Source organism: Echiichthys vipera (assembly GCF_963691815.1).
Source record: "Echiichthys vipera genome assembly, chromosome: 9".
Classification (NCBI taxonomy): Eukaryota; Metazoa; Chordata; class Actinopteri; order Perciformes; family Trachinidae; genus Echiichthys; species Echiichthys vipera.
Window position 1 is genome coordinate 20,313,035 of NC_139834.1, and position 70,042 is coordinate 20,383,076.

At 40.3% G+C, this 70,042-nt stretch overlaps 3 protein-coding genes across 3 annotated transcripts in view; all 3 read right to left on the reverse strand.

Moving 5' to 3' along the window:
• Window positions 1-3,725, reverse strand: part of srm (spermidine synthase) — a 3,799-nt gene extending 74 nt beyond the window's left edge. Inside the window, exons 1-8 of the mRNA XM_083920161.1 lie at window positions 3,591-3,725; window positions 3,071-3,191; window positions 2,858-2,950; window positions 2,125-2,278; window positions 1,960-2,043; window positions 1,378-1,523; window positions 1,068-1,190; window positions 1-962 (exon numbers count right to left, since the gene is read on the reverse strand). The exon at window positions 1-962 is cut by the window's left edge and continues 74 nt beyond it. Coding sequence (XP_083776287.1) covers window positions 945-962; window positions 1,068-1,190; window positions 1,378-1,523; window positions 1,960-2,043; window positions 2,125-2,278; window positions 2,858-2,950; window positions 3,071-3,191; window positions 3,591-3,721 — 870 coding nt within the window. The 5' untranslated portion in view covers window positions 3,722-3,725 and the 3' untranslated portion in view covers window positions 1-944. The remainder of the gene's footprint in view (window positions 963-1,067; window positions 1,191-1,377; window positions 1,524-1,959; window positions 2,044-2,124; window positions 2,279-2,857; window positions 2,951-3,070; window positions 3,192-3,590) is intronic.
• A 3,613-nt stretch (window positions 3,726-7,338) lies between these two features.
• Window positions 7,339-22,236, reverse strand: exosc10 (exosome component 10). Its single transcript, XM_083920160.1, has 25 exons — window positions 22,097-22,236; window positions 19,939-20,075; window positions 19,157-19,280; window positions 18,963-19,067; window positions 18,633-18,792; window positions 18,435-18,543; window positions 18,286-18,361; window positions 18,092-18,202; window positions 17,715-17,858; window positions 16,052-16,242; window positions 15,729-15,885; window positions 15,408-15,556; window positions 15,165-15,215; window positions 14,928-15,039; window positions 14,178-14,225; window positions 13,990-14,065; window positions 13,792-13,901; window positions 13,607-13,699; window positions 13,447-13,515; window positions 11,865-11,982; window positions 11,711-11,784; window positions 8,194-8,374; window positions 7,789-7,853; window positions 7,626-7,702; window positions 7,339-7,535 (listed from the first exon to the last, which is right to left on the reverse strand). Exons 1-25 carry the CDS (start codon window positions 22,205-22,207, stop codon window positions 7,505-7,507), a joined length of 2,679 nt encoding a protein of 892 aa, XP_083776286.1. The 5' UTR covers window positions 22,208-22,236; the 3' UTR covers window positions 7,339-7,504.
• A 5,268-nt stretch (window positions 22,237-27,504) lies between these two features.
• Window positions 27,505-60,141, reverse strand: cntn3a.2 (contactin 3a, tandem duplicate 2; the record flags this gene model as incomplete). Its single annotated transcript, XM_083920579.1, has 22 exons — window positions 27,505-27,602; window positions 30,337-30,505; window positions 30,664-30,776; window positions 31,047-31,233; window positions 32,696-32,805; window positions 35,635-35,869; window positions 36,535-36,605; window positions 36,780-36,929; window positions 37,819-37,977; window positions 43,759-43,876; window positions 45,191-45,360; window positions 46,693-46,820; window positions 47,573-47,723; window positions 48,207-48,336; window positions 50,175-50,311; window positions 51,746-51,930; window positions 52,257-52,359; window positions 53,212-53,415; window positions 53,589-53,684; window positions 55,537-55,712; window positions 59,258-59,393; window positions 60,087-60,141. The coding sequence occupies 22 exons, from the start codon at window positions 60,139-60,141 to the stop codon at window positions 27,505-27,507; spliced, it is 3,081 nt and encodes a 1,026-aa protein (XP_083776705.1).
• Window positions 60,142-70,042: the final 9,901 nt, after the last annotated feature.

Here is a 70,042-nt window from a genome sequence, read left to right on the forward strand (position 1 = left end):
ACTCAGCATATAGGATTACTACAGTACAAACCTACTAACCAATACTCCAAGTTAATAATTGCATAATGTCCTCACATCTTAAAGACATTTCTTGCACCAGCTCCAGTGCCATATCTAATTTTTTGCTTCATTTACCACAGCAACATTAAAGACTTCCATATCAAATTGATGGTAAAAGTTGAACCAATTTATTTCTTCTTCACTTGGTGATACTTTAAAGGGACATATTTCCTCAACGATCAACACTTTAGCGTTCTTCTAGGCCGCTTTGTGCCTGGTACACTTTGATGGATACAGAACAAGTCATTTTTTTCCCCCAAGAACAAACAACCAATTTCAGGCACTATAGGGTTCATTTGTAGAGGACACATTAGTATTCTGAATATTCAGTCATGATAGATGGCAACTGTGTATGTTCCTATGAGCACAAACTGATATTAAACATTACAAATAAAAAGTACAGCAATACATCACACGTACATACTCTATGTGGTATGTAATGTATTACATAACATGTATATGCAGCAAATCCAATAGACAGTATGCAGTTTGTGAGTGAGGTCAGGTTTAACGGCAATGTTCTTCCTACTCAGCCCAGCCCATTAAATTGCTTTTCACAAAATGCTGATAAGACAATCACAGAGTAAAAATGAAAAAAAATAAATGAAAAAAATAAAATACATTGGTAAAATAAATAATACACCAAGAGCGTGTAAGACTGGAAGGAAGGAACCATTGGAACGAACTAACACTTTCACCGTATCACTCAGCACATTCCCACACACTGATTATTAGGTTTCCTCCCTCCATGAAACTTTTAGGAGGCTCCTCTCTTCAGTGGTGCTGAACGGTGCTGAGGGAGGCGAAGAAGCCGTAGAACAAGGTTGTGCATCTGTGGTCTGAGGGCCAGGTAGAGGATGAACATGGTGGTCTGTTGTTTGCGGTCATGCTTCACTGAGCACCTGTCAACGGTCAAGAAAATATTAGGTTAAAAAAAGGAGCAATTATGCGTTAGCAGTTTTGAATCGCACTAAAAATGAAAGTATTTAAAAGATTTTAACATTTACCTTTTTTGCAAACTCAGGCAGGACGAATGATGCTTTGTGAATTTCAGGGTTGTAATATCTAAGGTTCATTTTTTCCATTTCCTCTTTTGATAGCGCCCTCATTGGTTCCGTGAAATTTGTTTCCTGATTCAAAAGTGAAAGGGCACTCGATTCATTTGATGGACATTACCGATCACCGAGAAGACAGGCAGACAAGTTCTAGTGCTAGACTAGAGAATGTTTTTTACAATAAACCAGTGGCCTTTATAGGCAATCTGACAGCAATCAGGCATGTGGTGGATAGCAAATGGAGAGTGACGAGCACACTTACAGGATTTGTACTGCAGAGCATGAATCCAATTTGGCCACTGGGATAAGTTGGGATGGTGCTGTAGGCATAGTCCACCACAGGGAATAGGGTCTTGCAGAAGGTTCGCATCTCCTTTATCAGCTCCAAATGGAGCCACTGACACTCTCCTGTGCAATTGAGAGCAGAAGAAAAGGCATGTTGACTTCCTGTCTAGCAATTTTTTTTTGGCAATTGTTCCATCTTGAGGAAGATGGAAGACAGATTAGTGTAGTCTGGTTTAAAGCCTGACATTTTGCAAAGGCAACGTCCACTTAACTCTACCCAAAATACTGTGAGTGGTTTAAAGAAATACAAACAAGCCAGTGCGCCCCCCCCCCCCCCCCTATCCCAGAATGATACGCTGGTGTAGCCGTAGTATGGTCTTCTCCAGTGGAGTTAATAAAACCCAAAAGCACAGGTTTTTTTTGTTTCACTTTAAAAAGGGGATGTAAATAGTTACTTAGGAGCATAGTTATGACTCTATTCAAGTCAGCATTTCATTAAAATAACTCATCACCCTTTATCCAACTTTTACCACAAAACTGTAGTGAAATATAAAGTTACCCTGGGAACAGAGAATTCCACCCTTTCTCAATGCAGCCTTCATCAGTTGATAGTAAGACTCCTTGAACAAACTCTCAGCAGGTCCTGCATCAACAAAAAACACAACTGAGTGTTAAACTGCCTCATAACAGTTGGCAAAGAAAAACTTTAAAAAGTGTTACTTACCAACAGGGTCTGAGGAATCGGTTATAATGATGTCAAAGGCATCCTGGTTCTTCTTCATGAATTCAAAGCCGTCTCCAACATGGAGGGTGAGCTTGGGACTGTAAAACCCTTTGGCCATCCCAGGGAGGTACTTCTTTGATACATTAATGACATCCTTCAAAGCAGACAACATCAACACGGGCAGGCATTACTCAGGTGCAGTATTAGGGAGAAAAAACAAGTAACAAGTAGAGTTCTCTAAAGCGGAGCAGCTTCAACAGGGGGGTACTGCAGGGGGTCAGCCAAATTCTTTGATAATCTTTCCAAAGCTTTTGTCTATTCTTTTAAATATGTCTGAAAATATACATTAACATGAATGCAACCCATTATCAGCAAAGACACACTTGAAAAAATAAATACATTTACACAACCTCAATGATAGACTTGCTGGAAAGGTAGCCACTAAGGTAGCCATGCACAGATACAATAGAGCTGAAGGATTCAATGTGCCTTCATAATGCATGTTTAACATTAACATATGATGTATACATATCTTAGTATTGGATGGATCATACAAAGCTGTGTGTATATGCTTAAGGCCGTTCTAGCTGTTGGGCCAAATTTAAAACTATATTTGTAGTAGAGGGTCCCTGCTTAGTTTCTCTTTCAGCTAAGGGGTCCTTGGCCTAAAAGACATTGAAGACCCCCTGCTCTAGAGAAAAGCTAGAGTCCTTGTCAGTGTCGTCGCTCTCACCTCATCTATCTCACACAGAACCACTGATTCCACCAGAGGATTCTTCACCACTTCCCTTAGCACTCCTCCATCTCCACCGCCAATAATCAGCACCTATAGAAAAAAAAGGTAAAACAGGCTGACTGTCAGGAAAGACAGGACACATGACTCATCCTGTAGTGTAGCCATTCTGCAGATGTATTCATTTTCCCAACAATACATTGTGAGTAATACCTTCTGGGGGCAAGGGTGACTGCACAGGGGGAGGTTGGCAATCATTTCTTGGTAGGCAAACTCATCTCTCTCTGTGCACTGGATCACTCCATCCAGCACCAAGACATTCCCATAGGTCTTACTGAAAAAGGGATGTTACAGGAAAGAGTGAGGGACACATTCGGAAGCTAAAGTGTCAGGATGTTTACATAAGATGCAGCAGATATCCGGCACATGATGGCTTCTGGTCTTTAAAAAAATAGTAAAAGATTGATGTCAGTAACGGTCCCATCAACACAGAGGTATCCTTACTAACGCCATCACCTTGGCTACCTATTTGTGGTTAATTCGCTACCTATAGCTAATTCATTTTAGCTATAAAACCTGTTTATGGGCAACGGGATTAACAACTCCCACAGGTACCAGCAGATGCAACTTCTCCAGACCCCGGGAGCTTCAGGTTTGCTCATCCAAATGCTAGTATCGTCAGACGCTAACAGCTAGCAACGTTAGCTAAGTTTTGTAGCTAAAAAGTACTCACCTCTTGAAAACCATGACATCTTGAAATTTGGATTTCTTATGGTAAAGGACCTCTTCCACCTCCAGGCTCATCGCTTGGCCCGGCCATAGCGTGCACGACTCCGTGAACCATCCATCCTTGATGTGCTCCATGACAGCTGCCTACAAATGGTACTAACGTGTTTGTAAGTGTGGCACTGTTGAGTAGTGGTGACACTTGAACCGTTGTCTTGACAGCTTAACGTGATGCCTCTTAATATAGCGAATGGGACGCTGCTGCTGTCAATGACCTACCGTTACACGAACCAATGGCGTGCCAGGACGAACCGGTTCGTGTATAGTTTGTTTGACTTCACACCGCCCTGCCTGTAGCACGGACTGTTAGCCCACGTGAGGCTAACTCACTTGTAGTGTACCACTGCGCCTGCTCCGGACCAGGAAACAAGGGAGGGCGGTTTATGTTTTATTTATTTGTAATGAAGGCCTTCTCTAAACGTATTAATATTTTATATATATACATATATATGTATATATATATATGTATATATAAATATATATACATATATATGTATATGTATGTATATATGTATATATATATATATATATATATATATACATTTATGTATATATAAATATATATATATATATTTATATATACATTTATGTATATATAAATATATAGGTGTATATATATATATATAATTACGGCTACAGTTTTGTTCACAATCTGAATGTTTGTCTGTTCATTTACACAAGGCTGGCCCTGATGCCTAGATTACTAAACATAAAACCTGATGAGAGGATGAAGTAAATCAAAGGGTAGGTCCAATGGTAGACTAATCACTCTTTCATGGTAGAGTCGTGGTGTAAAAGAAGAATAGTGGTTGCAATCTGGTACAAAAAAAATGACAAGAAGCCCCTCAACTGGAAAAGCAGAAAACAGAAATTTGAACGTGCAATTCTATAAAAACATTGCAAACTCTGCTCAACGACAAGCAGACTCAGCATTAATCAAACCATACATTCACATGGATCAATTCTGATTGGTTTCTCACTGACATCTGATCCTATTCAGACTGCTATAATCCACAATATAGGCAATATAAGTTTATAAAGGGCTGCCTGGAAGTGCTTAATTTACAGTTTTGTTTCAATTGTGAATGTTTACTGTTTACACAATGCTAGCCCCGATGTGTGCACAACAGAAAACGTTATATCCAGAGGATAAAGTAAACCAAGAAAGGTATGTAAACTAGTCAATCTTTGCTTGGGTCAAGACCATTGAACCAGTGTAACGAGTTGACAATTCTGACCGATATCAGGCCTAGAGATTGAGTTTCCCCGCTGACACGCCACATCTATTACTTGACTTTAAAGTTAAAGGGGTAGATTAGAGCTTTGATTCTCTGCCTGAACTTGATTGAGTCCCGACCATGGTCAGAAACTATTCGGGTTCATGTTGGGTGGTGCTTGATCTTTTTGGGCCCTATCATAGCTCTAGTTCCAATTTTGTTGTAGGAGGGTTGAGGTACTTACTTACTGATAGTCAGTGTATTACCTACAGTAGATGTGGGTTGGCACACACGCTTTACCTTGCTGTCAAACAACACTGTGTAAGGTTACAAAGGGGGAACTGAAGCCGTTCTGATATAGTTAAAGCCACCAGTCCATTTTACCTCCCAGTGCATGGGAGTGTTGCCCAATATCTAATATAATATCTAATATCTAAATTTCTTAGCTTCCCTGCCAAACTGGGGTTGTGCTGACCATCATCTACATCAGTAGAACACTGACTTAAAACATCAAACAATCCCTTTAATATCAGTGGTAATTGTTCTTCGGAAAGTTTGTATGTGAATGTTTAGGTTTGTCTGTTTACACATGGTTGGCTCCAATGCACAGGCCAGCATGACAGTTATACCCAGGGGACAACATAGGCTAAACCAAAAGGTATGCAAATTAGACTTGTAAGGGTAAGCCATGCCTTGCTGCAGTTCAATGTAACTAATGGGTATATTTTTAGACTCATCACTCTCACTTTCATGGTCACTACCCTGGCCAGTAAAACAAAGAATAGTGGTTCCATTCTGCTTATTATTGTTGCAGGAGCATGTGCAAACACTGTAAGTGCGCACAAGTTGTTGCCTTTATATATTTTTTTATTTGACAGTACAGTGCATATTAAGGAACAGTGCTATAAATATGCCAGAAGGCTAGTTTTCACCTGTAGGCCCTTGCCGTCTGTTATAATAGACTCCTTAAAGGTAAAAGAACAATACAGGGAAAGGTAAAGATAAAACACAATTGTTGAAATATGGTGCAAGCAGCAGCTTGTGGTAAGACACTGACCAAACTGACATGTTATATTAGAAAATAACGACGCTAATGATAATATAGCCAAAAATGACATGGACAAACATAGAAGCAGTCTGGCAAAACATGAAATATAAGAAGCAGGACAACATTGTGCAATATTAGTAGCAGCATGTAGGCAGCGGTAGTCCAGAAGAAGCAAGCAATGGGACATTAAGCATTATTTATACAAGCATGCAGGCAGGCAGAACATGAAGAAAGCAATGCATAAAGAACATGTGAAACAACATATGAATTTTCTAGGTGGAGTTCCCTCTCGCATCTCTTCTCTTGATCCATCTGTTGTTTGCTCTTATGCTAAATAAATACCAGAGTGGGTGGGGGGTAGATAAGACATACATTTGCATGTTAAATCAAGTTATTCCAGTTTAGGGAGCTATGTTTCCTTAGATTGCAATGTGAAAATTACAGTTCCCAGGCTTACCATTCAAACCAATATAGTCTACAGGTTTATTAGACAGGGACAGTGCACAGCTTCTTAGCTGTACCAGAGTTAGCTATACGCTTATTTCTTTACATTTGAAGTCCCTGGGCAAGAAACCGAATAGCATCTCTGTTAAGAAAATGAACACTGTAGTATAAAAATATTAAATTCACAATAAGACACACCGGTTGTTTACTGTGATAATTCACTTGTATTATTTCAATTTCCACAACGGACCTTGTGGTGAGCTTTATTTTGTTGACTCAAGTCAAGAATGAAATTAACTCTTTAAACAAACAAGTTAGAATAAAGCAGCTCAGAAAAATGTGTACATCTAGATTCCATTAGAACATTGCAAAATCCAACTCCTGAAGATCAGGCAATATGTCTGAAAGTGCCAGAAAAGCTAAAAATCATCCTTGTGCATTTTATTTTTTTCTGTCAACTGTTAAGTCACTGCCACTGATAATGGTTGCTGTACTCATTAATAGCTGCACTCATTATGATAAGCAAACTCAGCATTTATCCAACCAGAAATTCACATGGGTTATTCTGAATGCTGTCTCACTGAGGACAGATCCTAATTTGGGTATTTTGTTTTGCCTAGAAGGGCTTCATTTACGGTTTTGTTCCCAACGTGAATTGCATATGCATGTTAGTTGTTTGTTACAGTTGTTAGTCTGTTTACAAAAGGCTGGTCGGATGCGTACATAACAGAGGACGTTATATCCAGAGGATAAAGTAAACCAAGAGGTGTGTAAACTGAGATATGCTAAGTTTGAGTTTACCCTCTGGAACTCCACATCGTTACACATACCTTTACATCAAAGTAAACATCAGTGGTGATAGTTCTCAAGAAAGGTCGGATTATGATACTGCTCCACCAAAATGAAAATAGTTTTTTTTGTTCGGGAAAAAAAAATAAAAATGTACGCAACATCTTTTTCCTCTAAAATCATATTTAATAGAGAGGTCTGTGCTTCCACATATATACAGGGTAAACTGTTCCACAGATGGAAGATAATACATGTTACACTGAATTTGACTTGCATGAAGGAAAACACATGGGAACATTGTTTCTGCAGGATGAAAAAAAAAACAACTTTTAAAATAGAACAGAAAACAGCTTCAGCGAGAGTTTATCTTTTGGGCCAGTTGTGCCGGAATCCTCTGTAGAGAAGCAAAAGACAGAACGGTTAACATACTGGGATGTTTGAATTTGCCAGGGCAAATAAACTACTGTATATTGACCGTGTTTACCTATCAGATTTTCCAGCCATGTAAGACATACTTCGGTTTCCAGCTGCAAAATTGGATTTTTGTCCCTTAGGAGTTTTCTGTTGAATAAAATATTTAAATTCATCACACACACTCACTAAATACATATTGTTAAATTAAAAAAAAAATATTAACGACCAAATACCTTTCTCTTAAAATCATGGGCTTGCCGGTTCGGATCGAACTGTGTGTTGTCCTTTGATTTGGTACCTGTGAAAAAAGGGGGTGCATTGAGATGAATTCCCTTTTTAGAATGCACAACAGTTAACTGTGGGTTTTCTCCGGGTTCCTCCCACAATCCAAAAGACATGCATGTGTTAATTGATGACTCTGAAATTGCCCGTAGGTCTGAATGGTTGTCTGTCTCTGTTCATCTCTATGTGTCTTGTGATAGACTGGCGTCCTGTCCAGGGTGTACCCCGCCTCACGCCCAATGTCAGCTGGGATCGGCTCCAGTACCCCGCGACCCCGACAGGGACACGCGGTTGAAGATGAATGAATGAAAGAAAGTAAATAGTGATGTGATGGTTGTTTTTTGACGTATGCATACCAGCAAAGACTTTGAGGTCTGACTGACTGTAGTCAAAGGGTTTGAAGTTGTCTTCCGGAGGCGGCTCTCTCTTCCCGACCTTCTCTGCAGATTTCATCAGCTTCTTGCTCGGTTTGGGGGTCGACTCTCCAGCCTCACTGGCGACCCTCTCTCTTTTCTTTCCGCTGCCTTTTGCAGATTCCTAATGAAATTAGTCAGCACCATTATATTTCGTGAAATACATAGAATAAACATTTTCATGAATGTATTTTTAAAATGGGCCTATTTTGATGACAAAAAAGATAATGAGCAGTGTTTGATGCGGGTGCAGCTTTTTTGTCATCTAACAGCTCTCTCTCTTTTTACTTTTGGTATTTTATTATTCTGGGGTTTATCTATTTATGATGCACCGCTAAATTGCATAAAAAAGGGAATATTTAATGATTTAAAGGGAATTATAAAGAGATTGTTGACATCATTTGCTAAACATATTTTCCTTTGCTGCATACATGGCAGATGAAATACATTACTTTTTACCTCATACAGCATTTTCATACAGTATGACCCTCTGAATAAAATAATTCTACTGCAATGACCTACTCAAGACAACATTATATTGACTCATTCATGCTGAAACAGTCCGAAGTTGAAAAAACAGCCATTGCTGCCATCAAAGGTTGAATTTTTCACTTTGCTTCAAGCTCTGCAGGATTAAGTTGTTACGTCTCTGTTGACTGAATCCAACAATGATCACCGTTTGGCATCAACTGTCTGTACTAAGTTAAGTTCAAATGTTGAGTTCTACAATTATTCAGCCAGTATCTACCATCTACCATTTATCTTTACCTATGTTTAAACAAAGACCCTGCTTCCATTTTTATGCACAATCCAGCATAGCATGTTATTTAATCACAAAGGAAAGGTTTTCCTCAAGTAAGTCAAAACGGCTTCAAATCATAGATCTACAATCACAGCAACATGTGTTAATGACTGAGGCTTTAAACAGAGAATTAGCGACAAAACACATTTTCTTCAAACAATAGTGTTTATCATCCTTATTTATGAGTTTGAAAAGTTAATGTTTTTTCCCCATCAGTTGTTCAAATCAAAAATATTAATCTGCTAAATAATTGACAAATTACGTATTCTTGTGATGTGCAAGTGTGAACAGGACGCAGGCAAAAGAGAAAACCAGTGATGTAGGAGCCCAATCAAAGCACACACACACTTCACAATATCAGTGAGAATATCAGTGCAGTAGAAGCTTTGGAAACCTTTCTTTCATATTTAAATTAGACAAGAAAACGTTCCTGCCAAAGTGCCAACTGAAACTGACAGTAAGCTGGCAGAGCCAATATTTGCCTGCAGTTGGCAGGTTGACGAGCGTTACTTTCAAGTGCTGCTGCCAACAGTTCTGACTAAAACGCATGCCGCCAGACCAAGTGGTGCCAATGCTTTTTGAAGCCACCGTTTTAGCTCAAACTTTTCTCTCCAGCCATCATCACATAATAGATTCCTGTAGTACACCATTACTGTGTGCACTGTGCGGTAGCGACTGATGGCTCAAAGCTCACATGGTGAAAGGCAGAGGGGAAGTGGTGCCACCAGTAGGGTCAAAGGCGATTCTGTCTGTTCTCCAGCACCCTTGATAGAAGATGAGGTACTGAGACTTTTGACTAACTGAGCATCTAAAACAGAGAGGAAACACCATATGGTGGCAAGAGCGCATCAAAATGACCGAGAGGGAGGGTGTCAAGCAATACCCCAGACACACGGAGCTAACAAGTGGGCTTTTGGGCAGAAAGTAGCTACTGTTGCTCCCCAGGAGAGAAAAAAAGCATTTGAAAGTGTTAGGACATGTCTCTAATGACGCGATCCCACGCTGTGCGTTCTTCTTCCCCAGGCACATCATGTGACAGATACAAATATTAAAAGGCCACTGACATCCCGGTGCTGCAGACTGGCAGCAGTGGTTAACTCGCTTGTGAGTCACCATATTTATGTGCAGAAATGCTAGCCATATCTTCAGAAAATGGGGGGCACTGTAGAGGGTTAAATTGCCCATTATAGTGCTATCTTTAATATGCTGTGCCTGCCTCCTGGGTGAATATAACATGTGTTTTTCATGAATATGTACCTTCCCAACAGGGACATCAACAGTGAAGTTGACAAAGTGTAACGCCTATCAGAATTGACATAGCGGCAGTGGTTCCCAAACTTTTATTTTAAGGATATCCTTTTCCATCATTAAGTAAACTGACGACCCCACGACTTAGTGACATGATATTTCGTATTATATTCAGTGTATAACAGTGATGTTTCTAGGTACGTGTCCTGCGTCTCTAACACATTAAAACCCAGAAGGGATGCACCCTATTTTTCCCTGATAGTGCTACATTGTGAACTACAAATATGTGTTGAAATCATAGAAATAAACAAAAGACGCCTCAAAAATGAGAACAAACTCATGGACCAACACAATTTGTGTAAAACAAGCAATTTAGGTGAATTTTGGGTGGATTGTTTTCTGTGAATATTCTAGCAGAGATTAGTTTTTCTGTTCATTTTTTAATACAAACCTCTGTATTATGTTTTTTTTATTTCATTTAAAAAAAATCATACATACATAGGATTCTTTTTTGTGTTTTTGTCTTTTTCATGCTTGTCTATTTGTTTTATTGGCTCGTTAGTTGTTTTTACTGCATAGTTATGCAGGAGGGTGTTTAGAGTTAAGAGAGGGAAGGCTCTGTGAAAAAAGCTTATGTTCAGGTCTTCACTTCTGCACTTACCCTGTGAGATTTTTTAAAGTTTATATCTTAAATAATAATACACAATAATACAATAATGAATGTACTGCTAAGCTGAGGGATTGGCCTGTGTGGTGTAATTTATTACCTCAAATCAATGTCTTCATTCATAAATGAGTCCTCATTGGTGTACAATGATCTGACTTATCCATCTGAGCGAATCATTTCTTATCTGAATTGTGGAGGCTTCCATGTCCTTCTGGTCTTTAAAAAACTATGAACGGCTGAGAGGGACATAAAGCACTATGTTGTACAACTATGTAAGGCTAAACACGTTTTCGCTGAGAGCCAGCGTGATTGTGGAAGACTAGAGGAGCTCAGAGAGACACGCTTATCACTGCCCCGGCAAATTTGAAAGCCTGCACTGCACTTTTGTTCATAATGCAGGATGATATTTATGCCATGCCACAGGAGAAGGAATAATCACCGCCAAAAAAGCAAAAATAGCTTCTTGCGCATAGCGCCTACCGTTCAACCAGGTTGCAACGTACGGTTGAAAAAGCGAGGCGCTAGAGAGCACTATTTGTTTGAATGGAATATACAATTTTTCCACAAGATGGTAGAAAAATCTACACAGTGCTCCTTTAAAAAAGTTGTCGTACACCTCTTAAAATCTAGAAGGCCTCACAACTCCCTGTGAAGCTTTGGTGACCCCTAGTGGGAGTTGGGACCATCCGGCAGGGAACCAGAAGAATAATGGAAATCTAAGGACAAGAGAGCAAATGACTCACCAGTGCTTGCTGGCGAACAGTGGCAACGTTCTGGAGAGACTCCTGATAGCTCTGCTTAGTCTTATTTCTTTCCTCTGCGGAAATCAACATTAACATACAATGAGAGATGTTACTTTAAAAAGTGTAAATTTGGAGGAAGAATCGATCCCCTTACCTGCAGCTTTCTTTGAGTGCTCCTTTGCTTCTTCCTTGGCTTTCCTATTGGCCTCCCTCTTGCCCTCCAACTCCTTCTGTTGCTGCTCAATACTCTGCAGTTTCCATCTTTTGCTAATCTGTAAATGTGAGATGGTACAGTGCAGCTGTGAACACTCAAACATGTAGGTAAAGGTTCTGTGTGTAGGATTTAGTGGCATCTAGCGGTAAGGTTGCTTATTGCAACAAACTGAAACTTCTCCTGTGTGCCAAGCATGTAGGAGAACTGCCAATTCTGCCAATAGATCGCCCCTAAAATCCTACACGCCGGTCCTTTAAGACAATAAGGTTGTCAAAACCATCAATAACCTTTCAATACTGCGTTTAAAATGATACAATCTCTGTTAATTGCACACGTGACAACATTAAACGTACATAATCTATAAAAAAAAAAGACAGATGTACAATGAGATTTTCAACCTAAGGCTACAAAGATGAAACATTTGGGAAGAAAATTTACTGAGGCCTGTTCCATAAAGCGGGTTTCAGACAGGCCAAGGTTGTCTTAGTTAGTCTGACTCATTTTCAGTTGATTAGATTGTATAAAGTAAATTCAACAAGCTCAGTTAGTATGGCAACTTGTGCTGGGAAACGAGTCGAATCAACTTTGAATAAATAATGACAACGAATGTGTAGGTCTACAAGGTAGGGAAAACATTGAAGAATGCTAATATTAATGTTAATTACTATTAAAGCAATTATTACCTTTCTGGCATGTCTCACAGCACTTTTGAACATGAACAACTCCACTTCCCTCAAAAGTCTCACCCTCTTCTCCCTGCCTGACCTCTGTTGCTCCATCCTCCCCCAACACTTGCTGTGAGAGAGAAATGCTAAGTTCCAGTGCCATGAGAAGTCCTAAGTTTCGGACCTCCCACTAGGCAAAGTGCAGAGTGAAAACCAGCTTGTGTTTTCAGGAGTAAAGTGTTGCCCTCAGACATGTTTGCAGTGAAAAGTCTCGGCATGTCTGCGCCCCCGGCTGCGCTCCCTCTCTCTCAACCTACCATCGTAAACATTGTTTTTGTTGTTGCATCTCTGCACCGGTCTGCAAGGAGGATGGTGCTCTCTCTGCCTGCACTGCTATTTATATTAGCTGGTGTTGTGGCGCCTCTCATCATATTAATTTTTAAGAATTTAAAATGGGAGTGTCTACCCTGAATTCGCGAGTAGGAGGTTCCACCTTGACAGGCTTCCAGTGTACTTCTAGTTGGAGGTTCGAAACTTTGGACCCATGGCACTGGAACGCAGCATGAGCAGCGCAAGTGAAACGGAGCGACGGTGAACGGCAGGAAGCTCGGCAAATAACTTTATTCAGACCGTGCAGGTTATTCATATACTGCATATACCTATGTATATACGTATTTATATACCGTATATATATACTGTATATATCCTAGCTTCTGTGCCTAGGAATTTTTCTCTTTTTGCTATGGTGTCAAAGAGGTACAGAGTATAGACTATATCAAGGTTTCAAATTCTGACAACCGTAGAGGACAACACAAATAAGTCTGGGTGTGGATGAATGTATGGAGCTCTATGATTACCTCGAATATTTTCGAAGATGGGTCGAACTTGGCATTCTTGCTGATGTGCACATCACTGGAGGGCAAATACTGAAATCACAAGGAAGATCGTAGAATGTGTGTAGTTAAATAAAATGCAAACAATAGTGAGGGCTAGGGTTAGTCGCTGGTCCTCTCTTACCATTCTGAAAGGGTTTTCAAAAGACTCTTTGATACGCCTGGCTTTCATCTGAGCCACAGAGAGGGACTCATGGTCATTCTGCATTTCCAGCTCCTTCAAAAAGCAACACAGAGTTCTCACACTAGGTATCACAGCTGCATACACATTGACCCGCTGAATAAAGTAAACTTAAAATGGATCTCTACCTCAAACTGTGTGATTTGAGCTTTTGCCACGAGACCACTTGTTTTCTGTGCATCAACATCCATTTTGGGCTCATCCTCTGAGAAGAGCGTCCCTTGTTTGACGGGCAGTTCTGAAAATAAATACATTTGCTTGAGGCCTAATGGGCTAAAATATTAAATCCTGAGGATAATGCACAACATCTATGAGTATGAGCTTACCATCAGAAGACCAGTGGTGCAAATCGCTCTCAGAGACCCTGGATGTGTCATGAGGACCAAACAATGTGACCTCTGGCTAGAAAATTAAGCAAAATTACATTTATTTCATCCCAGTCCTGTTTTTTTTTCCAAAACAGTAAATGCAAAAACTAAAAAATTGGATCTGGTTTAATCAGTTTTTAATCAACCTTTTTTATGGGTGTGAGTCCTTTCTTCTTCTGAGCTGCAATCTCAGCCTGTGTAAAGTGTAGAAAGAAATTGCAATGTTAAATTGATTTGAGCACCTTCATTGACAAAAGAAGTTAACGAGGCAAACATTGCCATTACCCCAACACTGGAATTATCACATTATGGCTGTATGCCGCCTTCAAACAGTCAAGTTGCATGCAATGCCTTTACATTAAAACTGTCCAGACTTACATAATAGATAATAAAAAGGTATTAAGTCTATTTTTTTTGGATGGTGGATGGACACACATCCTCAACCCGGCGGCACAGAAGATCTATACAACCGATGTATCACTACAGTTTAAGTGTATCACCAATTCAGTGCCTGACCAAATTTCTGCACTTCTGTTCCTGGGACAGAAGCATTATTTTGTCACATTGAAGTTGACCTTTGACCTTGTGGATAAAAAACGTCATCACTTCATCATTTTATCCTATCAGGCATTTGTGTAAACTGCTGTGATAATAAGCGTAGGAATTATTGAGTTATGGCCAAAAATGCATTTTGTGACGTCAAAGTGACCAAGTGGACATTTGTGCCAGGTTTTAGGAAAATCCCTCAACGAGTTCCTCAGATATCACCTTCTCGAGAATGGGACGGACAACCAGAAAACATAATGCCTCCGGCCACTGATGTCGCCAGTGCGGAGGCATAAAACAAGAAAAGAACAAATAAAACAGTCCCACTGTTGCAGCCAATCTATTCTTACCTTAAGTAGAGGCATTTCTCTGGCTTGTTGCACTAACAAATGGAGCTCATTGACCTGCTGCCTCACCAGCGGGGGTACAGGGTTACAGCAGGCAATGATGCCCTGGGGCTCTCTGAGTGGATAAAGACAAAATACTGTGCTGGAGCTCATGAAAAAAGCAAACACTAAACTCACCTGCACTAGTAAGAAACTACTGAAAATGAATCCAAATTCAAGTGGGAAATCTAATGAACTTACTTTGGCAGCTCCTCAGATATCTTGGTCATCATGTGAGTGGGCAGGGTGAATCTTAACACACAAATAACACTTTATCAAAACATGTAAAGACAGATGTTGAAAGGCAATGAATGCTTCTAAAAGAAGGTAGATTATCACAAACTAATGTGGGCTGCAATATCTGGCTGGGCAGAAACTATAAATAGGAAAATGGCTCCTGCAGAGTTCCGGAACAGTGAGTCCATCCATTTCCAAACAGCATACCCGGTGCTTTCATCTTCCTGCCTGGCCAGCTTGTCCCTCCAGGCAAATAGCAGTCTGAAGGCAGTGAGCTGCTGGGTGTTAAAAGACCTTTTCTGCTTTCTCTGCAGCTCCAAATACGACTCCTCTGTGTATATAGGCTTTAAATATTTCTGTATGGAAGGTAGGCAGGCACATGGTGAAGCATGGGAACGTTAGAAAATGCAGGAGATAGTGGGAATTAAAAAATATGACACCAATAAAAGAAACTAATCGTGGAATATGAGTATTGAAGCTGAATTTTGAAGTGTTTGGTTATATTTAGAAAGTGAGATCTGTTCTCACCTTCAGAGAAATGTCTTTGCTTTTGTTCCACACGCTCTGCAGCAGGCCAGGCTGCCCGTGGTTAAAGTCCAACAGCTGCGACCTCACGCAGTCGTAGATGTACAGGAGGTAATGGGTGTCTGTCCGGGCATACTGCACCATCTCATCTGGCAAGGGGCTACAAGTTATGGGAAAAGCTTTACAAGTCAATAATGATCTTTTTTTTAAGAGCAATATTAAAAACAATCTGAAATACATGACCCTGTTAGGAGATTAAAATAAACTCAGTGGAAGCTAAACAATAACCAATAAATGAAGCACAGAATGGGTCATCATCTCCATACCGAATCCTCCAGTCAGCCAGCTGGTAGCGTTTCTCAGAGTCCACACTGCAGAAGTGTTTAAGCAGGTGGTCGAGGGAATGTCTGGCCAGGTTCAGAGCTCGGCTGGCCTGATGCGTGTCAAAAAGGTTGACGACGTACAAGCCAAAGTCCCTCTGGAGCCACTCAATGTCAGAGTCAGCGCCATGAAATACCTGAGAACAGGAGAGAAAGCACATTGAACTGAAAACCCTCCGGAGAGGTGCTGACTTATTTTGTAAAAAAGAAAAAGAAAAAGGTTAGATACGGAATATATTTGAACCAAAAGTATTAGAAACTGGGGAAACACAATGTGATATTTTCCCATTTGGAATAATTTCTCAGACAACAGCCGTTCAAGGCCATGCAACCCACTTCTCACAGGTATCCTACAGTGCGGGTGAGTCACAGTGGCTCCCACACACCGACAACTTTACGTTTGAAAACTTTGGGGCTCTGCGGAATCTCTAAAAAATAAGTTTCCAAGATGAAATCTTTACAAACTTCACATGACTACTCTGGTGGAGACATTATTCTCTCCAGGTTACTATCCAATTTTTACCTTGAGGCTACCGGGTGGTTTAGATGCAACCAGATCATAAGGTAGTCTGAGTCATCTTCAATTTCACATGCTTAAAAAAAAACTAAATCCCCATGAGACCATTTTAATTGCTGAGATTTGGAAATGTGATGACAAAGCTTGACATAGCTTTACAACACAGACAGTATGGCATGTGGTCAGACAACCAGATAGGTTCTCTTTAAATATCCTCAGTTTAATTATCTAAAACCCTTAATTGGAACTAAAACTCAAAAGGGAATGCACCAGAAAAATCTGCCATACCTGTCCACTGCATTCTAAAACATATGCACACACCTACTGTATGTCCATATGGTCAACATTGTAGCTCTGCAAGATCTAATGGATTGTGACAGCTGTAACATACACACATATTGATTTCAGCAACTTTATGGAATTACAAAGCAAGTTTTTAAGTTAAAATATGTGCTTATTTAAAACCAATTGTTGCTCTGTGGATCTGTCAAGATGCATCTAGCAGAGTTGCTATGTCATCAGATTGTAACCCAAGTTCTCCCACACTACATGTCTGCATCAGGACAGCAGAAACCCTGCTTGCTGACAAATGAGCAACTATCAGAAAAACATAGCCTGGATAAAAGGAATTGATAAGCTTAGAGGCATATGATTCAGATTCAAATTTGTTACTGGTTCTCCACTGGAACCGGTTCTGTATTCCCATGCCTACAGACAACTGAGTCCCAGTTTAACCGCCTCTGCCTGCCGCTTTGTCAGCTTTTGCCCGCCCACCTGAACCTTTGATATTTTCGAGCAAGCTTACCTGAACCCGTTGGGCCCTAGAGTATCATAGTACTGCCGTAAAAAGGCACTGTGGTTGCATGTGAGTTGTATTTTAGAAAAATATTGTAGTCTATAGCCTATTTTCTGATGACAATGCAGCAAACTTTTTTTAAAATTACTTTTAACTTTTAACTGTTAAATTGGTCAAATTTGTATTGTCTGTTAAGGTTAAATTATTATTATTATATATATTAAATTATTATTACATCCCTTATTACATCCCTATCAGGATACCAGAACAAATCATTTGTGGAGCGGTTTCCTTACCTTGACAATGGCTGGGTCAGTGAATGCCTCATTGAGGATGTACAACTCGCTGCGGAGCTCAATTGGGTCAATGATGAAGTCTTCCTCTCTGGTGGAGATCTGCATCAGGCAGGTAAAGCCGAGAAAACTCCTGTAGGAGTGGTGCTGCGACGGAGAAAAGCGTGTTAAAGAAATGCTTATACATAAGAACCAACAGGCTTTGTAATCAAATTAACCACAGAATTGAATCAATACCCCCTGACACGAAATGTCAGCATTATGAGCCTCACAAAGGCAATATCTGTGGCCTAGATGTATCTTATCACATTATATTATATTGACATGTACGATATCGTACCCACCCCCTGTACATGCAAGAACTTTTTCTAATCCAGTACCTCAAGGTCCACTGCAAACTCAGACAATTTGCAAAGCTTCTCATTCAGAGCCACCAGATCATCCAGTGTTTCAATGAAGGAGAATTTGGTCTCATCCATTGGTTTATACAGCTAAAAAGAATACAAAAAATGACAATTTAGAAACAGCTTAACCAACAATAAGAGGATCATATTACGGAATCAATATAATTTACCTGTGGTTCTGGCTTAGACAGAAGACTTTCTGGTATTGTAAAATGATCCAGTTCATACTGGTATGGGTGTGCAAACCTACATAGATCGGAATCACACGTTTAGATGGACAAAGACAACATGGTATTATTACAAAAGAGAGAAGTCTTACATGTCTTCTACATGTTCCTGAGTTCTTTGCTGGTGAATGAAGTCAGCCAGGGCAGCCGGGACATCAAGGTCCTCAGGTCTCTCTTTACGAATTTGTTTGTTTGTGAAATCTACAATTGGAGAGCAAGAGAGCCCATATGTTACAAATAGAAAAAATAACAACAACAGATGGAAAGAACAAAAGTGAACAGTATCTTACAAGAAGGAAGAGGCTTTATTGCATTGGGCTTGATGAATATCTTTGGAATAAATGGTGTATTGCTGTTGTCAACTTTTTCCTTGAATTTCAGCTGAGGCCTTGCAACGTTCTTGGCGTGGAGCAACCGGAATGTCTCGGAACGACTGCCGGAGCCTGAACCCTGATCAATAAAAGCAGCGTTTATCAATGAGTGTGAAGCACTGGTATAAATATTCATCAAGTGTTAAAAAAAAACCTTCTACTTGGACTGGCACATAATGTTTAAGTTTGAACGTGAACCAAAAAAACTGGCATCTGTAGTGTTAAGAGCTGAGAGGTTAATTAGCCAACCATGCGGTTCCAGCTGGAAACAACAATCTTGGGAGGCTGAAACCCTGCAGGCATGACAGGCTGCTGGCTCCTGTTCACCCCGTCAGCTTCATCAAGAAGAATCCCCTGGAAATCAGATGCAAGAGCTTGGTTTGTTTTGCAAAGTCTTTTTCAGGAAGACATTTTTTACAAACACCAAAAGCTACAAGTCATACCACTTTTTCGAGGATGACATCATTCGAGTCCACCACCAAGTCAAACCTCTCTTCCAGCCCCGTCAGCTTGTCTCGGTCTCTCATACGAGATCTGCAGCCATGGTGTTGCATTATCTGACTCATGCTGACACAGGGACACAGTGAAAACAATTGATTTGGCTTATTGAGAAAGTGGCAGATACACTCAGCAAACCTACTCTTCTATTTGCATAACTTAGCCTCAGTCAGACTTGCTTCCAATATAGCAAAATTGCTCGCACTTACCATTGAAACGGGATGTGATGTCATTGATCTGACAAATACATTTCAGCTAAACAGTGTTCCTAAAAACATTTGAGACGAGAAACATGCAACGCTGAGTTTCATGAGCCTGGTTAGTGGTGTTAGACAGTGAATGCCAGTTACGCTCAGTAACTACATTCAAGCATGACACTCATCGTCTTAATCCCAACACACTTGAAATAAATGGTTGCGAGTAGCATGTCAGATCTCAAGTTGTTGGAAATCTGTCTGAATGTTAGAGGGGCCAGGCGTACTAGCCGGAGCGAATAAAAAAGGGAACTGGACAGATTCGTCTTGTTCCCAGGCTACTGTTTCTCTTGACCAACTGAGCAAATTCACACGTCTACATTCAACAAAGGTGAACTTTCACCCGTGAATTAGTAAGTCTTGAATTTTTAACCTGCATGGGCTTTGAAGTAGGTGAAAGAGAGGACGAGTGAACATTGGAAAAATAGTGCACGTCTGACTGAGTCACAGGTAAAAAGAAACAACATACTTACCAGTGCAAGAGCGTATCTCCTTGACTTTCACAGAACTCCTGGAAGCCCGGGAAGCTTCGATAGAAATCATATTCGTCTCCAGTTTGAGGTAAGCTGGCTGAAGCTTTGGTGGCAGATAATACAGCACCCAATCCATACTACAGAGGAGAGACGGCCTGAACTATTAGTTAATATAATTAAATGTAGTAAAATTAAAAATGTAGGGAAGGGGAACACTGAAATGCAATATTTATATTGCGTCTCATATCACACAAATGTCCCACAAAGAAGGTTATTCCTACATATGAATCCAGTGTTTAAAACATTACTTGATATTTAACTGATAGTAGGAGATAAAATATCAATGACGTTTTTGAAAATGACTTGTTCTTTGCTACTTATCTTTTTAAAACAAGAAAAACTTTCTGCTGGTGACAGCATCTGAAATTTGGATATTTGTTTGCTTTTTATCACTTTTTTTAACAGCTATCACTTCAGCTAGTTAAGTTACATATCTTATAGCTTTAATCTTAGTCCTAATATTAAATTGGCCTTAAAGGTCCCATATCATGCTGATTTTCAGGGTTCATAAATGTATTTTGGGTTTCTACTAGAACATGTTTACATGCTTAAATGTTCAAAAAACACATTTGGTTTTCTCATACTGTCTGTCTAAATAAACCTGTACTCACCCTCTGTCTGAAATGCTCCAGTTTAGCAACTGTCTCTTAAAAAGCCCTTTCTGGAAATGCCCAGTCTGCTCTGATCGGTCAGCGTTTCTGGATCTTCTAAAGATGCACTCTCTAGCTGCGTTTTATTAGTTGTTCAACATGCTCTCCTTCACTTCCCCTCAGCCCTTGGCATTTCGAGCTGTGGGAAACTGGGCAGGGGGAGGAGCGAGGGACGAAATGAAATGAGCGCTGTACTGCTTCTTACTAATAATCAGAAATACCTTTAGACTTATTTCAATGAAATGAAGGTGTTTTCTACAGTGATTGCAATATTTCGGCACCGTCTGCACTTTGAAAACAGTTGCATCTGTCTTTGATTCAGAAACTTCTGTTTGTGATCTGTATCATGATTATCATAATTATGATTGCTATGATATATTGCTAAATACATTTTTTTCCCTATGCGTTTACAGATAATGTTGAGAAGAAACCAATGAGCTTTCAATGATATTTGCTCTAAATAGGCGTACAGCCCACACATGTATGAATACAGACTTATAATAAGATTTCATAGAAAACTGCCACCTACACTCTTCCACCAAATGCATAACTGCAATGCATTGGGGGTGATATCCACCCCTCGAGTGACCATCATTGTTCGACCCTAAAGATGGCAGTGGGGATACCCCCGAGGGTAAGTGCCGAGGGGAAGTGAATGAGGACATGTTGAACCACTATGGAACGCAGCATCTGTGTCTACGTCATTGCAGCCAGGGGATGACTGTAGAAGCACTGTAGCAGCACTACCTTTATGTAGTATAGTTGTGACATCACAACTGTACAGGAAGTCCTGACAGCTCATTTATGCCGTTTCTGAATACAGGCTGTGTGCATTTCTCTGTGGATTGAGTGTTTTGATAATTTCACAGTATTTATATGGACCTTTTCAAAGATGTAAACATGAACATTACAAAACAGTCCAAATTTATTTCCCGTCGCAGTGTATGTGAATGGCATCAGCTGACAGGAAGTTAACAAGGACCAAGGCTGTTGCCTAGCAACGGAATTCCGTTGAAAAGCTCAACTTGCCTGCTTTATAATCAAGAAAAGCATGGAAGTCACTTACAATGTGGGACCTTTAAGTGAGCAATCTGAGACGCGTCGAAACAATTAATGGACACACTCAATAGATGAGTGTAAAATGCAAATTTACTAGCAGCTCTAACATGAAATGTACATGAAAACATTTACCTCGAGGGGCATATTTTTAATCTGGTTAACGTTAGCACACCAAATACACTCAGCTGTCTTAATGTCGACCATTACCGATTACATATAATATAAAACTAAGTATAAAACGTGTCAACAGATTGCTGTGCATGTTTCCTACTAACACCTAACTCTCAGTGTGACTACAGCTCGTAGCCAACAAGCACATCCACGTTGCCCCCTCCTGACTGTTAGCCTGGACGCAAGAAGTGTGCGTCCAGCTCAGTTAACTCACTCACTTTAACAAAAGCATCCGCGTCTTTGAAACCGGGACACAAGTCGTTTTTCTCCTCGTCTTTGTTGTCTTTAAGGCCACTGTTTGTGGAGTCTTTACTCTTGGAAACATCCATCACACTTCAGTGCTGCTGGCTGCTGTCTGTGTACATGCGTGCAGGCGGAAGCAGCCCCCTCTCCTCGGTTCGGTGTTTTCTCCTGAGCGGAGCGAGAGACAGCGCCCACTAACGGCGCGGAGTGGAAGAGCCGCGCAAGGACGGACCACATTTTCTACAATTTATTGATTGCGATATGTGACCACACGTCAAATGTTTGAATTTATGACTGCACTCATTCCTGACTATTCTAAATGCTATGTCACATTATCTGCATATGGTTTTCACAACCGACCAGATGGTATTTATTTGTTTATTTACATTATTTATTCTCTATGGTGAAGACAGATGTGAACAGTTTTTTTTGTGGTGTGTGCATATATACATACGTAGGAAATTATAAATAATGTGTTAAAATAAGATATGATATAAATGATATATATGATTATTATAATATAGTAGTGGAAATAGTAGGATTATTCCTTTTGGGGCATGTTGATGTAATATTGTGTTTTTGTTCCATTAACTTTCATTGTATTATTTTTATTTTTTTAATTTATTTACATTTTCGAAATAAACCATTCCTTCATTCATTCATGTTATGTGGATTATACCACTCAGATTGAGATCACGTAACGATTGGTCGTTATTCCACTGCATGACCTGGCTCTGTAATGTACCAGTTCAATGCAGTGATCCACTGCAGATACAGCCTTACCTCTCCGGCTCACTAATCCAACCTGAGCAGTGTTAAGTCACACGCTGGTACCACCAAGAGGGGGCAGTATTGCCATTTACAATTTGCAGTAGCTATACAGCATCTGCACTGTGTTGGTGGTCTATGGGGAGAGGTCATACACACCAATAATGTCTTAGCCAATATCTCTGTAAGAGCTATCCAAACCATAGGTCTATATTAATATCTCCATTTTGCAGTTTTCAGCAATAGAGAAGATGCTGTGGGTATTCTAATCAAACCCTCCCTTCATTGTCTTGTGTATAGGTTACATTAGCCCAGTGTAGTGATTCAATGGTCAATAGCATGTGAAGAGCCATTGCCAAAGTATTGACACACCAGCTCATTATAAATGATCTGCGGTGTGTAGGGAGAAACCTCTTTTCTTCACTTCCTCTTCCTATTGATCTCTTCACGGGGTCCTCTCCCTCTTATTATCTTAAAAGCATCTCTGCAACACTGGCTCAATCAATATTTCACAGTAGCTTTCCATGTCATTGCCTTGTTTTAGTGGAAGGCATCTGAACTTCAGCAGATATATTCTCTAATAATCCAAAGAAATGAATCAGTATTCAAAAGCTACTGCACAAAGCCAACCACTAAGTTTTAGATTGTGTATTCTTTTAGATTTAAAACTGTGGTGACAGTACTTATTATATAATGAAACAATTAGTGTACTATACAGCAAAAACCTCTGCAAATGTCTTCTTTATCCACTGAATAGGACATTATTGCTGCCATTTACTCTCACTTAAATGCATTTTCATAATATTATGCATTTTATAGCTTTGATGGTGCCCCGAGGCACCACTCCAATTCTTCCTGCAGTAAAAGACACTAAAACTGCTGATGCCGGAAATGACACCGTGCCACACATAATTCAAAGAAATCCAAGAGAAAATCCTCAGTGAATTGTTTTTATTAACTCCCTCGTTTAGAAAACACAAATGCACCAAACAATATCGTACATGCACAGCTTCAGCATATCAAGATCAGCTGATGACTTTTCAATGTGAAAATGTTACTGCCACGATCTCACAGAGATCACCTGGACATAAAAAATACTGAGGAGTCACAACAGAAAGGCCAAGCGTTGTTACCCAGAGCTCTAATAGTTTCATCAATCTTGATCTAATTACCAATTTTTGGGCAACTCGTTTATTTATGATCAATTCTGCCTTTTCTGATCTTGAAAGTAGCAAGACAATTGTAAAGTTGTATTGGTATAATAAGACGAAAAGTACTAGTAGATAATACAAGAAGTATTATCTACTGTGCACTGGCTGACTACCTTGTAACAGGTAGTGTTTGTGTCATTGCAAAAAAGGCTGTGTGTGATAGCAGCTGCTATGAAATGTTTCTCTCTGCTCATGTGTTTTTCAGATTCTGGGTTTGACAGACAATTACAATTGGAAGTAGGACACCACAGTTTGGTCTCCCAGTGGGGCGGCGTTGCTTCAAATCACAGAAAAATACATACTGTATACTGTATGCATTTTACGTATACGTCATGAAGGCAAGAGAGATCTCATCTCACTAATTGTTATTTTAAAACGCAACACTTGACCTTTATGCAGCATTTTTTGGGGGAAGAAACAAAATAAATGAAACAATCAGGAACCATATCAAACATTAAAAAAAGAGAAAATCAGAACATCTCCACAGTACTGATACGTTACAAAAACAAAGAGTTTGGCAATGCTTCTATGTACCCAAGACACAAGTTCATAAACTGCGTAATGCTGTCTTTTTTTTAGTTCATATAATCAATAAATCAGCCAGAAAGATGCATTTCCTGTGTAAACATTTGTTAGCTCGACAATAACATTCTGTGATGAAAGAATGTACACAGATTAACCACACGTAAAGCCACAAAAACAACAAAACAGGATTCAAAGACTGCTTTCAGAAAGTTACTAACACTGATCATGGGAAGAAAGCCTTTTGTCTTCACATTTAATACAAACTTGTACCTGACCTAGCCTTGGATTCTGGATGTTTTTCCCCCGCTTGTTTTTTTTTTTGCACTGGCATCCATGGTAATTTAAAAAGAAAAAACAGACATTTCAACTCCTCCCTGGGTGAAACTCGTTTATTCCCCCTCCTATATTGACCTTGTATTACTCTATTTGAATGTCCGCAATTCTTCAGTTGCCCAAAGCCCTGAACCATGGTTAACAAGAAATGAGTTTAAACCATTTTTCCCCACCAAATAGCAGTATGTTCTTCTTGAAATTCGTTGTCCATGACACCGTAGGTAAGGAAATACCCCCCTCCCCCCCCCCCCCCCACACACACACCCTTATGTCATCTTGATAGGATTGTCCTGATTTAGTCCTCCCTAAATCTTGATACATTAGTCTTGTGTGGGTGTCATTAGTACCATTACTCCTATGCCCTTTCCCACAGAAGCCCCTCGGGCCTTCTCTAATTCATTAAGATGTTTTAATGTCTGCTAAATCATGGCACACATCAGGCTTTCCATTCGTCAAGTCAGACTGTTAAATAGACCCTTGTGTTGTGTGCTGACAGATTATGGATCTATCTGCTCCTGCCACATTAGGGCTTTAGAAAGGTAGGGTGAAACAGGTCTGAATACCTGAGCAGTGGGGGTCCGCTGAAATACATAAAGGAACAATGACAACACATACCACATTAAAAAAAAGCCAATACAGCTGACAAGAAAGGACAGATTCACACAGTATTAAAAACACAGCTGACCACACATTTTGCCAAATAATGTCTAAGCTGGTGGCTAGATTTCAATTATCGGCTGGCACATTTGGCAGCACTTTTAAAACCCCTCGTCTCGACTGCAATGGCTGATTATGCACGTTGACTGGCACGACTACTGTGTGTTGCCCAGATGGGTGTAGACTACTAGGGCTCCAACTAATGATTATTTATGAATCAATAAATCTATAGAATGTCAGAAAATGAAAGAAAAATACACATCACACTTTCTCAGAGCACAAGGTGTTGTTTTCAAATGAATGACCAACAGTTCAAAACCAAGAGATACCATGGCCACTGAGAATTCTGGATCCTGATTGGCTGGCCTTTATGACTGGTAACTGGACAGCGTAACCAGACACCTCTGACAAAAGGTGTTTGTTTGCTATCATAAATGAATACACTAGTATTAAATGGATTTGACAAAGTCATCCTAACTCATGGTAAATGTTAACATTTTGAGATTATCTTTCTAACCACATCTCTGTTTTCATCAGCAAATGGAGTTTATTCAGTTGTGTTGGACATTAGTTCAATTGGTGTAACCAAATGCCAGTTATGCGACAACTGAACAAGCCCTGTTTGCAACTAGTAAGTACATCTTGAGCTGAGATTATTTTGTGAAGTTTACTTGGTTAGATGTTTTGGGAAAGCAAACATAATTATAGCTGTTCTGAATGGTGAAAAGCCAGCCGATATGGTGATTATTTATGTTAATACTATAAAAATTTGAAAATGCTGAATGACTGAATGATATCTTTATTTTACTGATAGCAGTTAGTTGGCATGTGGCCATGGTAAAAAGCAAGATAATACCTTCCAAGTTGGATTCTGTGGAGGCAAATGGATTGCAATCGAATGTACACAATATTTGGTATGTTTGGCATTTTTTCCTTGATAAATTACTTAAATGACGTGTTGTTGATTATTTTCTTGTTGAATGACTGATTGTTTCAGCGTTAGTGTTGAAAGAAATACACTGGCAGTCGTATACCTCTCCCACTTCTGCTGAGTACAGGCAGATGTAATCTTCGAAAATAGAGAGAAAGTCCAATCCATCAATCAGCGGGCCATCACAATAACTGGTTTGAGGCATTACAACCCGTAGGAGCCCTCGTGGTATCACAATCTGCTCTCCACAATCAAATAATAAAACATAAATGGATAACATCGGCACTGTGAGCTGTTTTTATGAGTGTCATCTGCGACAATTTTTAAATGGAGCACGTAAAGATGAAGGTTGCTGCAGTATGTTCCGAAATACTGAGGATCGGTGACTAGTGTCTATACTGTAAGTGACGCCGTAACAAGAATCTCCAAAGGCACGGGCACGGGTGAATGAACATGTTCCTACTCGCCAATTCAGACGTGGAGAGGAAAACTGAAAAAATTGAAAAATACAAAATACAACTTCTGATCACGGCCCCTCCGCACGGTACGCTGAGACCTTCAACTATAAGAAACTGTGAGGAATAAAATGTTGAGGAAAAGCATGTAGTGATCTGAGCGATAACAACAAGAAGAAGAAACTACTTTGGCACATGGATGGAAGTAAGGCATCAGTATCAATCTAGAGTCGAAGAAAGAGTTGAAATGGAGCATTGTTCCAACTGGCAAAAATATCAGACCTATGTAAAAAAAACCTAAACAAAGCTCAAGCATTTACCGTTAATTAAGTGCCTGACAGCACGCTCCACTCTTGTGCTGCCTCATACCCGCAATCTAACACTGTAAAATAGTATGTGGTCACCTCCAAAAATGAGAGAAAAAAACTCAGTAACTTTCACAAATTCAAGAAAAAAAAATATCAATAAGAAGGTCAAAAAACAGAGCAGAGTTTGTCATTTTGTCACGACGTTGACCTGAATGTTGATATTGCGATGGCGAGGAGCATGGAGACGGGGGAGATGTCCACACTCCAGGCTCTCGAGCCGCGGGCACTCATACCTGGAATGTGAAAAAAGAAAAAAACACGTGATAAACTGATATTAAACCTGCAGGAGGAAGCAGATGGTTGGCAGCAGCATCAAGACTTTGGGACATCCATTTTATCCCTTGTCTTAGAGGGGAACAACACCTGAATGACGAATTACAGTACAATATGTTATTTCCAAGGCCTTAAAAAATGAGAGTCTTAAACTTGTGATGTCATCAAGTATAAAGTCTGGAGCTGTCCCGTAGACAATGAATGGGAGACTGACTTTGATTATTTTCTATTTATACCCAAATGAGCTTTATTCTACTGTAGAGTTCTGAAGCAATACAAAACTCTCACTGTCATCTACAACATCTTTCCCAATTCATTGTCAATGGCTACTTGATGACATCACAAATGTGAGTTTTAACACTCTAGTTTTTGGATTTGGAGAGAGTTGTTCATGTTTGCTAATTGACTGTGTTATACCATAGGAAAATCATGTGTGAATTTTGAAAATGGGCTTTTTTCCCCTTTAATTAGCTCTCTGCTATGTTACCTGTGGTGTCAGCTGAACACAGATTTGCCAAAAACAATCTAACTGAATAGATATTAGATATTTAAATTTCCAAATCATAAAACATGCATACTGATGTTTAACAAGGGTACTTATGTGGCAAAAACGTATTTATGTCCTGGCTTACGACGACATTTCTAAGTAAAAAAAATGTACTAAGGGAGTTGGGTGTAAAGGGACCAGGAGCCTGATACAGTTTTACTCTCATCACTAATTTCTCATGTATGATTTAAGTTAGTCAATTAGCTCTTGTACTATTTCCCTGTAATGACATCCATATAAAACCCTTTCTCAGAAAAAAAAGATGTATTATTTATGCAAAAGAGGCCTCCTAAACCACTCCTGATGTTTCAAAGCTACTAGTTTCTATGAACACAGCATTCCATTTTGCCTACTAATGTGTTTTGCCCACATCTTTTTTCTTTACAGTATCCAAAAAATCTCTAGAAAAAAAGTAGCCTACTTTTCAAAGGAAGTTTCAAAGAAAGGCCAGCTTGAAATTGTATCTCTCTTAACTGCTGTTTTCAGGGATTCAACACAGAATATCAACAATGCAAATTAGCATTTAGAGCAACATACTTTTATACTTTTTTTGTAAGCTGCTGAAAATTAAATTTCCCTGCGGAAGTCATCCCAAAGGGATCAATAAAGAGAAGTCTAGGTGTAAGTCTAGGAAGAGGAGCCCCCCCTGGAGTCCCACAGGACAGTAATCGCATCTAGTAAAAGTGGAAGTCATCCTCTGCGACAGAGATGGATTGTGCTGCATATTTCGGCAAAATATAAACCTGGAAGAGCCTGGCGAGGATGGCTGGGGACACAAGTAATGGTGAGTCAACGGAGGACAAAATGTCCCTGTCAGGTTTAAAAAGTGCGAAGTGAATGCATCTACAAGAGTGGGTAAACAATTTTAAAAAAAGAACTTCTGAAAAACTGAGGTCCCGTTGAATCTATGTGTCAAACGTGTCTGCTGTGTTTTTCTGTAACACTGTGGCATCAGCATATTTCAGTGCAAGCAGCTTAAGACTAAAAATAACACTTTTTCTTCTTCCATCTGAGAGGGAATGGAAAAATGCAGCCAGTGGCAAACTGAACTCGTATTATTCTGTGAACTTTCAAGTTTTGACCACACTAGTGCAATGCCCGTTCAAACGTGCCTGTAGGGAACAGACTGATCGATTGCTTTTCTTGTGGTATTACTGCTTGCAGCTTTCTCGAGAAGCTCTCACCCAAACAACTTCACACTCGACCCTGTGCTTCCTCGGGTCCTGAGCAAATCTGCCATGACATTGTTGCGTCCCATAGCGATGCTACAGTATACGGGTAATTTGCTATGTTTTTGGGACCAGGCTATTTCCATGCTATTTCTGATGCTTAAAATGTTTGAGTTTGCTACAATGTAACATCCCTGGTATCTCTTTCTTCATTTGTTCTTGACTGTACTGTAGTGATGGAGAGCGACCTGTACCCAGCTTGCCATTTGGCGATGTAACAGTTAATAGGGAACCTCCTCTGAAAACAGCGTGAGAGGGGTCCCCTTTTTATTAAGCACTACTAATCAGTGTTTTCATAAAGCACTACTAATCAGTGTTGGGCAGTAACTATTTATTAGTTATGTATTACAGTAATAATATTGCTTTCACCAGTAAGGAATAGTGTAACTAACATTTAAAAAATACAACTAGTTACAACCTTACTTTTGTTGTAACCCCCTACTGATTTGAAATCCAACGATCCAATCGAACGAGTCCCCAGATTCATTTAGTTTGAGCCAGGTGTGCTTTGCAGAAAAAAGCTGCTAGTCTGAAGCCATTGCAGCGCTTACCGGCGATTTACCTTGACTTTCACACAGAGGCGCACATGTTAAGTCAGAATTTTGATGAGAAAGGATGCAATTACCAATTTTGTGTGTTGTAATGGAAAAGTAATAGAGCGAGTTGTGTAACCAATTAATATTGGCAGGGGAGTAATACGTAAAGACATTTTTTTCTTTGTCATGAGAGTAATGAGTATAAATACATTTTTTTTGAGTATCGAAACCCAACACTGATACCCTGTAAATCCAAAGTGCTTGCCCTTGACACTGTGCTTCCTCAGCAAAACGCCCGCCAAGCGTGAAGATGAACACTGTCTATAAAATCGAAGGACAGTTTTTGTTGGATAACCACCTCAACTGTGAACAACAAGCTTACTTAGTTGGTGGATTTGTATGGGGTCCGAGGCAGGGCCCAGCCCTCCTTCACTTAGCGTCTGAATGTGGATGATGTAGTCGTCATCGTCCTCGGGGAGGGTCAGCTCTGCTGTTGAATTGGCTGTTGTGAGTGTGTTTACCTCTTTGTGCCTCTGCCTCCTGTATGACAGCTGAAACAAGGTGGGTGACGCATTGTAAACATGTTTTTTTTAAAGCCTGACAGCTTAGACTGAGCCAACACGCAGGTAAATTCCACACTTTAACTCAATCTGAGACATAATAGGAATAAACACGTTACTGTGGAGGATATTGAGAAAGTAAAACTCACTTGGTATCCTGTAACTTCTGACTCTGATTCCATTGCCACCACAGGTTCCCAGTATAGAGACAGCTGAGAGCCAATTAGGGTCCATTCGACATTCAGTGGTGGCTGGGCCGGTGCTAAATTATAGAAAAATAATTTATTTCTATATGTCAACACAGAAAGATATTACTGTCACAGTATTCTACAGGAATTATCACATTTCATTCAATAATACTTCAAAAAATGACATTAGAAGAAGCATATTCATATATATATATATATATATATATATATATATATATATATATATATATATATATATATATATATCAGCTGACTTGAATTATAAACAGTCAGGATACAAAATCAAAAACACAGGCAGCAGCAGGGCGTCTTACACAACTTACGTGGCTTTTTCGTGGTGACATTGATTGCAGGTAGAAAGGGGCCGGTGCCTGCTGTGTTGAAGGCGCTGACTGTTAGGAAAAACTGCGTGTTCCCTGCCAAGCCGCTCACTGTGACCGAGGTTTGGTTCCAGGGCACCCTAACCTTACCCATGGTCTCTGGTTTCGTGTCATCTTCCCAGTACGCCACCTGTTTGAGACGGAGAGCGTGTCATGTGGGATTTAACTGCGATATATCCCTTTGGATTGGAACATACATGTGAACATCAGTAGCACACAATTTTGATACACACATATAAATCTAACCAGTATTTGTAGTTGTATTTGATGTCTTTAGAGAAATGTAGTGTTGTCGCCTCTGGGTGTTTCCTCTTAAGATCCCACATTTCTTTTACCATTCCATTAGGATATTTGATTTGACATTACAAAGTCTTCGTTAATGTCTAATGTTATTACTTGTCAAATGTTTCACTAAGTTCAGAATACTACAGAGATAGTAGGGAATGGTTTATCTTTTTCCTTATGGATTAATCTACTGATTTCTTTTGAGTAATTCATAAATTATTTAATAATTAAATAAAAAAACAAATAAAAAAAATCACATCATAATTTCCCAAAGCTCAAAGTGACCCCATCAACATTATTATTTTGTCCAACCAGCACTTGAAAACACAAAGGTATTAAATTTACAATAATATAAAACAGAAGTAGGACCAGCTTTGCATTTTTGCTTGATCACTACAACGATTCATCAATTATCAAAATTAACAATCAGGATTTCTTTGTCGCCTGACTAATGGATTTATTATGTAATCATTTCAGTGCTACAATACATCAATCTGTGTAGCGTAATGCAGCATGTAATATTTATTTTTCCACTAATGAAAAGCTAGCTAATTATGATATGCATTTACATTTTTTTTATTATTTATTATAGTTGCAATCATTATAATATATAATATTGCAACTAGTAAGATACCAATCATAATAAATGGTTTCTTTTAACCATTAAACTGAAAATATATTATATCATCCATCCCCTCAGCCATCTGTCTTTCTGTTATCATTATTGAATGTGACGTTGACAACACTGGAGTCACTCAGATATGAAAATGGCACAAGAGCTCACTTTCCCAGATGGAAATATTGAAACAATTTTGATTTTACTGAGGAAAAGAATAACAACAACATCTTATAATATAACATTTAATCACCCCGATGATTCAGAAGTGTACAGACGAGGTCATCCGGCTGTCCCAGTTTTTAAAGATAAAATAGAATGATGCTGTTTTTGGTTTAAAATAGTTATAGTAGAATAGCTTCATATTCCTATTTTATCTAGTGACATGAGGTATGGTATTGCAGCATAGTTCTGCACCATGATACCACATAACTGAAGGCAACTTGAAAAGGCATGCGGACAGGAATTTTTCTTTATTCACTTGCAAAAGCTCTGGCATGTTTTCCTGTCAAGTCGGTACAAAGAACTGTATAATTTTGGCTACAACAGTCGCCCAACTGAAACAGCCATTTCCATGGCGACGCAGAGTTTGGAAGTGATGGCTTTGAGGTACAACAGGGGTGATAACAAGCATTGGAATTGTGTTGTGTGTGCGTGTGATTCTATTTCCATTTAAAAGGGTAAAATGTACCTCATAGCCCAGAACCCTTTCAGGGGTGAAGGAGAGAGCCTGCCAATTCACCTCAATCTCAGAGGCTGAGACACTTCTGGCCCAAACTCCTGTTGGCATCCCGCTTGGCTCTGAAAACAGACGACAGGAAACTGAGCACTGCTGCCTCCTTCCAACAGCACAAAGACAAGCACAACAAATCTCTTCAGTTTCTACATTTATGACTGTGCGGCATTCTTGTTGATCTCTGCTTGTATGAATCATCACACACAGGTGCTGTTGGTAAATAGACCAACACTACACTACAGACTGACCGCCTCTCAACATGCTGAGTGGTAGCATAGATCTAAATGCCAACAGGTTTTCACTTCAGAATAGCCATTCAAAAGATTGGTGATATTTGGAGGCAATCTGCCTGTACTGTCAAATTTTCTATTTTTCAACATTTTCTATGCCCTTTTTTTTTACAATGAGAACGATTTCTACAATATATTTTTTCATTTTTCTCTTCTCTCAAGCTCTCTCAGCCCAGTAGATGGAATAAAAACATTTCCATGATCTTTGTCTTTTTCAAATACAGAGAAAGCTTTGTAGCTTTGCGAAAACACCACTCACACACACACACACACCTCCCGAAAGTATACCCTTGCAGCCCAGCCTGTCAAGATAGTCTCTGCTCCACACAGAGAGCCCGTTTAAAAGCGTTTTGAGGACTGCCTCTCGCTCATCCTACCGAACAATTACATTTCCATTTTATTAAATACATCGACCCCCACCAGTGTTTTCTCACACTGTATATGTGTTTTGAACATTTAACTGTATCTACATTTCTGTGTGTGACTGTCAGTACAAGCTACCCCTCACTCTGCACTGGGCGCGGAAATAAAGACAATGAATCAGTTAAACAGTTATGATTTCTTCCCATGGAGCCCACATGACAACTATTTTGGTTAAGTAAATTCAGGAGCTGCTGAGAGACAAAACGGTTCTCCCAACTCGACACATACAGATGCTTCAGTATTGTCTGGGAAGACGCAGTCAGGCTGGCCAACACTGTACCTATAACTTGTAGTATGATAAGCTCACTCATCTTCAACCGCTTATCCAGGGTCGGATTGCTGGGGCAGCAGCTCTAGCAGGGGACCCCAAACTTCCCTTTCCCGGGCCACATTAACCAGCTCTAACTGGGGGATCCTGTGGTGTTCCCAGGGCAAATGTGTAGATTTAATCTCTCCACCTAGTCCTGGGTCTTCCCCAAGCACCCACCACAGCGACTTCCTGGTTGATCCAATAGGAAGTGCCAAAAACTGAAGTTCTCGGAGTGTCCAGTAGGAGTAGTTTGCATAATAGAGCAATTTATCATTGACCCTCCATGTTAAACAGGCCGTTTTCACAGCATAACTAAACCTATTTAGGACTTGTTTACAAAAAACATTCTCGTCTGTATGTTTAAGTCATATCATCATGACAACACTTAGGAGGGTGAATATTTTTGGCTAGTTTTTATTTTATTGGCATTTTTGGCCTCCCAGAGGCGAATATGATTGGATCAAGTTGAGAGTATCGGCCCGGCGGAGAGGCTACGTCCACTTTTTATACAGTCTATGGTCTTCCCCGAGGCCTCCTCCCAGCTGGACGTGCCTGGAACACCTCCCTAGGGAAGCGCCCAGGGAGCATCCTTAATAGATGCCTGAACCACCTCAACTGGCTCCTTTCAACGCAGAGGAGCAGCGGCTCTACTCAGAGTTCCTCACAGATGGCTGAACTTCTTACCCTAGCTCTAAGGGTGCTGCCAGCCCCATTTCAGCCACTTGTACCCGCCTCCTTGTTCTTTCATGACCACAGCTGAGATAGGAACGAAGATTGACCTGTAGCTTTCTAGCTTTGCCTTCTGGCTCAGCTCTCTTTTTTCCCAACAGTGCGGTAAAGCAACTGCAATACCGCCTCCACTGCTCCGATTCTCTGGCCAAACTAACGCTCCATCGTCCCCTCAATCGTGAACAAGACCCCAAGGTACTTGAAGTCCTTCACTTGGGGTAAGGACTCTTTCCATGCCTGGAGTAAGCAATTCACTGGTTTGCTGCTGAGAGCCATGGCCTTAGTTTTAGAGGTGCTTATCCTCATCTGAGCCATTTCACTGCTGCGAACCAATCCAGTGAGTGCTGAAGGTCACTGACCGATGATGCCATCAGGACCATATCATCTGCAAAAAGCAGAAATGGGATCCCCAGCCCACCGAACTGCAACCACTCCCCCAACGACTATGCGAATATCACAAACAGGATTGGTGACAAAGCGCAGCCCTGGCGTAGGCCAACCCCCACCAGGAACAATCCAACTTACTGCTGAGAATCCGGACACAGCTCTTGATTTGAGTGTACAGAGATTAGATGGCCAACAGAAGTGACCCCCTCACCCCGTACTCCTAGCACCTCCCACAATATCTCCCGGGGGACCTGGTCATATGCCTTCTCCAGATCTACAAAACACATTTAGACCAGATGGACATACTCCGAGGCCCCCTCCAGGATCCTTGTGAGAGTGAAGAGCTGGTCCGTTGTTCCATGTCCAGGACGGAAACCCCATTGTTTTTCTTCAACCTGAGGTTCGACTATAGGATGAACCCTCCTTTCCAGCACCTTGGAGTAGACTTTACCAGGGAGGATGAGTAGTGTGATACCCTTGTAATTGACACACACTCTCTGGTCCCCCTTTTCGAAGAGGGGAACCACCACCCCGGTCTGCCACTCTCGGCACTGTCCCAGACTCCCACGCAATCATGAAGAGATGTGTCAACGAAGACAGCCCCTCCCCACCCAAAGCTTTCAGCATCTCTGGACAAATCTCACCAATCCCTGGGGCTTTGCTGTTGAGTTGTTAAAGAAGCTCCAAAAATAAATAGTCTTAAATGAGGAAGGCTGTTAAATTTCGTTATACTGCGCTCACGTCCATTCTCTTACCTATCTCTGCAGAGTAGATCGTGACCACAGGGCTGAAGGGTCCCTGTCCTTTGCTGTTGTACGTGCCAACCTTGACATGAAATGGAGAGAAGGGAGCGATGCTATCGTTGCGGTACACGTAGCGCGATGCACCAGGGGCAGAGGTGGCCACGTGAGTCCAGCTGACTTCTCCAAAGGCGCGGAAAGCAATGATGTAACCAAAGCTCTCACCATTCTGTAGTTCTTCAGGGACAGGCTGAGAGTGAAACACAAAACTATAGTGATATTAAAACATATACAAGCCACTCACGTTCATTCTGCCGCTGGGCTGACGCAATCACCACCAACCCTCACAATGCCAAAAGAAGTGCGTGACCCACAAATTGCTTTTCTGACCCACCTGACGAAATGAAATGAGCAGTAAAATGCCATTAAAAAAAAAAATCTAAGCTCATTACAAAATGTCGGTGCAGCTTTTAAAATTAAAAGTTATCTCTGATTTGAATGAAATGAGGAAACCCAAATAATGAGAAAGCTATAGCCAACTAATGACATCTCTCATATCCACATTATTCTATTATTTCTCAACCAGTTTACTTCATTGCTATAATTGAGCATTGCAGATTTGGCCGAATAATAATTCACCACAGATTGAAGCCTCATAAATGACAATAAATGTCACATTAAGTGTTCTGCTTATGTATACCTTCCATTGTTGCTTCCATACACGCAGACTCTTTAAGTAAGAAATTATAACGACTGCAGCACCATACTTCAATTGACCCAAAATTTATGACACCCACAGGCCAAGCAGAGCAGTGGGTTTGATTTAGCAAGAAATATTAGGCACCTCTCAAGAATGAAAAAGATTAACTGCAGGTACTATGAATAATAGACTAGAACATAAGACTGATGACTTACCTCCCATGTGATGACCAATTCTGATCTGCTTCCACCTCCTCCACCCACGTCACCTGGCGCTGCATCAGGAACTACACAACATGGAGCCCTCGTTCACTCACAAAATCACATAAGAAACACCTCAGGCTTGAGATAGTTGTACAAAAAGAGATGCTAGTATAATCCTAAACCATTTGTCTTTTTAAAGATAGTCTCTGATAGCGTTGAGTGATCCATGGGGGAAGAGTTAATCACATTTACTGTACCTGCGTCCTCTGTCCTTGTCTTGACTGATACAGGGCTGGGTTCTCCGACTCCAACACTGTTTTTGGCCAAAACACGAAACTCATATTCCACCCAGGCATTGAGGTCCACTACAGTGGCTGTCAGTGTGTTCCCATTGACGATCACTGGGACTGGAAAAAAACCCCAAAACAAACAGAAAATGAACAATATATACTATACATAAGATAGAAATATCTGAACATGTGGAATAAAACATAAAAAAGAGAACCAAATCTGTACACAATGACAAAATAATACAATGAAAAAGACAAATCAAGTATGTATTTGTAATGAATGTGAGGTGAGCTTTGGTTTTCAGTCTAGATTGTCAGAATTAATTATCAAATTAAAATAAACTCTTAAACTGACATGCAAGTGTCCATGTCCTTAATACTAACGATGGATTAAATGCAGAGCACAAAGGTAAGCTACTGTACTGTTGGTGTAATGTACCCTTTTGTACATTTATTTCACATTGTGTGCATTCATTTATAAGAGGTAAAAATTTGTATGTGGATTTGTGCTAATTCTTTGGTATCTTTTTTAACATGTAGCGAAGGACAACAAATAAAAATATACAATAACAGTTTTCCATTGATCAGTGAGTACAAACTAATAAGGTGCTAAATTAATTGCATTACATTACATTCATTTGGCAGACACCTCTGTCTGAAGCAACCTGCAATAAGTTCATTCAACGTCCGTAGGAATAAGAGGTCATCCGCACAGACTTGACTTTACTTAGCAGATGAAAAGGTTTTTGATTTCGACTGAGGCAGGTGTAGAGGTCATTAAAGTGGTTTAAATGAGATCATGTAAAAGCAGTAACAATGACCTCTAGTTCTCTAGAGTAAGACCCGCAATCCCTTCCGTCTCCGGAGCCTTCGTTCTGTGGCTGACCCTACACTACGACCTCTCGGCTGAAGCAGGAAGAGAATTTCCCTGTGGAGATCCCTGAATTATCTGAATAACATCATGTGGTAGTATAAAGATGAAATTTCATCTTTAAGTGCTGCCTACCTGTGTTAACCCTCTGCCAGCCCACAGTGAAGGGAGTCCTGGTCTGGATGAAGTAATTGGTGATGGGGCTGCCGTTGTCTCTGCCGGGACTCCAGGCCAGCTGGGCTGTACTGTCTGTCACCTCCTCCACTGTCACAGAGTCTGGGGGACTTGGGGGGCCTGGCTCAATCACAGGAACAGACACTGTGAGGTACTCGCACATGCAGACGCACAGACGAGACTTCAGAACGTGGATGTAAACGTGTGTACTCACACGTACCACACTGAAAACTTGAACAGCAAGACATTTTGTAACAAAAACACCTCCACCTAAAATTGCTACAACAACAGATCAATATGCTTTTATATCTTGAAATTAGCAAGAGAAAAACATTTAGAAATAAAGGCTTCTTAAGTCCTTCCCTTTCATGGTCCTCCCAGTAATTGATTGATGAAACAGCAGACGCAAGTAGATGCAAGGAGTCGAATTAAAAGGTAAAAGATGAAAAAGTGCCTCATACCCCTGAAGAGCCAGAGTTTTATCATTTATTTTCATTATCCCACAGATTAAGCGGTGTGATGTTTTATTTTAGCCTCATCTACCGTTTCCTGTTCTAATGAAAATGTCGGCTCATCAGAAATAATAGACCACTAGAGAGCTGTGAGACACTAGCTCGGGTTCTCTTATCTGAAGCAAAATATTCTAATTATCAAAGCGTTAAATGATTATTTTAATACATCAGTGGTTCATGTACTGTACGTGCTGGATGTATGAACGCATGTGTTCTAAACAAGCAACTGCTGAACTACATTTTTTTTGTTTACAGAAGCTGCCCAAATACATTTGGCCTTCAAACCCTGGCTTTAGAGATATTGATCTGTGTAAAACTCATTAGCAGCACCTGATTAAAAAAAACCTTTAATACACTGGCTTCAGTAATACATATTAATGGAGCACACAATCAAGGATCAATTCCTTATCCTCTTAATTATATTTCATTGGCTGAGGCAAGAGGGTGCTGTCAGTGTCCTGAGGGTGTTCAAATAATCTGTTATTAATGTGGACAGACTGTCTGGGCTTTCATTGTGAACTTGGCACAGGGCAAGTTAATATCTGGCTGTATTATGAATAATCGCAGACAGGGTGATATTATTTTGATCTGAACTGAAATATTACCCAAATTTGTAATAAACGCTGTCACATATGTGAGAAGTGAATCTAAATATTAGTACGTCATAAAAGTGATGAAATAATAATAATGATAAAACCCAATGCGCCTCATGCGGGAAACGATTCATATTAATAAATGTACTCCTATTTTGTTTATATCTAGGTTTTGTTCATATTTGGTTAGTCCCCCATTGATCTCTGCAATTCACCAATGTTTTCTTATTTCTTTTTATCTTAACATTTTATCTGTTTGTCCAATGCAAGAAAACTATATATAAGATATATATATCATATAACGGAAGATATTATTATTATACATTATTATACATGATTAGATTTTCCTCCTGTAATGCCAGTACTGATACAATGTTGAATTGTATTTAACATTACAATGACTTCACTACTGTTCTTCCTACAGACTTTTTTGATGCCAGAGTATTTGCACACTGCACAGCACCTGCCCTTATATAGTGTTTAAATAGTATTACCTATGCTAATAAACAATTATGACCACATGGGATTCATCAGTCAGCACACCTTGGTGAGAGCAGATGTGGACGGTTTTTAATCTGTGTGTTATGTTGTGTCTTTTAAAAACATGTTTTATTGCAGTAAGGGAGATAAGTGATCCATGTTTATAAAGACATATTGTTTCAGGTCTGTTTCTCTTCTGTGTAATTTTTATTTTAATCCTTTCAAAATACACATTTTGACCCATGTCCTTTGTGGGGGACAGTGGGACGTGCTTCTTCTCATTTTACAACCATATTCCATAATTCAGGAGAAGAAGACTAAGTGAGGCAGAGAAGATTTTGTTGAAAATGATTGGGGAAGAGTCAGACATAGATCATTTTTCTTGTGAACACAAACAGACACATGGACACATATTTGATATAACCAAAGCATACACAATACCTTTAATATTACATTACTTAAACGTGTATTTAATAATATAATGTAAGACCAACTCGATTGACATGTTATAAAAAGCAAATAAATAAATTTTTTTGGGGAAAAAATCTTTGTATTGTACATGCCAATAACGAAGCATATAGTATATTTCTATGTACTGTCTTCTTGGGTGATGATGATGATGATACAACTGTCAAACAAGAGAACACGAGCACTCACCAAGTGGTTTGAATGCTAATGACAGTGATATTATCCATGAAACATGACCTTCTCCCAAACCACCATTACCCAGTGGAGTGTTTGTGAGGCATCATGGAGTGGCAACTAAAACCGTTTCCATTGCCACTGTGAAAAACAAGAATCCAGATGATCACTCGAGAGTCTTTGTGTCGGGAACGATTATCATTGACATTCAGTGCTGCGAGAAGAGAGGAGCGGGACAGGATCGGAACCAGTCCCCTGTAAAATTACTGAGCTACTGTTGCTGGCTAATATTGCATGATTGCAACAATGCATCTATTGTCAATAACACCAACAATCAATGTTACTGCAATCATTACTGTATGAATTCTGAATGTTGCTGCGATCTTACTCTCTTCAACGGCAAAGTGCAATCACACTGACACAATCACGATTACAGTTAAAGTCGTACTCCGTAAGATTTGAGATATCTTGTTTCTAGTGGCCTCTTTGGCGGTAAGATGTAATTGCAGGCAAGCCTGTTCTTTCAGAGCCCTCCATCTTGTCATGTTCACGGTTACTATGTGTGTTGACTTTTCCTTTTTGCTCTTTTGTAGACTTTATTGACAGACATTCACCTCTCTACACACACACACACACAAACACACACACACACACACGTACACACACACATCTAGCCCGGGAATGTCGTCACAGACACGGATATAATAATACTCATCAAAAAGGCAAGTACAAGCGCTTTCATTAGTGGGTTATACTGTATGATCAGTCACCATTGTTTTAACTCATCCTTTGATAGATAGTAACTTAAAAGACAATCAAATAGATGAAAATCTTACGGAGTACAACTAGAAATGAGTCCCGCATTATTCATATGGTTGTCTTAACATTAATATTGCATTTTTTTTTAGCATATGTAAATGCAGTCGCTGAGGGAAGTCTGCTTCCGTGTTTCCATTATATACAGCCATTCAGATAGTTGTGGTTTTATTTGTCTAGGTTTTGAGCTATCCATCTCTAAGATGTCTGCCTCCACCCCAAAATAAATGAGGGGGAATGGATTTTTTTTCCTGTTGTGCTTTGAAAGATGACTTGAAAAACAAAACAAACAACAACATCTCTCCAGATTCGTTGTCTGTCTGCACTGGAGAATACACTTATCAAGAGTGGGAAGGGGGCCCTTTTTCTGAAAAGATGTGTTACTACCAGTGGTGGAAGTAATATGCTTAAGCCCAGTTTTTAGATGCTCGTACTTTATTTGAGTATATCCATTTTATCTGACTCTTTACTTATATTCCACAACATATACAGTAAGAAGGGTATTTGGTGCTTTTTGCTCCCCTACATTTATCTGACTACGTCCATGTTTTCTAAATTTACTGTAGGGCTGGGCGATATTTCAATATGATCATTTATAATTGTTTTATTTAAAGTAATATTAATATTTTAAAGTAATCCTATCGTGATGAGATCATATATTGTGTTACCGTGATACACAATTACATTGTCTAAATTGAGCACATACTGATTTCAATTTCTCATAAAATCTGATGTGGAATAGACTCCGGTCTCGTTTTTTTAAATATTCTCAAAAAAATGAGAAAATACTCGTTACCTTTTATTTGTCAAGTATTTGATTCACATAAGAGCAGACAAAAGTGAACTTGCAGACCATATGGTTATTTCATAAAGACTAATTATCAATTGAATTAACAGAAAACATGCTATATTGTGAGATATATATATCAATATTGCATGTATGAAATTACCTATACCAGGATAGAATATTTTGGATATATTACCCAGCCCTAACGGCTGTAGAAAAAAAACCTCTTAAATTGACCTTTTTTTCATGCATCTAACCAAAAACCCATTCAAAAAACCCATTGACTTTGAGTCGAAAGGAACTGGAAGTGCAAAAATGCTTACTCATTTCTGGGTTTTAGAACTCATTCCTTCAGCTCTATTGTACATTGTATTAAGGTCATCTCAGAAATGGATGTTCCACAACCTGGGCGGATATAAAAGTACCTGCATGGCTAGATACCACTGGAGCAAAATGAGAAAAACATGTTCTTTGTAAACTGGCTGACCACAGCTTGTATCCTGGGTGGTTCATGTATCGTACGTTGCACATTATTTGAACGTGTTACTTGTGTCCTTTATGGGTCATAGGTATAAAGGCAGTGGAGGTTTCTAAACAGGCCACTGGCCATGTGACCACTGTCACAGTTTGTTAGAGGTCTGCAGCTTTGATCAAGCGGAGCCACTCTTTGCCCTCTATGACTGGTTTTCTATCTAGCTTCATGCTTTGTCGCCCAACATTTGGAGCCGTTCGATCCAAGCAATGAGCCATCCATGACAGCTGCCGTGAGCAGGAAGTGTAAATAATGCACAATCTGAATCAGGCAAGTTTCTCTCCAGTCAATACTAGGCCAATATATTTCCATGGTCCTGACAGTGCTTCTGCTTGAGAAACAGCCGTATTTGCACTTAGTCCTCACCCAATTGGAAAGGAGTGCTTATTAATGCCATTTGCCTTGAAGATCTTTAACATGCCAAGCTGAATCACTTTGTGGGTATCCTTACAAGATAGAGATATGGATCTGACCATTTCAAATCTTGACACCAGCATCCTCCCCCTCACCTCATCTGACATTTAACATATTTGCGTAGTGTCAATTTGGTGGGCTATTTGAAGTATTGATTGAAGCCAGACACATCCCTCCTCTTACTCTGCACGCAACACAAATCTGCCTCTTATCCTCGAACACATAACAAAAAGTTGTTCTATTTTGTTCTGCCCGATGTAGCTCTTGACAATCATGTCTCTGCGGAGCTATACATACTGCATGAGTGAGCAAAGACAGGCATCTAAACATTCCACAGTCAAGTACATTGCAACAATATTGAAAATTGGTCATTAAAAGAGAGAGAGACAGAGAGAAGATTTTTTTTACAGTTTTGTGTAAGATACTGTATCTACTTCCACAAACATCCATGAATGTGATATAAAAGAAAAGCAAGTCTCCTCTATTTGATGTAATCAAGCTACTAGAAATAAGCAAGACATAAACACTGTGGACTCTGATGACATCCAGGATCATCATCATGAGGATTTTGGTCATTCTGGTTCCACTGCAACCACCAGCTGAGACAAAACCCGTTTAAGTTTAAAAGCTCAAGTGAACATTTTACGCCCTGAGAGTCAAGTCTTTATATTCTCAGTAAAGCATATTCACATAATACCTCCAAATATATAGTTCCTTTATTTTTTTGCAACAGTTGGATTTTTTAACCCTTACAAGGTACAGCTATCTTTTCATTGTGGGATGTTGGTTACATCTGTCAACCACTTTACAGCTATTATGTGTCTAAATGTCCTTGAGCGAGACACTGAACCCCAATGTGCTACTGAAGGACAGGCCACCAGCACTGTGTGTGTGTGTGTGTGTGTGTGTGTGTGTGTGTGTGTGTGGGGCGGTGGTTAATGAGAGACAAATCGTAAAGCGTTTTGTCCGTTATGGTAGAAAAGCGCTATTTAAGTGCAGTCCATTTACCATCTCCGGACACAGTTTTAATTTCCCCTTTTTTTAAAAGGAGGAACTCAAAAAACAATCCTGCCTTGAGCTCTGTTTTAATTAGTGACGGAAGAAACAGAGAGGAGGTTTTCTTACCTTTGACAATCAATACAGCCACGGCTGACAGGCTCTCCACGTCCGTGTCCACCACACAGATATACTTGCCGGCATGGTAAAGCTGAATGTTCCTGATCATCAGATCTCCTGCTGCTCTCTACCAAGGATGAAAGGAAGCTTTATGTAGCATGTAACACAACAGACCTTGTGACAGCTTATTAAAGAATATAGCGAAGCATACATAAGGTGCCCTTAAAAACATCGTTTTTTACAGGCGTTTTTTTAAAAAAAAAAAGACTTTGCAGAGGAAAAATATAGCTTACAGCAAAGCTATTTCACAGTTCTTGAAGTCAAAGCTATGAAGGCAAACAATGCTTAATTCCTGAATATGACAGAACCTTTTAGTGACAAAAGATCAGCTTGGAGGGAAAGGATCAGGGCCAAAATTCACACAATTGTTATGCAGAATTTTTGTGTCTGACAAGGCCTCTGCTATTTCCTTTGCTTTTTACAGAGGTAATCATCATGACCTTCTAGAGCTGTTGAGAGAAACTACACAAATAAGCTGTTACTATTGAGTTCAGCCAGGTTTCTTGCTTGATTGGAGAGGAAAAAAGGCCCTCTAGATTCTCATCTGAGAGGACACCCGTAAGCAGCAAATGGTAAATTAGTGGCAAAGTCGTTCTCTTGGTATTGGCAAGGAAATGTGGCAGTGGAGCCAATGTGGTTTAATTATGGAAATTAAATTCCTTGAAGCAGCAAAGTTAAGTTGATAATCTCTTTGGACTGGGGGGACATTCTAGCGTTTCTGGGGAAAGTCTCTTTTCAGATAAGAACATTGTCAGTCAAACACACACACAGGAAGAATGGTTCATCTGGAAAGCGTGTGAGGGGTGTTCTCAAAGTGTTTTGTCATTTAGGGCCTCTGCCAAAATACCTCTAATGATGTGTATCCCCCTTTCTGTTATGAGAAGCTGTGCAGCAGGCTATGGCAAGGTTGGATTTGAAACTAATTCAAGACCAACCACACTGTTAAAAAACGCATTACTTCGGAAGGCTGGGCTTGAGCGGGAGACGCATACTCAAAAAGATGACAACCTGTTTCAATGGCTGAGCAACTAACGTATTACCTACATAATGGTTTTTATGTAGGAACTGATTTTGACATAGCCATGTAGAGCATAGCATAGCGTAGAGGGGTTGAATGATCTAATAGTGCTTTCTTCCAATGATTTTCACAGTCCCACAGCTTATTGTGCCTCCAAGGAGACTTCTAGAATTGCAAAAAGGATGCTATCACACCCTTTGCAGCAAAAACTAGCTACAGTTAAATCTGTCCAAGAAATGCGGTGATGTCAAACCACAAGCTGTCTCTTTTAACTAATGGCAGAGAGGAACTGAAGCAAGACGGAGAAGAGGTGCCAACTACCCATTTGCACATTCTGAAGAAGTATGACTGTGGGTCACTCACCCCACCCACTAGCTCAAAGTGACCATCTCCCTTGGCGATGAGCTGTCCGTTGAAGGCCCAGGAGAAAGAAACGTCAAGGACAGGGTCACTAGCGACCTGACAGGGTAACACGATACTCTCGCCCACAATGATCTCCATGTCCACTGGCCCCTGGGTGATTCTGGTTGGATCTGCCACAGATAAAAACAACAAAAAAAAAAGAAAAAGAAAGTGTAAGAGAGAGAAATTTCCGATGGGGCGGCTGCCAATCTCAGACAGAACATGAGATATTTCATTGCAATCAGATGAGCAGCGTATTGCTGATTTCCTGAGACAGAAGCGCAATAGCAAGACGACACTTACAAGAATATGCCCTGTAAGTCACAGGCAGAGTATTATCTATATAAAGGAGGGTCTCATGAAAGTCTAAGCCGAATAATGTGATAACACGCAGCCTGCCACGACTAAAATGGCCTAATACTCCGGGCTGAACACAGCTAGAATAATCTTCTGAAATCCTGATAGCAATTACAATACACTATGGATCAGATAAAACTTCATGTAATGGGCTGCTCTGTGCATCCAGAACAAAAATGAAGGGCACTGCTTCAAAATCTACAGTAGCAATCATTTGACTAAGTCTGCTGTGCTTCAAAAAGTCAAGATAATGAATCTGCTGGAATCAAATAAAGAAGGTGCAGCGCAAAGGAAGAGGATTTGCACTCTTACATCTTACGTTTCTATAGACCGTCGAGGGGAAAAGAAAATCACATGTAAAAACGTCTCCTCGCTTCTTAAGCTTATAATAATCAATGACTGGGTCGTGGCTCTGTGTCGCTGACTGCATTATGGCCTTGAAAAAAATACCCCAGCCATTTAAAAAAAAAATAACTGGCCCCGGCAGTTATAGAGGCAGACAATAGCATTCAGTGCATTAATAAAACCAATAAGAGAACACTCAACTCTCACTCCACTGGAACTGTGCTTGACAATAACAGCATCTGTAACACCTCCTCACTAACACTTTCATTGCCTTCACTCAGGGCACTTTCATTTGTTGCAGTAAATTGGTTGTTTCTACTGCTTTGAGGAAAACAATGATCAAGTATTTTTTCAAACACCTTCCAAGTGCATTATTGCAGAATGCAGCAGCACGAAACAACTCAATGGAATTAAAATAAGAGAGTTTTTTTTCCCTGATGCAGCTGAGTTAAAAAAAAAAATCTGAAAACATTTTAGGCTGTTACTTAACTATGCAACGTCCCTCGAGCATAGAGACTTCCCAAAGTTTTGACATGGTCCATGGAGCGAAACCTGAAGTTTATTTTTTCTACCTACCATTTATTGACTCAAGCCCTTGCGGTACAGTAGCTACAGTAGTTAATCCATACTGAATGATAAATTCTGCTTACTATGTGGGGTGCGCAAACATTCTGCACCCGTGCACGCACACACACACACACAAACACACCCACACACACACACACACACACACCCACAGTGACACACACACCAGAGCTTACCGGTAACGAGGAGCCTTCCAGTTGTGCTTGACATGCCAAATCTATTCCTAGCGAAGCACGTATAGCTGCCTGCATCAGACTTGCTCACGTTTGCAATCCTCAATGTTCCATCAGGGGAAAGTGTGATCCTGTAGGAGTGTAAAACCATAGACAGCAATTTGCGAGTCAACTTCCAACAACCAAATAATGATTAAATTATTGGATAAGCTCTGATTCTGGATCTGTATACATGTCCTTGTTCTAAATCATCATAGAATAGTAAAGGTCCCATGTTATGCTCATTTTCATGTTCATACTTGTATTTTGGGTTTCTACTAGAACGCGTTTACATGCTCTAACGATCATTAAAGACATTATTTTTCTCATACTGTCTATCTGAATAGACCTGTATTGACCCTCTGTCTGAAACGCTCCATGATCATCAGATGCATACTGCTATGAAACGCAAATTATTTTTTCGAATCATTTAGAGGAAGAGCGCTTTTTTTTGCTACGCCGCGTCAGAGCTGTTTACTTTCTCTCTCATCTCGCGAACCTTCGCCTGAAAAATGCATTCGCGCTCTCTGGCTGAGGTTGTGACTTCTGTGATTCCCTCCCTCTCTGAATTCATGATGTTTTTTTGTAAGCTGGGGTCCCCGGGGACACACCAAAAAGTCTCTTTTCAGTCTCGAGCTGAAAAAGTTGTGAACCACTGAATTACACCAAGCAAGGTGTGAAAAGAGCGCAGGTGGGATGAAGAATGCATCAGCTTTGATATCTAAACAGAAGAAATGTGAACCGCTTATGTACATACATTGCTATCACTACTCTGAACAGCCATGATCTTTTGCTATTGCATCATAAAAGTGGTTTCAGAACACAGTTTCAGTTCAGTCATTACCTGTCATTGGTGTGGATAGGCTGGTTTCCTTTCTTCCATAAAATGCTGGCGATGGGATAGGCCTGGGGTTTACACTCTAAAGTCACTGTAGTTCCTGCCTTGGCTTTGAGCAAAGCTCGGAGGACGTTCCCTGTGAAGTCTGGGGGAGAGGCTGATGGGAAACAGTAAACTGACTTTAGTACATGACTGCAGCAAATCTCACAGGGCATTTGAGCTTGATCTGATAAAATCATCAAATCATTAAGTAGTTCAGACATTTGAAACATTTTAATAGGGAAAAAATAAATTATAAAAATGAATCACTACTGTTGATTTTTTATTCCATATTGATTAAGAGGAAAGCCTATCCGACCAAAAAATGTTGGATCTTTTAATTGTTTTTCCAGAAAAAGATCATTTTTATTGTTCAACTCTGTAATTCTGTATCACCCCATCCTCACCTTAACATTGAAGTGAATCGGGATATCACGAAGGGGAAAATATTTTCGAAATGTGTTTGGCCCCACAAAACCCTCCTAACTGACCCCATTATCCGCTAATCCAGACAACCTTTAAGAATGACAGTAAGATAACCTTTAAGATTCTTTGGCAATAATGATTGGAGGATTTAAGCGAGATATAAATGCCATCCTACCTAAAACCATCAGTTCGGCAGAAAAATATATGACGCCGTGTTTATTCTCAGCCACACACTGGTACATGCCGGCATCCGATAGTGTCAGCACGGACACTGACAGGACTCCGTCCTCTACATGGATTCTTTCCTGTGTAGAAATGGATGAAAGAAAGCAATTATTGCTTAAGACTTAAAACTAGCTTTTGCTTTGCTCAGCGCACTCTGGCAAAGCTCAATAAGCATTGGATTGGGTTAGAGGCATTGTCAATGGGGGTAGATCAAATCAGGATTATGTTGCAGTGAATGTATCAGTCAGTGCAAAAACCACATGTTTTTTGTTTTCCAAATAGGTCGTTAGAATATCCTTCAGTAAAAACAGAGTGTGCCAGATTTGTGTATGTGTGGCTAAATTATGGGTCCTGTTATAAAAAAACTCCATATGCATGCATCATCAGACATTTGTGATGAATGATTTATACAGATTGCTTGAAGGGCTTCATACAACGTTTTTGCATTAAGAACCTTACATAACTTTCTCCATGAAACTAAATGTATCACAGTCCAGTCTTATATTGTTTCTGTTTCGCCTGTAAGCAGTCTTTAATTTGTAAATCAGGAGGTGCCGGAACACAAAGAGTCTGCTGATTAGGCGGGTTGGGGGGAGAAAACGCATTGAAACCAGAGAGCTTGCCACACAGACAACACTGAAGGTGCTGCTGAACCTAACAAGATTGACACAATAAGCAACAGTAGACGACCAAAATATTGTTGCATCTCCTGACTCCTCACTATATGCCCACAATGATGGGAATTATAATTGACAACTAACTTTCTGTGGCTTACAGTTATATGCTAAAAATATTGACAGACCTACTGGTTTAAAGAAATTCAACAGATTTGATTGTCTTTTTGACATTTTACCAGTTGCCTCTTTGTTGCTGAGGGTATACTAATTCAAATCATAGTCAGCTCATGTGCACAAAACTCACGTTTCAGGTATCACTGCGTGAATTGAGCAATTGACATCTCTCTCTAAAAAAAAAAGTCTGATTTAAAATGCATCCAAAATAGGCAAATAACAGGCAACTTCAATGGGAAATAAAAAAATGTAGCGACAGCCTTAAATATTAGAAAAAATGTATTTAGAGATTTCAACAGTAATAAAGGAGGTGCGGATCATGTTTTCCGGCAGGATCCGACACAAATAAGCCCTGACTATGAGGATTAGGCTCTCTCTTTGAACTAAAGAATATACATCTACACAACTGCTTATTGTTAGCATTACTAAAACTATAATAAGACTGAAATCATGAGAACTAGACAATACTGCCCTTTTCATGGTAAAAATGCCAATCATATTGTTGATCTTGCAACAGTAAATATATATTTATTAAAACCAAATTAAAGAATGACATTTAAAAAAAGGTATATTTTAATAATAAAATCAGACTGGTTATGTTTGCAGAAGCCTGACCCTGGCCATTTTCAAATGCTACTAAGAAAACATTTTAAAGTCAAATCAAAAGTAGAAGCCGCAGCAGAGGAAAACATAGTTTAAAGCTAAGTATTTCCCTGGTGGTCTGCGGTAAGGTGTGCAGCTATAAACAGTATATTTCACAGTAGATTAAAACCATTGTCCTTAAATCTGGAGGAGCTAGAACATGCACCATGAATAATGAAAAACAACCACTGACTCCATTCAGATGAAATGCAGCAATCTCCCAGGGACTACACTGATCCACTCTCTAAGACTGTGTAATCTGCCAAGGTAGAGCAGAATATAAGAGACAGTTATATCCATGTCTCATCACTGGCGCACCTCGGCAGGATGTTTACGCTCTCCTCTCATCTCGCTCTCAAATGCACTTGGAAAAACAGCCGCGTGTTTGACGCCAGGCTCTCTAAAATGAAAGGATGAGCTGGAGCTGGGGATTAAGTCTTTAAAATGAAACACTGGTAGGTGGCAGAAGACAGGCAATAATTTACCTCTGAGAGTAGCTGTTGGCCGTTCTTCAGCCACGTGTAGGAGGGTTTGGGCTTGCCATTGGCTCTGCATTCCCAGTATAGTCTCTCCTCTATGGCCAGGGCAGTGTCCTTCATGGCCTGCATCCACTGAGGCTTGGCTGAGGGAGACATAAATATACTGATGAGAACCAGGGAGACAGATATTGAAGGAGCAGAATTGTCTCACTAAATATACCTCACTCAAAGTAGTTCAAAGGAAAGCATGCACAGATTGACAGATCAAATAAGTGGAAATCATAAAGCGTCGGGAGAATGAGTTTGTCTTGAGAGTAGAGAGAAGAGTAAATCTAGGGTATCACTCAGTTTCATCACTTAAATGTGTCAGCAGCCTGTGGCAACTTAAGATTAGCACGAAACACTGCGCCACAAAGCAGGAAGCTCTCATGACGGCTGGAGTGCGCTCAAGATCTCCACTCACCCCAACCTGTCACCTTAATTCTGTGTAGAATAAACATCACCCCTGTCTGTTTCCCATCCAGCGCACAACTCCCTAGCTTCTTACCTCTTACATATTTACAGCTTTTCAGGATTTTTTTTTTTTACAGGTGAAGTGTTGTGCTCATAATAAGCACAGCTCACTTTGCAGGTACTTTACATAGTGTCAATTCCAATTTCACAGGTGTCATTTTCCCCCTTTCACAAATTCACAGCAGCAGAAGTAACTCAAGAACTCTAACAGTAAAAAAAACTGCAATAACATTAAGCAATTATCTGGGAAGAAGGTAATGACTTTTTTTCCCGCTGGGTATATAACAATGAGCAGTTAAAATTATAACAATTATCAGATGATATCATAGCAACTCTTAACCTTAACCACTTAAACCAATTATTTATGCCACATCACAGCAGCAGTGTTAAATCAAGAGTATCTAAATTAATCCTTGAAGGTCCCATATTATGCTCATTTTCATGTTCATACTGAGGCCTATATTTTGGTATAGTTCTACTAAAACATATTTACACGCTTGAATGTTAAAAAAAGAACGCTTTATTTCAGCTCCTGTCTCTTTAAGCCCCTCTCCCGAAAAAGCCCATTCTGCACTGATTGGTCAGCATTTCCAGGTTTACCGCAACTTCGCCCTTGGTGTCTAGGCAAAGTCGTTGCTGCCGGGTAATGACTGTAACAGCACTTTCTGGTTTCTGGTTGGGTTGAAGGTGGGCAGAGCTTTGATGGGAATTTATGAATTCATAAATGTCCATCTACCACTAAGAATGATAAAGGTGTACTTTGTCCCGCCTTAACAGAAATTACAAAGCCAAATGGAGACACAGGAAGATGTCAATCAATCCCAATATACACACCCACACAGTCCTGAGAAGAGGTCTCATAAAAAACATGACCCGAAAACACCTGTGTGGGTGTTCAGAGGCTTTAAAGTTTCTGAAATCAGAATACAGTTTCTGCATGTATATAGCACCTCGATCTGCTTTACAATCAAAAATGACCTGAAGATTTTACTTAATATTTATTAGTTTTACAATTAGAAATGGATTTTGTATTGTCTTAGCATGCCAAACAAAAGTCTACGTACCATAGAAGGCCAGACGACCAGTGGCTGTGTTCTTGCCCATCTTGTTCTCAGCCACACACTCGTATCCTCCTGTATCATCCTGCTGGAAGCTGGGGATCTCCAGCACAGCATTTGAGTACTTCATTTTGACTTTGCTGGGGAAGGGAACGCCATTAGCCCTCTTCCAGGTGATTTCAGGGACAGGACTGGAAAAGAAAGAGTAAGCAAACCTCAGAGGAGATTCGAGTTCTTTTGAACTTTTAAGATTATCGCTCAGGCTGCAGGTGTCTGTAATAATCCTGCAATAAAGTGTTTGATGGAGCTTCAAATCCTATTCTTCACTGTATTTTTTTTTGCGGATGAATGGTTTCGAGTTAACCCGATCCAACAACAAAAAAAAAAAGCCAATCACGGCTTGTTGCCACACTCTAAGAAATATAATTGCCACAGTAACTTTCCTATATAGATTTCCGGAGGACTAGAATAAAGGACAGGAGAAGATTGAAAACATGCTTCGAGGAATCCAGCTTACTTCCCAAGGGCGAAACACTCCAGCGTAACTGTTGATCCTTTTGCGGCGGGTACATTGTCTGGGAAATTAACTTCTATTTTCGGCTCGTATTCGCCCATCACTCCTATGAAGAGCAAGCACAAGACCTCGCTCAGTCTTCCATTATTCATGACTTACAAGCAATATGGCTTGCATACAATAGCACTGTAAAACTAACAGAGGAGAAATAAAAGACACATGAGCAAACATTCTCTCATGGGTAAACTCAAAGTAGTACATCACTTAAATGTGCAGTCACCAGAGTGCAGAGAAATACCAGCATGGAATAATTTAAATCTCTTCTTGGTGGAATAGGCAGAGGGGAATTTCAAATCTTGCTTTTTCAGCTAGTCTGGCTGTTTATCTATTATTTCAAAGCTTGAGTGGGCATCCAACCTCTGGTGTTTCATTGTTTGGATCAGTATTTAAGACAGTCAAGGCAAGGATCAGAAAGCAGTGCAATGGGATTTAAATGTATGCGGCTTTATGTACGGTACACTGAGTGGAAACTAACTGGTTGAGCCACCAGAACACTCAATGTAATGGCCCAGTGACGTATGGCTTATGTTTAATTCATTCGAAGGCAATCTTTATTCACTCTTTCTATGAAGGCGTAACAGAGAATAGAACAACGGACCAAAGAAAACCCGGCTTGAGAACTCATGTGAAAGCACAGGGAAAGCTTTTAAAGGGAATGTGAATTATGAGAAAGCTAAGTCAGCAAAGAAGAGATTTGGCCACTTTGTTTGCTGGCCTACATTGAGGGGCAACTATTTACTTACAAGCATTAGCGCTTGGTGACTCAACTACTGTGAGGCACAACAGGACAAGGAACACTCACGCAAGTACGATGATTAAAGCCACCTTGAAAGGAAAGGTCCTTAATACACGGCTGATAGGCACACTTGTCACATCATGTCTGTGAGCTGTGTCTTACCATCTGTCCTGAGGATCAGAGACGTGGGCGAGCTTTGAACTTTGCCCTTTGTGATGCTGTTCATCACCACACAAGTGTAGTTTCCCACATCAGAGGGCTCCACCTTGGCAATGTAAAGATTTCCTGTCTGCTGGGAGACGAAACGCCGATTGTCTTGTTGAACAAAGTACGGGTACTCATTGAAGACCCATGCATACGTCAGGTCTGGAAGAAAAACAAGGACGCCACTGAGCCGGATGAATGAATGCCATACAATAAATGTGATTTAAAGTATCCAATGTCATCATGGCTTAACAATGGTGATACGATTATACTTTAATCTTGTCAAAACACAACTTTAAACAACTGTGCTGTGAGAGGCTGAAATGTAGGTTTACCTCCAGAGGAAGTGGGCGTTCCACAAAGTAACACCACACCTTGTCCCTCACGAACTGACACTGCGCTTCTGGTGTGGACTTTGAAATGATCTAAGTCTGAGAGAAACAAAAATGAAAAGAAAGCTCTCCACAGGATCTCACATATCAGAGAAACAGATCTTAGCTAGCTTTCAGCAAGACACTGACACAAGCCCATGAGGAAATTATCATGAGAATTACACTTCTGTGATGCCTGAGCGAGGGAGAGAGAGAGAGAGAGAGAGAGAGAGAGAGAGAGAGAGAGAGAGAGAGAGAGAGAGAGAGAGAGAGAGAGAAAGAGAGAGAGAGAGAGAGAGTGAAAGAAACACAGAGAGACAGGAAAGAGCCTACACATATGAGGGAGTTTTGTAAAGCACAAAACTATATAACACAGTGCAGAAAGTTTAGCTCAGGACCTAAAGCATAAAGGATATTGGATATATGTTTTATTACAAGACAACTAAAAGCTGAGTAACCACATGAGAATGTCATGTTTTGATATGCTGCAATCCAAATCGGGTCCATACTTTATCCATTGATGAAGACCATGACCAAGGGGCAACCTCCAGGACTGAAAAATGAAGCCGACACGGAAGTTGCGAAACTTGCAGTTCCTTGCTTGGTCACGTGAGGCTGGCTCCAAAAGCAAGTCAATCCCCATAGACACCCATGTTAAAATGCCCAACTTTGCAGCAGAAATAAACATGTTTTACTGCCTGTTAGAAATAGATGTTACTTCAGATGTCACAGAGACTAGGCTATGGCCATGACATGCAGTGTGTGGCTGGGTCTAACTTAAACCTGGGGTAGGCATTTTATTTTTTTTTATCTTTCATCATATTGTAATTCAAGTGTTCGTAGAGAAAAGTAGACATCTCCTCCTGACAGGAGACTTCAATCATAGCGCAGGTTGGCTCAGGAAGGGGGGGGGGGGGGGGGGCTGCAGGAAGAGATCTCACTCTGCTTTAAATTCTGACATCTTTTTTTGCTTTTTACTTACTGCAGCTTTAAGCCACAGTATGTTTAAGTTACAATTTCTTATTATTATTCTATACAATCACATCCAAATAAGGCTGGGAGATAAAAAAAAAAAAACAACAAAAAACATCATAGCAGTGGTATTACATTTGTAGTGCACAGTGAAAACACATATTTTCCCTACTTAACCCCTGGTGGTATCTAGCCATACAGGCATCCCCTGGTTACTCTGAATAATCAACTGACTTCATGTCAATCATTATCAAAATGTTTGAAATTGGACTATTATCCTGTGTAACCAACACATTATTTCTTTTTTGTCAAGTTTTTTTTATGTCTTCTTTTTAAAAAGCTTGTCAAATACAACCAAAAATATCCACATGGCCAGACACTGCCAAGAGAAAGTGTGAAAAGATGTGTTGTGGCGCTTTGCATGGAATGTGACTCAATGAATAGCACATAAATAGTAAGTCTTTTTTTTTCTTTATTCATTTGAGGTGTTTGCTGGTTTCACAACCAAGGATATGCGACGTGAGAAAGATTACAGTTGCCGGTGGCAGTGGCAATGCAGGTGTAATATAAAGCAATGCTTTTTGCACTGTTTCTTTTATTTACGGTATTTGCATTACTCTTATTTCTTTTCTTCTTTTTTTTTTACAACTGTGACCGGCAACATCAGTTTCAGTCCTGATATGAGGTATTCTTCACACACTACATTAGCAATTTGGTTGACTACTTTACCCCAGAGTACATCCAACAAAACAGTTGTCACCCTCAAACTGCTCCCATGTTACTTCAGCTTTCAATGCTGCATCAAAGTTGCAGCACTCATAAATATTGCAGATATCGTCCACCTAGATTGTTGTGTGCGCCTGCATTATTTGCTAAGTGCAGTTACACTTCCATACCATGTCTTAATATAAAAAGATGAAAATCACTGAATTCAACTTACAGGCAAACTGCAGACTGGCTCTCCTGCTGAGGATAGCTCCTACAGTGTTGAACGCCATACACTGGTACATTCCCACATCCTGGTAGCGGTCCAGACTGCTTATAATGAGGTTGCCCCCAGACAGACGCCGCCGGCGATCCAGACCCAGATTTATGAGAGTCCCATTCAATGACCATCTGTGAGGGCAAAGACACCATCAGTCCCTGGCAAGACGCACTGTCTATTTCTTTCTACCAAGCAAGGTGGTCTGACAGGAGGCGAGTGGCACTATAACTCACTTGAAGTAAGAATAATATACTGTACATTGGTTTTGGGGAATTCACAGGCTCGCAGGAAGCATAAGTACCATGGACACCATGGTCACCATGGACACCATGGACACCATGGTCACCATGGACGCCATGTACACCATGAACTTTATGGTTGTGGCTTTTTTTTTCTTTAACAATAATTATTTTCCTGCAGCTACAGAAGCGGCGTTGTTGGCCAAAACCTCGTATGTAAACAGCTATCTTACATGTACGGGTAAGTATCTCCTACGTATGAGATAAACATAGGTTCTGGCCAACAACGCCGCTTCTGTAGCTGCAGGAAAATAATTATGCCCCGGAAAAAAGATTTTTATTTATCTTGCCCATCAGGGCTTCAGCGCTGATGGGCTACAGCGCGTTTCAAACAAAGGTAAAGAGTAACTGGGAAGAGAAAGTTGTAAAAATGTGTCTTTCAAAAGTTAATATACTGGTCCACTGTTATCTGTATTTTGTGTTCTTTACCGTCCTAAATTCTTATAAACTCACATTTTAAAAAAACGCCAAATTATTGATCGTTTCTTGCCTCTAACGTTCATATTCTGCACATGTTGTGTGATTGGCGCTTATTGGTTTGTCCCTGTAATCTAGTAATTCTGTAATCCATAATGCTATAATTTGGTCGAGTGTTATTGGTTGCGTTTATATAACCCTTAATAAGCACATTTCTTATTTATATTGTATTTCTCTGTTTATATTATATTTTTCTTTATTTTGCACTACCACTATTTGCTGCTGCACCGATCCCATTTTCCCCGCAGGGATCATTAAAGTTTAATCTTAGAGTATCATACACAATGCTGTCTTCTGCTATTTAAGGGAAGCAGAAGATAAAGATTTAAGAAGCCACCCTAGATATTATCATCAGTCTTAACCATAATCACCTCTTCTCTGTCACATTATATTTACATAATGTGGAATTATTCCACCTTTGACTTCTCATTAGGACAAAACATTAGCACTTGGCAAGAGGTAACAGAGGGCTGATGTAACAAAGGATGCCTTTTACATCCTTTTCCCCTTCTATTACATCTTTCCCACACTTAGCAGGTGTGGGAATTTAAAATAATAATACTTTGCCCAGCAGGATTGTGCTATCAAATAAATTTAGCACCTAAAAGAGCTATTGAAACCAAGAGGTTAATTAATTGATTTGTACGAGTCCCATTATTTAGCAAGAAAATGTGTTCTTTCCCTGCCACCACACAACAAATGTATTTTTAAAAGCCATTGAAAATTAAAAAAAAAATGGAGCATTGATGGGTCTAAGGACAGAGCACGCAAAGAATATTCCATCATTTTTCTCAAAGAAGATAAAAAAAACTGTTTCTTTCCTCTATTGGGCAGCGCTTCCAATTGACCAACTGAGGCAACGGTAGACCAGCAACTTATTCTGCAAAGTAAAATTACTTGTATCTTTTGTCAATGGCGTCTAGTGGCTTAATTGACAAGACCATAGAGCGGCTTCAGTTCCCCCTCGTAAACAGGGCTGCCTGACGGCAACGTAAAGTGATGAAAATATTCTACATATAGTACACTTTAACTGATTATTTTTTTACATGGCTAAAATATATGTTGCTGATGCCCCCATCCACAGTAGTACATTGCTTAGCTTCCGTGCATGTCCTCTTTCCTGCTTCTCCAAACTGACGGTACGCTGACCGCCATCTACTGTAGGGATATACACTGACTATGGAAAAGAACATTATACAACCCCACTTCAAAAAATCCAAACTATCCCTTTGACCCTTTTTCGTGAGGCTATAGAGTTTAAGAGACTGAAGACCTAAAGGATTGGACCGGCTAGTGATACATGCATGTGTTTGGTTAGGTGTCTGTGTTCCCTCGATGGCATTCAGCTCTTTATCCTAGAATCGCCATTTTGACCTCTTTTTGACCTGCTCTGCTGAAGTGTCTCTGCTGTTCAGTGGTGTCCTGACCACTGGGCAGGTGATTGAATAGTATCCCCGAAACTGAATTACTCTGCCTGAGGCTCATTTTGTGAACACATGTTGCCTGACCACAGAAAAACTCATGTATTCTGGATTGTCCTGCAACCAAGAGCCACAGGCTTCGAACCTTAGGTCAAGTAAAGGTTAGTCAAGTCACCCTCTCTTTAGATTTAAATTTTTTTTTTTTAAACTGCATCACCTTGAAGACCCACTGTGGAGATGATTTCCCATACAAGATGTGGTATCTGCCATGAGTTATTATGCCACTACAGTGTGCATACTATGAAAGTCTCATCTCTTTGTGAGTGACAGGACTGGCAGAGGAGAGGAGAAGGGAGAAAAGAGAGGAGGAGGGGGGGAGGGAGCAGTGTGAGCCTATTTACACTTCAAGAGAAGAGCCAGAGAGGTGCTGAGGGCTTGCAGAGCTGCAGCACAGCAAGCCTGACAAGATGCAACGTTAAACATGCTCACCTCACCTTTAATCAGTACAGAGAAATACCTGGTCTTAGGTGGGGGATGTGAGAAGCCTGAAATAATGAGCGTACATACTCTACACCACTATCATTCAGCTCATCTATGCTATCTGTGCCGAAGTAATTCTATTGTTGAACGCCAAAGACACTTGTAATCAATGCCTGGTGGCGCCAACTGGTGTCTAAGCAACCTGCATTCGTCTCATGACATTTTATAAGAGGAGGTTTAAGATGCATTAAGATGCTACATATATGTCGCTAAGATAATATCTGAAGAGACAAGAGGCAGATTGGCATCTTGCTAGTCAATATAAATTAGTACAGCCATAATGGCACCACTGCTTAGAGTGCATTTGTGGATTTCAGTCTGATTTGGAGAAAATGAAAAGGGGAGCAATCACCTGCTAATTCTAAGGGGAAAAAATCGTTATATATATATATATATATCCTTATTTACAGTACTATAAATGAGTGAATGGGCTTTCAGTGAATGGGAAAGCTGCAAGGCTGACACTCATATGAAGACTATACAGTATTTGCACAAAAGAATATCCAAAATCCTTTTTCTAAAAAGCAGATCATTTTAAACAGGTCTTCACACTGATTTCTATGTCCCCATGCACTCAAACGTGTCCTGCTTTGATCACAGTTCTTTTAATTAACCTAGGTCCTCCTATGCCATTGACAGCTCAGAAAGGGCTTTCAGTTATGTAAGTGAAGAGAAGAATAGGGAGAAAGAGCAAGTGGAGCTGATTCTACGCTTGAGTCCCTCTGAATTTGTATAATGTAATAAAGTAAAAAATGGTGATGGTTTCTAGTGGCTAAACTACAGTGTTTTTTACAGCAATTTTTATTTTTATATTCCACTTTTCAGACATATTTGGGAATTATTGATTTTCACTTTGATAGTTGACGTAAATATACCTTCAAGATCTGCATTTTTATTTTGATGCTTACAAACCCCCTTTAAATTTAAATGTGCGCTTACCTGTACTGAGGTGGTGGCATTCCCTTTGCATCACAGGTAAGAGTAGCTTCTTCTTCTATGGAGTCAACGGGAATGAACAAGTCACCTGGCTCCATCCTCCAACTCGGACCATGATATGATCCACTGTCCAGACAATCTGTAAAAACATTTTTTTTTAAATTGCCATTTTGATAGGAGAGTTCTGCCAAGATAATTCCCTGTTCGTCTGGAAGAAATAGGATAATAATAGGGAAGCCCTTTCAAAGCAGGAACATTACTAAACATGGGAAGTGACTCAATATGTTTCATATTATCTCAAGGTGTGGAGACTTTCTTCCAAAAGAAAAGGCTGAATAATATTAACAAGATGCCATTCCTGTGATTTTGAAAGTAGAAATGTTGCCTTTTAAGCAATTAAAAACAATTGCATTTACATACGATAAAAGATAATCATTCACTGGTAAATTGTTATACATAACACAGTATGTCCTGGTCTCTGTTCTAGCTGAACATAAACCTAATGATAAATATTATTATATAATACATTTCTTTAAGTCACAGAGGTGATCATCTTTGCTCTGTGTTTTGTGTTAATTAAATCAAGGACAATATTATAAAGACTAGAAAACAACAGCAAATGCCTCTTCACCAGTTTACAGTCACAAAGCAGTGAAGAGCAAGATTGAGAGTATTGTGTCTGGGTTGTGAATTGAAGTCAATACTAAGGAGTGTCCCTTTAAACAGGGGTCGTCTCTGACAATGACGTGATTTTCGCCTCTTCAGCTATCATCCGGCAACTGTAAACGTCCAAATGTGAGAGAATCATTACTCACATAAAAAGGTGGTTTACCTGCCAGACAGTCGATGACTGATAACAGTAGAAGCTGTTTCCATGGCAACGTCATCTTTGGTGGCTTAGGGCAAATGAGACGTTCATCCAATAAGCTTTGAGATGACACTCGTGTTCTCCAAGAGAGGGGAGCTTGACCTGTTGGTACAAGTATGTTGTTGTAAAACGCCCAATATTTTTTTTAATCCCAGTTTCAACATTTCAACATTATGTCTTTTAATCATCCATCAGGAGAAAACGGAGGAGGGGTAAATTTTAGTAGTGGTAATATAAGTGATCAAATTGGATGTTTGGTGCAGGATGTGTCTCATTACTTTCTGATCAGTGAAGCTCCAGGCAGTGTCACTTTATGCCCTGTGCTTTGGCCAACTTGCACCCAGAGATCTCTGAGGATGATACCAGAGGCATATGGTAAGAAGCCCATGCCAATCTATTAAAGGGGGGGCGACCAACGCCTCAGCCCATCCTTCACTTGGACGGATTCGCTCTGGCTGCCTGAGGAGCCTTGGACCTGGGAATTGGGTGCCATCCAATCAATTAGATTCACCCACTGCAGCATGTGTCTCCCCACATGCTGGGGTGAATCAAGACAGCCTGATGAGGAAGCCATACCACCCAGGTCCATAATCAAGAGCAAGTGTCTGTCTGCTCGTAGCATGTGCTGCAAATTGCGATGCACCAACTTACTGCAGGAGACTGAGCGACAAATGACGCAATTATGAAATGTCAAACATACACACAAAGGAGAAAATGCAATAACGCAGCAGTTAAGTGAGCATTTACGCACACATTCACGTGCGCGGAGCACATGCAGACCGATGCACAATAGCGTGTACCTGCCTAAAAGAATGCAGGTCTGCGCACAGAATCACACATTTCTTATTTCTTCAAGAGGTGTTCAAGATATATTAAGGGCAGAGACAGATAACAACAGCAATCTGCTAAATGTCACACAACCCACACACACACCTACACACCAAACTCACTTTCTCACCCTTTACAACACGTATAACACCCCCGCTCCACACACACATACACTCACTTTCCATTTAGAAGACATAAGCCGGGATGTGCGGCTCATTTGTGGCCTAATCCCGGGGCGAGCCTGGTTCAGAGCGCTACTTATGGAGGGCCTAATTGTTTGTCAGCTGCCTGGATGTCAAATCAGACACGTGGGGTCTCAGCCAGAATTTTCTTCCCTACCTTTCATGTTTGCTTGGCCCTTTTTCTTCCACCGAAGTCTGCAAAATTGGATTGGTACGCTTCCTCTCAAGACGAGTCCTGCATGCCATACCTCAGTGATAGGCGCACAGTGTGCAAAGTGCTGGCATCTCAGGACTGAGGATTGGTGTGTGGAAGGTGCAGTGGGTATTACACTACTGTCGACTTTGCATGGTTTGCATTTGTAATGGGGTTTTGTGCCAGGACTGCACCATGTAACAGCTGATGCAACATGTTCCTTTATTCTTATGCAGGTCTAATTAATAATTTACAAATGCAAAATACAGATATATGTCAGTGATATGACACAGAGCAGATCACTCAGTGGTTGGCATGTCACTCAGTGGTTGGCATGTACATGCATGCACGCGCATGCAGGCTCCTACACAGACACACACTCACAGCTTGAACTCGCATAGATAATATTGTTAACGATGACAGTGATTTTGAAAGCTTTACAGGGTGAGTCACTCTGAATCACGGAGGGTACCTTCCTGTACCAAGACACCACTGGCTTAAATAATGTATAATCAGGATATCTACCACCTCCATCACACTCCGCCTGAGTCCAAGTAACATGCTGGTTGAACAAATAGCCCAGCTGGCAGAGTGGGAGTGTACTTACTTTGAAGGCCTTCGCTGCATTCATCATAGATATTCCAGCTGACATGGTGGCATACCAGTGTGCAATTACCTGGTGAATGTTGCAAGGTAAAAATTGTGTGTGTGTGTGTGTGTGTGTGTGTGTGTGTGTGTGTACATGTGCGCGCCCACCTTTAACACTTACAGTATCTCAAGAGGTAGTCAGCCAATCATTGCCATGACACTTGTCATGGTTTGCTGAAGGTTTTTTTTTTCTTTTCTACCTTCTAACACTTTTAGAAGAGGGTCCTTGGTAACCCTTGAATACATTTACGGTTTCTTTTTATGCATCATACAGAACAAGCAAATCCAGCCAAGGTTGATTTTGCCTTAAAATGTGTTAGTGTTGGACTGTAGCAACACATTTTTTTAAAAGGGTGAGGTGAAGTGAAGCCAGGCTGCAGTGTGGCAACACACCAGGTAGGAACCACGGGAGCAGTTAAAGGCTAAAATACCAATATGTGAGTAATGAAGCAGAATCAACATCAGTTTGACAAAGAAAGGCACGGCTGAGCCACAAAAACAACTCCTCATTTAAAAACAAAATATTAAAGTGGCTGTGTCTGAACGCATGCCCCTCCAAAAATCAGACAGTGTGGAGGAATTGGCTGCAGTTGGGAGGGCACGTCGCGTTACTCCAGCCTAAACAATTCTTATCAAATGCATGGTATTAGGAATTGATGGGACAGCAGGCAAGACAGGCCGACATGCGAGACCTTTAGAGTGAATAAATATTTTAACATATAAATATCACTGTGTTAATAATTTAGCTTTCGGTTATCTGTGCATGATCACAGTCGCCAAGCGCGCTCATGGGCTATTTCTTAAAATTGTATTATTATTAATTTTTTTTTTTTTTTGCGTGTCTTACCTCTTATCTTGAAATATCTTGAGACCAGCAGGAACCAAATTTAGCCCTCACGGAAAAAGCGACGGACTGATCCTCCATGGAAAGCCTTTTAGGAAAAATTTCGGTCACAATCGCAAGGTCGTTCATACAGGTGAAAAATTGCGCCGATGGTCAGTCAGAGATAACGGGTAACGCAGGGGGCATAAACACACGCGTTTCATATCGCTGCTCTCCCCCTTCTCCACTCCCCACAAAAAAAAAACATACACACACCACACGCACACACACAACACCCACGTTGTTTGCTGCGCTGAATCACATTTGAAACATCCCCGGTTATAAGAGGCTCGACTCTCGCCTGTGTCTACACTCTGGAATCCAACACGCGTGTGTCTGAAATCGGTCTTGAAGGAAAATGTTGCAGATTTGATTTATATGCGCATCAAGTCAGCTCCGCCTGCGAAGAAGAAGTGGGTCTGTGTACGGCGGCGAGGAGGAGATGGAGCAGCCACAACCAGCAGCGCTGGGATGGGAAGTTGCGGGAGGGAGGGAGACGCACCTGGCGGAGAACCGCGCCCCCCTGCGTTTGACCACAACATTGCGAAGAAAATGAGCCTCCGTGATTCACGGGAGTACCTGATGGTTTGTGTTTTCCTTGTAATGCATTCCTCCCAGGTTTAAACAACAAAAATAAACAGAAATGTACTTTATAAAGATTATTTGTGGATATATTTGGTAAGCTCTTCCTGGCCCACATGGGTGCACAGCCAATTGTATGACCAAGACCAGTTTTAAATAGATACTTTAGTGTAACTTAAAACATGAACTAAAGTTCATATGGAATTGTGGAAAAATTGTCCAAGACTGGAGAAGACTTTTCTGGATGAAAAACTTTTTTTTTCTTTTGTCCCCACTTGCTCTCCTACTCACAAGTCGACCCACTGGTGTCACAGCAGCGGTGCTAACAATTCTAACAAAAGATTTGCTGATGCCCCTGAAGCTTGGGCTTGTGTCTGGCTGTGTCTGACCTGCCACAGATAAATAAAGTTCTCCGGTCTGTCTCCGGAGCTGCTGTCTGCTGTAGTGGTCAGGGACTAACCATAGTCTTTATATACAACAAAACCCTTTGTATACTGTCTTGAGTGGATAACATCAAACAATTCTTCTTCAGTTCTGTTTATGTCTGCTCATCACACACATGTATCATGTCTGACCTCATCTGAATCCGATCACTGTCCACTTATATCCTTTCTGCACTACAGTTCTGTTCATACCTGTTTCAACAGTCTACTGCATGTTTACATCATATACACCCGTTCACATGTCTGCTTACATCTGATACACGCATGTCTTTCTACATCTCACGCCGACGATGTTCTCCGTATCTAACCTGTACTAACACAATTACATCCTGACACTTACTCTTCTCTTACACTTTATTCTTGTGTTAGGTTTAAATGTTTTTGTATAGTTGCACTTTCGTTATTTGCTGCTCTGTGTGCCCTGAATTGCCCCCCGGGGACAAATAAAGTTTTGTGAATTAAATTGAATTGAATTGAATTCCATCCAGACTCCCAGGAGGGATTTGGTGGGTAAAAGTCTAACGTCACCTCGCCGCTTTATCAGCTAACATTACCAAACATCCAGCATAACAGGCCTGTGAATGTTCTCATTCGCCAGGGCATCGTTATCCTCAAAGCAATTTCAGTCAAAAAACAACTGGACTGGTTGTTTGTCTAGGACGTTTCACCTCTCATCCAAGAGGCTTCATCAGTTCATATACGCATCTGACCAGGCTGGGACTGGTCCAGCATAACACCAGATCCATACAGCGTAGCTGCAGCTAGCTGGCTTCTGACACAAAATAGAATCTGATTCTGTGGGAAACACGGCAGCTATTTCATTAGAATGGTATTTTATGAATAAACGTTTATTTCTGGCTGAGTATCATCAGATAGGTTTTCACCAGCAATGATGGTTGACAAAAAAGAAAATATCCATGATCCCATGCTACACACCTTCATCAAAAAGTCTGTCTTTTGGATTTTTCTGATAGTGAGACCCCTAGCGTCAGACATATTGTACATTTAAATTGGTATCTATAACTGTAAACTTCACTTTTATTTGCAAATACAAATACATTCGGCCGTTGTGACACTTTGACAGTGGGCACCAATCCGACACATTTTTTTAAATGCTAAATCATTTGGTTAAAATTAAAATTTTGGAGTTGTCTATACTGGTATTATTTAGCAGACAATATAGACAGGAATATGTTTCCGCTCTTCAGAAAGACAAATAAAAGAAACCTATGAGAACCCCAGGCGTGGCTGTTTAACAGTTTAAAGCAGCATTAAAAGATTTATGACTGCCAGGGGTAATAAAGTCTCCAGTCTCCTGAGAAAACTGGGTCTGGGTCGCTTTCTTCATCAGTCACTTGTTTACTTCAGCTCGCTGTTCGTTTCACACTAGGCAGGCATTATCATATTAGCTTGTGTGAGCTTATGAGCTAGGAGTGGCTGCCAGTTATAATATGTGTGGTCAGTGAGAGCCATGGGAACAAAGCATACATCTACCAGGCAACCAATATAATGAGCTGCAAGTGTCTGAAAACAAAGAGCTGCTGAGTGGGGTGTTAAAATTACTCAAAAATGTGAGTGTGGCCTCTTCTTTGTGTGCAAGCGGGGCATGCATGTGGGCTGAGTGACATCACTCAAACTAGTTTTGTGATTGGAGGAGACTGAAAGTGTTGTGAGTACCACTGAACCTGTTCAACACTGTGCCAATCACTGCACACATAAAAGAACCAGGTTGTTATGGAAATGTAATGGAGCAGGCGTCTGCAGTTAAAAATAGAAAATAGACAATATTAATATTGGTGACATTTCTTCTTTTGTAATTGGACCTTTTTACTGACACTTTTACATGTCACAGTTGGGTAAACACATGTAAATGTAATAAAATGAATGGCCACTGAATTCAATGCAGCTGCTCCAGTCTCAGGATGCTGGTATTGAATAGAACACAGCAGTCGGTATTGTTAGTATCACCCGTGCTTTTTGTTGAGCCAAAATGTCTGCTTTGAAAAAAGGCCTGTTTATGTAATTTTTATTTAACCCTTTATTTAAACTCGGGAATATATTGAAGAGCAACCTTATTTGCAATATAGCCGTCACAAAAATACAAAAAATTTGAGGACAAGACGAAACACAAAACGTTTGAAAAATACATGAGCAAATCCGATATATCAGAGAAGTAAAGTGACACAGTGTAAAATAAGTTATGGGTTTAAATTGATAAGAGTTTGGTAAGTTTCAGGAGGTTTTGCAGAGTGTTCCAGGTTGCAGGTGCACAGTAAGAAAAGTAGGATTTTACAAATTTGGTGTTAACAGAGGGTACCTGCAGTGTGATCCAGTCCTTTGAGCATGTATGATGGAGACTTGCATTAAAAGATATTAAATAATTGATATCGGATGGTAAGAGACAAGTGTCTATCACGCCTGTTAGACTTTTGATTATAATGCCCCTGCTTGACTATTTTGTAACAGGAATGTTTCACCTGAGATCGTGCCACAGTGTTGAAATGATCCACAGTATTCCAAAACACATTTTTACTCAAAGTTTTATCTTACAGTTAATTTCTTTCAGATTTCTTTTCTTTATAGGCCCTGTTGTAATTCTAAAACTGTTACTTCTGTCTAGATTGTGTCTGTCTGTCTGTCTGTCTGTCTGTCTGTCTGTCTGTCTATCCTGGAAGAGGGATTCTTCCTCTGTTGCTCACCCTGAGGGTTCTTGCGTTTCCCTCCTTGTTTAAGTTTTTTGCCCCTTTTATCTGAATGGAGGGTCTAAGAAAATAAATTATGGGTGTTGTATGTTGTGCAGATTGTAAAGCTCTCTCAGACAAATTGGTGATTTTGGGCTTGATTAAGAAAAATTTACTTCGACGGACTTGACTTTAATTCAAAACTGCATTCGCCGACTGAAAGAAATTGGGTTAGTACTGAGGTGCAGAAGGCTGACGTTTCACTGTTTTTGATAAGCATCCGCTGACAGCTTTGGTTCACGGTGAAAGGATGTATTTCCCATGACAAGACTGGAAAAAAACCTGCTCTCTCTTCCAACTCTCATCCTCCATCTCTCATTCTTCATTGTCTCTCTCTTTCCGTGTGTCTGTCTCTTTCTCTTAGTTAAAGCACTGAATCCCTCTTCTTTGCTACCGTAGTAATGTTACCCTAGTGTACATCACCACAAGGTCGATATGAGTACTGGGCCTCAGTGCAGCCTAACTGTATTATCATAGGTTCCGTAGTCCCTCAGTCTATAGGAGCCCCATTAAACCTACATTGATCATCTTCATTTTGGGCCCAGGTTCCTTCAACACGGCCAGGGCATCATTAATAATGCTCCATACAGCAGCCATTTGACATTTCCTTTAATTATGCCTGTAATTTATTCATGCACTTGATCCTAGGAGCTTGTTGTGAAAAGCTTCCTCAAGGAATATTTTATCCTGCTTCTCTCGAGGCCCAAGGATTAACCATCTTAATAGCAACCCCCTGTAGGTATTGCTTCCTCCATTGTGTGTGTGTGTGTGTGTGTGTGTGTGTGTGTGTATGTGTGTGTGTGTGTGTGTGTGTGTGTGTGTGTGTGTGTGTGTGTGTGTGTGTGTGTGTGTGTGTGTGTGTGTGTGTGTGTGTGTGTGTGTGTGTGTGTGTGTGTGTGTGTGTGTGTGTGTGCGTGTGTGTGTGATGGCAGTAAGCATTGTGCCTTAAATGTGTGTTAAGCTGCAAAAGTCATTAGGTCTTATTTCTCAACCATTCATAGGACTCAATGTAAATTCTCCTGTATTACTAGCTTGTCTAATTTTGGGAGGGCACAAAGAAAAGTGCGAATGGTTGCAAGATCTGTGCTTATCACAAAATGCAGCGACCCCCATGTTTAACCCAGTTTTGCAGAGGAAAACACCGCTTAATTTGCTCACTCTGCAGGTCGGTTAACAGACAGCGAAACACAGCAATTTCCCACAAAGTAGCGAAGGAAATCTCAAATGCACACACTTCAAATGGGATTTAAGATGTTAATTATGATGTTTCTTCATCACAGAACATTGCTCTACTCCTGACTGCGCACCTGAGCGAAATTCCTCAGGCTTTGTGGGGAAAAATGCGTGCATTCGAAGACGGGCAAATGGAGGTTCTGATGAAAAGGGATACACACACGCATGCACGTACATGTGAACGCGCTCCCGCATGCACGCGCACACACACACACACACACACACACACACACACACACACACACACACACACACACACACACACACACACACACACACACACACACACACACACACACACACACACAGTTAGAGATAGAGGCAATTTGTCACTTTGTAAATTAAAAGTAATTTGACAATTTTTCAGGATTTGAGGAAACACTTTAGTGTAGAGTTACTGTATTATATCATGAAAAATGTAACAGTTATTGCTTTAAATATGTAAACTTACATCTCCTCCACTTTTCTTGTCATCTTTTTTTTCACAAACCCATAATTCCTCTTTTATGCTCTATTCTATAATACAGCTGAACATTAAAACATCACTCGCTTCCGTGGTTGCTAATCTTAAACGATTTGGATGTTGTCCACAGTTCACTTGAATATATCGCACACACTGTCATTATGCTACTCTCCCTTTCTCTCTCTCATATTGACTCAGGAAGTTTCCCTTGTTGGTTTCTTTTTCTTTCTTTCTAGTAGCCTTAGTTCATTAGCCAGGCGGTTTTAACAGCCTTGGATAGAAGACTAATGGCCCAGCATACCTTTTACTGCATACTGCAATTCCATGGCTGTGGAGGTCCATTACTTTTTGAGGATCAAGAATTTACTCTCCACTGCTGCTGATAGGAAGGCCTTGCTACAGGGGCTAATGACGGGAAAGATCCACTTTAAGATAAATCCTCCTGTAGGTCAATAAAAAAAGCTTGGCTACATAAGAGACCTGCATCAGAAACCAGCTTGTGAAGTCTGACCCAGGGTGAGTCCAGTGAAATCAGCAGTGAGATGCACCGTCTACCTATCTCTCTATCTATCCATGCATCATCATATCATTTATTTCAAAAACATATCATTCATTAACCTTAGGGTTGCATAATAAAACCTTGTTTTTCCTGCGCACATAGGTTTAATGTAATTTCTTGCACACGACTCTCATCTCAGATGTTAACAAAGCAAACAAAGAGGTGGCATTGCGAGAAAGCACATCTTGTTGCTAACGGCGCTAACAGTGAGGAACTTACATGACGACATGCGACTACATTCTCTGCTCAGGACACCATTACTCCACAATTTCATTATATAGCAAATAGTTGTTTGCTGTTATATTAATGTTCTAAATCTCGTATATATTGCCTTTAAGGTACTATATTGCACATGATACAAACATTTGAAGCCTTTGCATGCTTTTCGCTGGATTTACATTGTGTGCAACTGCATACAGGAATTGAATTGCATGGACAGGACAGTATTTATAAAGCTTGAAGAAAACTGATGCTTTCGTGAAACAACTGTATGGTGGTGTGGGTGAAAGACCGATGAAAAGATGATTTTATCTATAATCAGGATTATCGCACTTTATTAAACAAACTCATGTAGAGTGATGCTGGGGGGAAGTAAACAGTAGCCCTCTCCTTCACAACAGAAAGCAATATGGTTAATTAGAAATGCGGTCATAATCTGCATCATAATTTCCCAGCACTTACAATCTCTACCACAGTTTCATTAACGATATCAAGGTAACTCAAGTCATTGACTTCAACACTGACGTATATTGATTTCACTATGAATGCCACACATTGATGAATTGATCACAGTGGCAGACATACTGTACAGTAGCAGCTGGTGCATTCTGCAAAATATAGACAAATTTGGTGGAGCTCATGATGGTCAGTTGTGCTAGAGTTTGTCAGAGGTGTTGATTCGAATCAATAGTCATTTATAGCCATCATTAAGTGTTTTTTATTCTGCGTGAGTGAGTGTCTACTTGTGAACACCGGTTCTCATTGGTAAAGCAGTTGTCCTGTGTCTGTGGAGTTTCTTCTTTGAGAAGTCTCCTTTTTAATTCTTAATTATATCATTTCACAGCGCTTGTGACCCAGTGACAACTGTTAAAACATAAAAGCAGCTTCATCAAAGTAAGTCATTTCTGAATAACAACCAGCGGTGTGCCGGATTTATAGTAGAGAT

Coding starts and splice junctions, on each gene's coding strand:
- exosc10 (XM_083920160.1), bottom strand. CDS start 22,207: ATGGATGTTTCCAAGAGTAAAGACTCCACAAACAGTGGCCTTAAAGAC. Junction 13,516..13,606: donor TTGAAAACCCTTTCAGAATG/GTAAGAGAGGAC, acceptor TTGTGATTTCAG/TATTTGCCCTCCAGTGATGT. Junction 8,375..11,710: donor CTGTTCGCCAGCAAGCACTG/GTGAGTCATTTG, acceptor TAATTTCATTAG/GAATCTGCAAAAGGCAGCGG.